A 72,089-nucleotide genomic window follows, 5' to 3' on the forward strand; every position below is an offset into this window, starting at 1 on the left:
ATAGATTTGCATATTATTGAAGATTATTTTAAAAAGGATCTTAGTTTATATTCTTGCATAATGTGTTTTAAAATAAAACCCTAAGTTTCTCCAAAGCATTTATTTATAAAATCATTTTTTGGGAGATATTGGTTTAAGGGCAAATTTGTGAAGCATCTCATTCTTCATATAAAGATCATATTGATACATACATATTGAGCTTCATGCTTTTATCATATGAGTATGTTCTAAAATTTCTATTGTACTTATTAACTTGGTTAGAAGCAATTTGAGTTTTGCAGAAATTGTAATTCTTATATTGTATTCACTGTTCAGGTTGTGAATCGAGGTTGAGGAGGAAGCTATGCCTCTCGTAAGCAGCGAATTGTAAGGGAAGCTCTGTCCTAGTTAAAGGAGCGGATTTTTAGTGGAATCCTTGAGCGGGTTGCTCAAGGCGAGGACGTAGGCTGAGGTAGGCCGAACCTCGTAAAAATCGTATTTGTCTTCTCTCTTCCCTTAACTCCTTTTAATTTCTGCTTGCATTTAAATTATCTGTTATTGTGTATGAATTGAGCATTTGATAAGGTTGTGAGTAATTGGGTAAAATTGTATGCTTGATAAAGACACAAATTAAATTGATTAATTGTAAACATTGAACTAGTTGTTAAGTAGATTGCAAGTTTATAATTGATAGTTTTCAAAATTAGAACTTGAAGGACTTAATTTTTAAAAATACCCAATTCACCCCCCTCTTGGGATAATACTGGAATTCACACTCAATATCACGGATGTGTTGGAATTGATTGTTGGCCTAACAAGGTGTACAAATCTTATTTTGATGATAACAAATCAAGGGAATTTAACATGTTTTGGTTAAAGTGATGATGTTTTAGGAATTAAGCATTAGAGTTCAAGATCAAGAGTGCATTGATAGCCTACATTCCAAACAAGTGATCAAAAGAAAGCTTAACAAATCAAGTTTATCAAATCTTATGAAAGCTTAAAGACTTCTGAAACTCAAAGTCAAGATGGACTCAAAGCAAGATATACATGAAGACTTCACACTTAGAGAGTTTAAGTCCTAAGGAAAGTCTTATGTAAGTACTTCAATTTAAAATCAATATGGATGTTTTGAAACTCTTTAGGAATGATTACAGACTTAGATACCTATTTTTAAAACCTTAGGAAACATATTTTTCAAATTTCAAATCAAAGATTCCAAGATTAAAATCTAGAAGAGTTTTCGAAAACAAAATCTTAAAAGCAATTAAAATGCATGCTCATACGACTGACTAGGTTTCATTAGGCAATTGACAAATTATATGATTTTTAAGAAAGGCAAACATAACTGTGACAAGCGCCTCACAAAACATTCTTAGGTGACTGATAGTAGTTAGGCGACTGACAGAGCACCGACTTTTGAAATACGCTGAGTTTTTAACGTGATAGGCGACTGACACCTTTTGGTCAGGTGATTGACGTTCGTATTTTTTTAAATAAAGCAGCGTAGAAAAGTCTTCAAAAATGTTTGCTTGGGCTCCAAATTTTGTAAATACTTAGGAAATACTCCAGGTAAACTTGGGTAACAAGGAATTACTTTTAGAACTCTATAAATACACGGAAGACCAAAGAATTTTTATAACAACAACTACAAGTAATCAAGCAATCAAAGTCTCTAATTCTCAAAGCTTTCTTGCTCACTCACTCTTGCTGAAATTATACTGAATTCCTGCTAATACAAACACTCGGGTCTTGTGTTCTTACCAAGCTTCTTTCAATCTAAAAGAAGAACCCGATGATTAATTTCTTGAGCTTCAAATTCATTCTTTATTGATATTTAAATTTGAAGTATATTAGTGCTCTAACTTGTACTAATCAGCTCTATTGTGAGAGTGTCTTTGTACATAGAAATTTGTTCTTGTTTCTTGTTATTTTTCTTGATGGTTCAGGATTGTTGAATCATTGTACCGAGTGTGGGGTATCGTTTGGAGAGGAGGCTCCACCCTAGTTGAAGGCGAGGATGTAGGCGGGTATAGCCAAACCTCGTAAAACTCCCATCTTACTCTCGTCCCTACTCTTTAATTTTCTGCATATATGAATTGCGTGGATGTTTATTTAAGTGTTGGAAATTAATTTGTTATTAAGATTGCAGAAACTTTAAATAAAGGGAGTACATTGATTGATCTTCTGTAGAAACCTTAAAGGGAGTACGTTGATTAATCGTTTGCATAAACCTTGATTAAAGGAAGTACATTAATTGATCAATACCAAAGCTCATTAACAAATTAATTGGTTGCATATTTCATGTTACATATTTAACATCAATATTTGAATTTTGGAAGTTTTGTTGAATTTTCTATTGTGTTTCATATTGAAGAAATCAAGCCTTCCTTGTTTGTGAAGGTTATTCATCAATTATATATTTAAGCTTAAACCTAAATCTAAATATTGGAAGCATTGCTGAAAATTGTTGTATGGTTTCATATTGTGAAAGCTTATATTGATTAATTAGATTGAGTTGTTGGATGTGCTAAGGAACTTGCAAAGTGTTCAAATTAGTAATCTCATTCATAAAGATTCAATCTTGAATTAATTATCCGCTGTATTTGTGATTGTGTAATTGTTGAATCCAAAAAGGAGTTAAGAAAAAATTAATTAAAGAGGGTATAAAAAAATTTTAAATTTCCAATTCATCCCCCCCTTCTTGGGAATACACCTTCCTTTTCAATTGGTATCAGAGTGAGGTTGTAGCAAATCTTAATCTAGAAGCTACAAAAAGATTTAAATGGCACACCTAGGCGTATCTCCCTTTGCCGATGGTCAATCCTCAACTAGACCTCCTATCTTTTGTGGGATTAACTACACCTTTTGGAAACAAAGAATGAGAATCTATCTACAAACTATGGATTGGAAAGTATGGAAAGTTGTCACACATGGTGACCTTATCCCAACTAAAATTGTGGATGGTAAAGAAATACCTAAAGAAGAATAGAGAATGACCGACAATGTGATGCCCCAATATCTATACCAATTTTTTTTTCAGTCAATAATAAATAAATAATCAAATATTCACACGTCATCCATAACATTCACAAATTAGCCACGTCAACAACCCTACTACCATTCGTACGACCTGACCTGCATTGGGTATCGGGTAAAAAGTCATTTTATTTATAAAACCTAACAGCGGAAGACAGTATATTTATACCATTCAGAATACAATATCCAGAGTATCTACATACACACATATACATCATTATCACAAACGCAAAAACCATTCGTACGACCTGACCCGTATTGGTAAAGTCATTTTATTCATAAAACCTAACAGCGGAAGATAATGTATTTATACCATTCAAAATACAATAACCAGAGTATCTACATATACACATATACATTATTATCACAAACTCAAAAACTACTTAACACTAGGGGAATTACACCTCCCCTAGTCCAGAAACTCACCCTGTCTATCAGGCTCTCAGCTCCCAATGGTCACGGAGCTCTATCGCCTCATCTATCCCTGTTACCTGAAAAATTTAGATAATTTGGGTGAGACACATTTCAGTAAGAAGAAATAAATTATTTACAGTGTATGGTCATATGAGTTCAATTATAATACACTTTACTTTTCAAATCATCATTTCATCTGAGAAAATACACTGATATACACATTCTCATAATCATATAGATATATAACACAAGCTTTTATAAGCTTTAAAATCATTTCTCAAATTCAATGATTTCCAACACATAATTATCCGCAAAATTCCTGAGAATAGGAAAGATTACTCGCCCATATAGGTAGCTTTCCTCTGCCTTAACATGTTATGCAGCCAGATATGGCCACATCGGATACCTATCAAGGCACTCACCTTACTAAGTAAGCCCTCAGGCGGAGAGTTTCATTTCGTCTCAATTATTTATGTCATTAACTCACACAGTTCATTTCTTATATTTAACATTCTTTATTTCTTAGTTTCCATTCTTTCTTTCATTTCTTATGTTAGCCAATTTTATCATTCTTTCACTTTCCACTTTCATTTTACTTTCCGACTCATGAGTATCTTTGGTATCAAATACCAACATCGCGTCTGTAGTACGACTGGCCAGCCTATAACCTTGATCCGGACTCAGGGGGCCTAACAACCCTATAAAATGACACAATCGACTGTCACGCCACACGCTTCAAGAGTCTGTGTGGTTGCACTAACACCACTAGCAACGGTACCATGCTCAATATCATAATCATCCAACAGGGTTTACTACCACATACCCGCAATTATTATGCAGTATTGACATTTCATCAATCATATTCCAGAATATCACAATTCAGTTCAATATAAATATTCTCATCATTTTCTGTGCACATTTCATCGTCTCGTAATAATATATATATATATATATCGTATTTCACGTATTTTCATATTTTTCCAAAATACTCATACTAGTAATTTGTACAAACTCATTTCTCATGCAAATAATTTTCACTAACAAATAAATACCACATTTCATTATTTTCCAATATCAAAAATTCACAAAATCTCATCTTTCAAGAAAAGCATTTCTACTCACATATAAATACCATATTTCATTATTTTTCACTAATCACATCAATAATTTTCATTTTAATATTTTCTCAGAAATTACTCATCGTTATATTTCACACTCCAAAATATCACAATTTAAAATTACTCAAATGCCACACAATTTATCTAATAATTATATCATAATAATTTTCAGACAAAATATCATATGCTCATTTTCACATATTAACTCAAATAGTAATTCTAAAAACACTATTATAATTTATTCCTCTTACCTGGCTTACTGAGAGTCTTGCTAAAACCCCAAATCCTACACCCTTTGCACCCAAAATTCAACTCCTGAAATTTACATTTTCCCTAAATTAATTAATCTATTTCTCCAAAATAATATTCATCTAACCTTCCCTAGACTCCATATACCTCAAATTAATATTTAAACTAACATTTAACAGTCCCACTTAATTTTCTAAATTTTTCCTGAGGGTCCCAAAATTACACCCGCGACGCTCACTCGGGCCCTAAATTTCAAAAATCCAACTTCAACTCTAGATGTTCAACATTTTAGCATTTCTAAATTAATCCTAATTAATTAAAAATAAGCCCCTAAATAACTCCCGTACCCCAAATTTGGAGTTTTGCCCACGACGACCTCATGAGAATTCTGTCCCACTAGACTTATAGAGAATCATCCCTAGATTCTCGTGGTGATGTCCGTTCATCAATCGAACTTATAATTTGTAATTAATTAAAGAAAAAAAGGAAAATTGACTTACCCCAGGAGATACGTCTATGCCGCTCCTACCACTGATCTACTTCAGTAGAAATGACGGCAGCGAGAATGGAGTCCAATGGTATCTTCCGATTTTCGATTGGGTAAAAATTCGTCACAAAATCGAGGAGAGAGGGAGAGAGAATGAGAGGAGAGAGAGAGAGAATACAGAGAATCTGGGGGGGTTTGTCGCGTAGGGAAAAAGAAGAAAGTAAAGTAAAATAAAAAATTCATCCTGAAGCTTCTTTGAAGCTTCAGGATGTTCATAATAATAATAATAACATATTTTATTAATAAAAATAAAATAAATTTTAATTATTTTTTTTTAAATTCGATTAATTAATTAATTATTATTATTATTATTATTTTGAAAATCACCCACTAATCTTGTATAGCCCTTTTTGGGGTTATTACAGACAATGATCATAAGATGTTTGCAAATAAACTCAAGTGGTATGAATGCTCTATATTATGCTCTTGATGTAAATGAATTCAATAGGGTCATGACATGTAAATTAGTTAAAGAAATATGGGATAAACTAGAGGTAACCTATGAAGGAACAGTTGATATTAAAGACAATAGAATCAACATGCTCACAAGGGAGTATGAGGCCTTTAGGATGAACCTGGATGAAACCATCACTAGTATGTACACTAGGTTCTCCTATATAATAAACTCTCTCAATACCTTAGGAAATAATTACTCAACTTATGAAATGATCCGAAAAATTCTTAGACTTCCACCGATTTGGGAACTTAAGGCCACTGCAATAACTAAAGGAAGAAATTTGAAAAACACCTCCTTAGATGAATTAATAGGATCCCTACTAACTTATGAGATGATAATAAACGAAAGAAGTGGAAAATTTAAAAATAAGGAATCCATTGCATTTAAAGCCTCGAGGGAAAACTCTAGTGATGAAGATGAAGAGGTGATGGATGTAATTGATGTAGCCCTCATAACCAAAAGACTTGCAAAAATCCTTAGAAAGAAGAATAAACTTACAAGAAAAATCTGAAACTCAAAACCAGAAGAAGAAGAAGAAGAAGAAGAAGAAGAAGAAGAAGAAGAAGAAGAAGAAGAAATCAGTAAGAAGAAAACAAAGGCTGAACTTCCAATGTGTTATAATTGTAAGAAAGTTGGACACATAAAATCGGATTGTCCACAACTTAAGAAGGATTCCAAGAAGAAAAAGAAAAAGGCAATGAAGGCCACTACATGGGACAATATTAGTACAAGTAGTTCAGAAAGTGAATCAAGTGACCAAGAAGTTGCTTATACTTACTTTATGGCATGAGACGATGATGAAGAACAAAGTTCCACATCCAAATCATTAAATGACTCATACAATGAATTTTATTCTTCTGATGAATCCAATGATGAGAGTAGACCATCTTATGAAGAATTACAAAGTGAAAAATTCAAGGTTCATAAAATTCTAGTTAAAGTAACTAAACAATACACTTCATTAAAAAAATAAGAATGAAATTGTTATGAAAGAATTAGAATCTAAAAATCTTACTGAAAGAGAAAATGATTTAAAAATCAATAGATTAGAAAGTAAGAATGAAAGGATGATGAAAGAATTGGAAGATCTAAGATCCCAAACTTCCATTAATAATGAGAAAGATCTATATATTTCTGAACTAGAAAACAAAATCAGTAAAATGTCTCAAAATCAAGAAAAGGGTAAAAATACACACAAGACCTGAAAATACTTTGCCTTGAAAGTAAAATTGAGGATCAAAATAAAATAATTTACAACTTCACTAAAAGAAATGAGAACTTTGATAAAATGATTGGATCACAAAGAATGTCTTTAGATAAAGAAGGTATAGGATTCAATGGAGTTGAGAACACAAGGAAAAAAAAACCTCTACATGGGGTACTTTGCAAAAGCCTCCAAAGACTATGCTAGCACCTCCTCAAATGCTTACACTCACACCACATGTTTTCTATGTAAAGAGAAGGGACATATAAAATTTGAATGTCCACTAAAGAGAAAGGGTGTGAAAATTAAACAAGTTTAGAAAGTAAAAGAAACATCTCTTGGTAAACCATTTGGACCCAAGAGAGTATGGGTACCTAGATAAAAAGACTAGTTCAAAAACTAAGGACTCCAAAGATATTAGGAATAGTCGTTCCCTTTTTAGGAATTAAGAAAGCTAAATCTATACTAAAATGAAAAGGGATGCCTCCACAGCCTACAAGATTTGAGGTAGTCAATTCAAAAGAGATTTACTGATAATTATAAGTGTGCTATGATAATAGAAAATGTTTAACTCATAAAATTAGCATGGCATATATTGCTATTTGAACATACTTGAGATTTAGAAGATTAAATTAAAAGAGACCTAATTGATTAATCAATCACTGAAATAAGCTCAAAAGTGAAGAATCTAAAATTCAACAGATTAAATGAATCAACAAGATACTCTTAAGTGCTGAATAAATTGTTTTTGAAATACTCACAACATATGGCTAATTCAAGAAGAAAAAGTTCAACTAAGAAGTTTTCTGAAATTATTATTATTAAAAGCCTTCACTCCATGCTTATATCAGAAGCTGCTACTTGGAAAATCTTAAATAAGAGTTTATGAGTTTATTGATGACTATTATATTGAAACAAATAAATACAAGAATGGCATTGCTGGCTACAATTAAGAAAGATTGGATTGTACAAGGCTTAACTTATAAAGTATTGTGTAACACCCCGACCCCGAGGGGACTGGGATATTAACTCTTTACTACTGATTTACAACGGAAGCAAATAAACTCGATTCTTATTAAACCAGAGCGCTAATTATTCATGTTACAATCACTTATTTCAAAAGAAGAAAATTACACAAACGTAAATATCTGAAATCATACTATATTTCTAATTAATCTTTATTTTTCTAATCCCCACCCGCATGCTTGCTAAGCCTGATTTCCGACATGTCCTTCAGAGTTATCTGAAATAAAATATGATTGGGGTGAGACGACGCTCAGTAAGTAAATAAGATTATTATTAGTGTGTGGCCAAAATGAGCTTTTAAAGAATTTCGTAAAACAATATTTAATACAACTTCAAGACTGCTTTTAGAATAAATATAAATTTAAAAATTTCTGCATAAAACTTTTGTCATAAATTTTAATAATAAATTTTTACAATCATATACTATAACTGTTAAATTAAACTTTTAACTTTAAAACTGTAAAAATACTTAATGATAAACATACATATACTTTTCCTTGTACGTTTTCCTTAGATCGTCATTTAAGCACCAAAATGATCCTTTTCACGTAAACTTACACTTTTCCTTCAAATCATCAGTAACTTTGTACACGTAATTAAATATGTATAAACATATATTGTAAAAACCACCCTTAGGCCTGTTTGCCGTAAGTCATGTTTACCCCCATGACTGGGTTGTGCGGTCCGAAGACTGGACTTAGCTGGCTGGCCTACCAAACTAAATCAACGTACGTAAACTTTAAGTGAGATTTTCCTTATTAAGTCCTGGACTTAAACCAGGTGTGCACTCAGGAGAAATCCACTAACATAAATAACCACTCTGTAAACAGTGTGGGTGCACTCTGATCCGTATAAACTTTAAGCTGCGGTACCGAGCATCTGTAACTTTGAACTTTTGTTGCCATAAGGGGTTTGAAAATCATCTTATTATCATTTATGCAATTTAAAATAATATCGTGAAAATCTCATCTTTACTCATATTTACATAAAAAAAATGTAACGTAAAAATAAACTCATGCCACACAATTTTTGTGTTAAAAATATATATAATTTTATTTTTGAATAGAAAGAAATGCTGAAAATTTATCCGAGGGGATTAGAACATTTCTTAACCCAAAAGTAGATGCAAGTATATTAAAGATAGAACTGGTATAATTAAATACGCGTAAAAATAAATTCATAGAAATTTTGTAGAACTAATTAACATAATTGAAATTTACTTATAAAATAAACTCGGGTATGAATTTTAAATAAAAAAAAAACTAACATAATCAAAATTTACTTACAAATAAACTCGGGTATGAATTTAAAATAAAAAGAAACTAACATAATCAAATTTACTTACAAATAAACTCGGGTATAAATTTTGAATAAAAATACTAACATAATCAAATTTACTTACAAATAACTCGGGTATAAATTTTGAATAAAAATACTAACATAATCAAATTTACTTACCTTCTTCTTTTACCGTGTGCTACGAACACAATAATTATCTTTAAGAAATGAGATCGGAAAAAGTGGGTGATTAAGAATTTATTCAAAAATTCTCTCTCCACCACAAATTCTTTCACTCACTAATCCTTCTCTTCCTTGGAAAATTGTTGTGAAAAATGAAGGTTGAGAGCTCCCTATTTATAGGAAAATTTTGGGGAAGAAATAGAATTTATAAAAGTGTGGGGAGATAGGTGAAATTATAATTTTAAAAATTAAAGAATAGGCAAGGTATGGGTTGAGTGGAGGCTATTTGGGAGTGCTTGCCACCATTCCCACTAAATAAATTTTAATTAATTACTTACCTAATTAATTAATCCATTACCTAACTAATTATTTTATTATTTTATTATTTTTCTTAATCATTATTATCATTATTATTATCATTGTTATTAATTTTAAACTTGAGTGGAGGCCATTTGGGAGTGCTTGCCACCATTCTCACTAAATAAATTTTTAATTAATTACTTACCTTATTAATTAATCCATTACCTAACTAATTATTTTATTATTTTATTATTTTATTATTTTTCTTAATCATTATTATTATCATTGTTATTAATTTTAAACTATATTTAGTATTTATTTTATTTTATTTTATTTTTTGAACAAGAATTAAATTTAAATTTTAAAAACTCATGTGGGCCCCACATGGTCTTGTGGGCCCCATGTAGTCTTGTGGGCCCCACACAATTTCGAGACCCAAATGGATTGTACGTAATTCCAATAACTCTTATACGATTTTATGCATCCTGCATAGTTTTGAGACTTGTGAAAACCTTCATACGGTTTCGGGACTCATGTGGGCCCCACACAGTCTTGTGGGCCCCGCATAGGATACCTATATTATTATTATTTTATCATATATTTCTTCAAATTATATCAGTTAAAACATTGTTTTATGTACTCATTTACGTATATAAACAGTGTCTTGTGGCTCCGGGACTCATGTGGACCCCACATAGTCTTGTGGGCCCCACATATGATACCTATATTATTATCATCTTATTATGTATTTCTACAAATTATGTCTGTCAAAACACTATTTTATGTATATATACTTATTTACGTATACAAACAGTATCTATCCTGTTTATCCTATGAAATTCCATTTTGACCAGGCCGACCTCCAGGGAGCGACTGAGCCGCAATGGTCTCTGAGCACTCGCTAAGACAAGGTCTTTCTTAGGCATCAAACATGGAATCAAGGATCCTACAGAAAAACACTTCTGTATTGATATTAACTTAATGACTATTTTTATTATTTTATTATTATTGTACTTTAATCATATATATATATTTTTGGGTCATCACATATTGAGATTGGGAAAGCCATATGATTTTTTGGGTATTCATATGCAAAAGAATAATCTGAAACCAAACACTAAACTGGGTTGAAATGTTTGATACTACTATTTTTTTTATAAGAACCCGAACCGTGATAAATGGGTTTAAATAAATAAGAGAGGGAAAAATTGGGAATTTGGCAGATTTCGTTGACGAAGCCATATTTCGTCGATGAAGCCTTTGTTCTTCTCGTCGATGAAATTCAGAGACTCGTCAACGAGGGGAAGCCGAGGAGTCTCGGAAAAACCAGAGATGCCAGATTCGTCGATAAGGCCACCGATTCGTCGGCGAAGTCAGTGAAAGATTCGTTGATGAAGGCACCATTTCGTCAACGAATTGGGTTGGGTCAAAGGGCTATAAATAGGAAATTTCATTTCTTCTTCATTAAGAAACTTCAAATATCTCTCTCTCTCTCTCTCTCTCTCTCTCTCTAAACCTCTCCCTACTCTCTCTCTCTAGATTTCTTCGCTGATCATTAATGGAATCGGAAATCTGAAGTTACCACGAGGATCGTGGAAGGATTCTCTACAACTTCTATCGATCGAAATCTCGTTTCGGAGATTTTTGGGTTTTGGCGTAAAATCGAGATAAGGCTCGGTTTTCAATTCTGATCCGGTAGTTTTGTAGTTAACAGTCTTGTGAGTATATCTGTACTATGATTTGTAGGTTTTGGAACTTGGTTCACTATTTAGGGGCCTTGGAGTTCGGGATTTGTTATTTAGGGAAAATGTAAGGTGAACTATGTTTATATTGGTTCTTTTCGAAATTGGACTCGGTGGAATTGTGGTCCACGGTCCTGTGTGTGTTTTGGCTACTCATTTGGGGGGATCTAACGGGAAAAACTATGAGTTTTTCATTATTACAATTTTGGAAAAAAGGGGGCAACTGGCTGAATCCCGGGTTTTGTTGAAAACCAAGTATATGTGTGATTTATACTGTGATATTGGGATGGTCGTGCCTTGACTTTGTTTAAACTATATTTGTTTGGAAAACCATGATTTAGATTATCAAATGAGTGTGGTTTGTTTGGTTATATGAGCATGCATGTGTGTGTGATATGCGGAATTGCTGATAGGAACGCGGTTCCAAAATGACTCCAGGTACTGAGAGTGTCCGACTCTATATCCGAGGGCATGTGTTTATCACCTGCCACATAGGCAAAAGTGTCCGGCTTTATATTCGAGGGTGTGAGCCTATTCCGGCAGATTAGGCCAAAGGGTGTGGATCCACCAGTTAGCGCCGGTACGACGCCATGGATGTCGAGGACTAGCCATGTGCCGGTGGCGCCGTGCTTCGCGGGTTGGCTATAGGCCAACGCTGGAATGCCAGACTAGCTTTGGGCCAATGAGTGTGACGACACTATGTATTACTGATCATGTGTGTGTATTGTGACGAGACTGCGTATAAATGGCCACCGTATGCGTGCGTGTATGCACTGTGTGAATTAGTACCGGAATTGCATTTAACTACGTGTATGTTGTATCATGATAACACTCAAATGCCACACACCGATATAACCTATGTTTTTCCTTACTGAGAGGTGTCTCACCCCTGTTGTACGTACATTTTTACAAGTCCTTCGAGTAATCGAAACTAGCGTCCTGGTGTAGGGAGCGTAGTAGCCGGTGTACTGCGTTAGCGCTTGGGTACGTGCTAGGACTATAGTTTGTTGGGTTGCCATTTTGAGTTGTACTTGGACACCTAGTTTGTATGTTTTGTTAGAGCCATGTTCTGCTCTTGTATAGACTCTGGTATGGTACTGCATATGTTGATATATAATGACTTTTTCCGCTGCGTATATGATTGTGGTTGGATGTGTTTAGGGTGTCTGGGAACCTCACTGGGTCGGACCCTCATCCATTGTACTGTATCTTTTGATGATTTGTATGATACAGGGACAGGTTAGGTTACATTTTCACCCCTGGGTCCCATTACGGGATTCGGGGCGTGACATTTTTAGCTTAACTCTTTTATTTGCTTTCTCTTGACCATATTAGTAGGGGTGAGCAAACGGTCGGTTCGGCCAAATTCGGGTAATTAACCGAATTAACCGAAAAATTCGGTTAAATAAAAGCATTAACCGAACCGACCGAATTGGTCACAGAAACCAAACCGGACCCGACCGAATTACCCGAACTGGTAATTCGGTTAACCATTTAAACCGATTTTAACCGATTTTATTTAAAATTGATTATTATACAAAATTGGAAGAAGAAGAAGAAGAAGAAGAAGAAGAAGAAGAGGAGGAGGAGGAACCGAGGACTCGAGGAGGAAGAGAAGAGGAAGACTTACTGAGTTACTGGGGTCCGGCCGTCCGGGTTTGCACGGCGAGCTGGTGGGCCGGTGGCTAAGAGTCTGAGACGCTGAGGACTCTGGAGAGCCGAGGCACCGAGCTGCCGAAGACGACGAAGAGGCCAGAGGGGATTTGTTGACTCCGACTCTCCGAGAGGTGATCCGATGAGTCGATGACTCCGATGGAGAGGCCTAAGAGTTCCGGCCTGTGGTTGTGCGCCGTGCGGGGCAGATCGACACTCGGTAGAGTGCAAAGAAATTGAGAAACCGAGTCACCCGAGTCGCCCAAGCCCGACGCCGACGGCCCCAACTGCCCTATTATAAATTATATTAAAAATATAAAGTATTAGTAATTCGGTTAATTGGTTAACCGATATTTTTTTAACCGTTAACCGAACCGAAACCGATTAACCGAAAATTTATAGATTTTTAACCGAACCGACCGAACCGGATTTTTTACCCGAACCAAACTGGCCAATTTCGGCCGGTTAATCCGGTTAATTCGGTTTTCACCGAATTATGCTCACCCCTACATATTAGTTCACATGTTGATATTGGATTAATTTATATATTTTTTGGTATACTGAATGATGGATGATCATGTTATGATTGAAATATATGCTGACTTATGGACCTTGTTATTGTGATCTAAATGCGATTTTTTTTTTTTTGCTCATTAGTACATTTACATAATATTTCTCTCAGTTTATTGTTTTGTTAAGAAAAAAAAAAAAGGCAGGATAAAATTTAGCAAAACTAAATATTAGCAAACTAAAATGGATAGTGGTTTTTCACGGCACATGACCGGCGACAAGGCCAAGTTTGCATCCATTACTCCCAAGGAAGGAGGATTTGTGACATTCAGAGACAACACAAAAGGGAAAATCATCGGCGTAGGTAAGATTGGTAAGAAATTTTCTCTCGTTATTGATAATGTATTGCTTGTTGTTGGCTTGAAACATAATTTGTTAAGTATTAGTCAATTATGTGATAAAGGATATAAAGTATCTTTTAAAAATGACAAGTGCATTGTTAAGAGTAAATCTGATAATAAAATACTTTTTACTGCTGAGCGTTATGAAAATGTATACACCATAGTTTTGATAATTTAGTTTCTCAACAAGTTACATGCTTTTCTGCTATAAATGAAGCTAGTTGGTTGTGGCATAGATGTCTAGGTCATGCTAGCATGGATCTTTTGTCAAAACTTGTGAAAAAAGATTTAGTTAAAGGCTTACCAAAAACACATTTTGTAAAAGATAAATTTTGTGACGCCTATCAGATGGGTAAGCAAACTAAATCAAGTTTTAAGAAAAAGAAATTCATATCCACCACTAGACCACTTGAAATGCTTCACTTAGATTTATTTGGTCCTAATCAAGTTCAAAGTCTAGGTGGAAAATTGTATGCTTTTGTTATTGTGGATGATTTTTCTAGTTTCACATGGGTGCTATTTCTTTCTCATAAAGATGAATCATGTGAACAATTCACTAAATTATGTAGAAGAATTCAGAATGAAAAAGGCTATAAAATCACACACATAAGAAGTGATAGGGGAACTGAATTCAAAAATGATGGCATAGAAAACTATTGTGACCTAAAGAGCATGTCACATAATTTTTCTACACCTAGGACCCCACAACAAAATGGTGTTGTAGAAAGGAAAAATAGATCCTTGTAAGAAATGGGTAGGACTAAGCTTAATGAACACAAATTACCCAAATATTTCTGAGCCGAAGCAGTGAACACTGCTTGCTATGTAATGAACAGATCAGGCACTCACTTAATAAGACTCCATATGAATTATGGAACAACCATAGACCTAACATTTCTTATTTTCATGTCTTTGGTTGTAAGTTATTTGTACTTTGTGATAATGAACACCTAGGGAAATTTGACTCTAAATCTGATGAAGGTATTTTCCTAGGCTACTCACTTAACAGTAAAGCATATAGAGTTTTTAATAAAAGAACATTAACTGTTATTGAATCTATTCATATTGTGTTTGATGAATCTAATCCATTTTCTAAAAGAGATGATGAAAATGATATTGATATTAGAAAGGGACTTGATAAGCTATCTATTGAAAATAATGTGGACAAAAGTTCAAAAATCAATGATAAATCAATTGAAGAAAATAAAGTTGAAAGTGGGGTTCATGAACTGCCTAGGGATTGGAAATTCATTAGGAACAATCCTTTTGATCAAATTATAGATGAACCTTCACGTGGTGTAGCCACCCGATCTTCGTTAAGAAACCTAGTGAGTCATTTTGCATTCTTATCTTAGGAAGAGCCCAAGAATATTAAGGACGCCATAGAGGATGAGTCTTGGGGAATTTCTATGCAGGAAGAGCTTAACCAATTTGAAAGAAGCAAAGTTTGGACCCTAGTTCCAAGGCCCGATGATCATACCATTATTAGAACTAAATGGGTATATAAAAATAAAAAGGATGAAAATGGGGTAGTAACTAGAAATAAAGTTAGACTAGTTGCCTAGGGATATAATCAGGAAGAAGGGATAGATTTTGAGGAAACCTATGCTCCCATAGCTAGAATGGAGGCAATCTGTATGTTGCTTGCTTATGACGCTTTTAAGAACTTTAAATTGTATCAAATGGATGTTAAAAGCGCATTCTTAAATGACTATATAAATGAAGAAGTGTATGTAGAACAACCTCCCGGTAAATCATAAATATCTTGATCATGTATACCGGTTGTCTAAAGCCTTGTACGTATTGAAACAAACTCCTAGAGTTTGGTATGAGAGGCTTAGTGATTTTCTATTAGAAAATGGGTTTACTTGGGGCAAAATTGACACTACACTTTTCATTAAATATAAAAATGGTCATATGCTCCTTGTGCAAATTTATGTAGATGATATTATCTTTGGAGCAACAAATGATGATTTGTGTAATGAGTTTGTCAAATGCATGAAAAGTGAATTCGAAATGAGCATGATGGGTGACATGAGTTTCTTCTTAGGACTTCAAATTAAGCAGGCTAAATATGGTACTTTTATTTGCCAATCTAAATATGTTAGGGACTTGCTAAAGAAATTTAATATGGAAGATGGTAAAATTCTTGGTACTCTTATGTGTTCTTCCACCAAACTTGATAAATATGAGCAAGACATCCCTGTTGATGTGAAATTATATCATGGCATGATTGGTAGTCGTGAATGTGACATAGGATTTTTAGAGATATTAATTACACTAGTATTTTCACATTTAATTGGAATCGTATCATAGTGTAATCCAAAATCACATTTAATTGGAATCCTATACCTTATAGCTAGTCGACCAGATATCATGTTTAGTGTGTGAATGTGTGCTAGGTTTCAGGCTGTTCCTAAGGAGTCTCATCTATTAGCAGTCAAAAAAATTCTTAGGTACCTAGTTGGAACTGTTGAATTAGGTTTATGATACCCTAAGCATACGACATTTGAGATTGTTAGTTATACTAATGCTGACTTTACTAGTAGCAAAGTAGATAGGAAGAGTACTAGCGGCACTTGTCATTATTTAGGACAATCTCTGGTTTCTTGGTTTTCAAAGAAACAGAACTCAGTTGCCCTATCCACAACCGAAACTGAATATATTGCGGTTGGAAGTTGTTGTGCTCAAACGCTCTAAATGAAACAATAACTTATGGATTTTGGGTTGCACTATGATACGATTCCAATTAAATGTGATAATACTAGTGTAATTAATATCTCTAAAAATCTTATGTCACATTCACGAACCATACATATTGAGATTAAACACCATTTCATTTGTGATCATGTGCAGAAAGGGGATGTGACACTTAAGTTTGTGTACTAGTGAGCAATGGGCTGATATTTTCACCAAACCTCTTCAGGAATATAGGTTCATACAAATTAGACGTGAGTTAGGTCTACTACATAGTAGAAAGGCCACTTAGGAACATGACAGAGTGCATGAACTTAGGGGGAGCTACTTCCTAGAAACATTTGGCTCTAAAAACTTTAAATCTATCATTGCTTTATACTTTATGAATATGCTTGTGGTATGCAATGCATGACTATCATATATCTTGCATGTTGATAGTTATATTTATGTTTTTTGTTTTAATTCATACAGGATTGTTTGAGATGTTAGTTATGGATAAATTGTAAATTTGAACTTAATCAGGTTATTTCCATAGAAATATTTTTGGAAAATGCACTATTTTCAAACGACATGCTACCGAAATTTCCAAAATTTTTTCCCAATCATATCTTGCATATAAATGATTCATACTCGATGCCTTGCTTACATGCTTTTTATTTACAGTAGCCCTTTTTGCTGTTGCCAAAAGGGGGAGAAGTTGGGCAAAATTAGGTTGTTTGAATTTTTTTTTCAAATCTTTACATTTCTCTTATGCATAGTTTTAGGGGGAGCCTTTCTTGTTTGTACCCACTTTTGCATAATATATTTGTCATCATAAAAAAAAGGGGAGATTGTTGACCTTATAGATCATACATTGTTTTGATTATGACAAATACTTTGGTATTTAATGTCTATCAAGTATGTGTGCAGGTTCATACTGGCAAAATCATATGATGACACATTGTATCTTGAAGCAAAAGAAGACCCATAATTTCTATTTGTTGTAATTTAATTAAGTTTTATTCTAGTATGTAATATTTAAATATTAATGGTCTGTAATAATTAATGCATTGCATATGCATGATATGACAAATAAACTCAAAGACCTTAGACTAACCATAGGTCCAAATATATTGCATGAAAAAGCCCCCACATAACTTAGAAATAATTATCATGAGAATAGGGATGATTTCAAAAGAAAAATAATACCTAAATTGAAAATTTTATATGGTCGGTCAACCGAACCAAAATACACTAAGACCCTCGATCGACCGAACCTCCTCAGGGTCAATTGTTTGACTAGTTGGTCGACCGTCCTTAAAATGAACGTCAACGCCCTGGTTGACTAAACTAGCATGTGGGAAAATCCCAACGCCTTGGTCGACCGTCCTTAAAATGAACGTCAACGCCCTGGTTGACTAAACTAGCATGTGGGAAAATCCCAACGCCCTGGTCAACCGAACTTGAAGTAGAAAAATGGCCCGGTCGACCAAACATCCAAATTTGGTCAACCGAACTTAGCCTAGTCGACCGAACCTTGGAGTTCAAAAATCGCCTCAAGTCTGGTTGACCATCATTGTAGTTCAAAAACACCTTGGTCAACCGAACTGAGCAACTCGGTCGACCGAACCTTAAAAATGGTCAACCGACCCTCTCGGGTCGCTCGAATTTTACCGAGGTTAAAATGAAGTTAATTTTTATTAACCCTATTTAAACTTTTCTAAAAATACCAGATAGGTCTCAAATGACTATAATTCTTGGGGTATCTATATATACCCCCTCATTTGCATGGATTAGCATCTGATTAGCAAATATTATTAGCAAATTCTCTCTGAAATTCAAAAACCCTATTTCTTATATTCAAGCTCTCCTCTTCCATTCTTACTCATCCTTATTGCAAAAATCGTGTAGTAAGAGTGCTCTTGTGATTATTCTATAAGGCTTACACTCTCATCTGCTCTGTTTGATTGAAATTTATTTTTATTTGAGAGTAAGCTTAGAGTTTTTCTTGGAGGCTTTGTCAATAAGTCTTCCTTGGGAAAACTCCTTAGAGCTTATGAGTTTTGCATCATCATTGCAATACTCAAGAGCTTGTATTATATTTTTTTTGTGAAATAAATTTTTACAAACTGATTTCAAATATCTATTGTGTTTATTTTTGAGAAAAATACCTTTGAGATATTTGCTTGAATACTGAAAATCTTTGTTGCTGCATCTTGTGATTGATATTATTATCTTGACACAAAGATCCTAACACATACACTCTGACATTCTAATTGGTATACTAGCATTATATTTGAGAGTAGATATTAAGACTACATTGAGCTTATCATTCCTATCATACAGAGTGTTGATTATACTGTTGCAAATCTGCTTGCTTGAGAAGCATATATTTTGTACGTAAGTTGTATTGTGAATCTGTTGTATTCCAGGCGTGCCCTGAGGGGGCGTTAATTCATGCTAGAAGGATTGATTGTAAAAGGTTGATGTCAGCCCTGTGTTAATTTGACCTGGTTGTATTTCGGTGCTGCTCCACCCGTGAAGTGAGTCTTAGTGTAATCCTTGTACTTGTGAGCCAAGGCAGGGACATAGGTAGTTTGCTGAACCAAGATAACATATCTGATGTTATCTCTTTTTTCCTGCTTTACCTTGCATACATAATTGGTTTACTTGTGTAATTTAATTTTAGCATATATATATATATTGATTTATTTTATATCTGCACTAGATTGACCCTAGGGTTGTGTAAAATTGCTGCTGGTAAATTGACATAGGGGAGAAATTTTAAAATACCAATTCACCACCCTTTTGGGATTACAGTAAAACTAACAATAATCTTTCTTACTTACTGAGCATCGTCGCACCCCAATTATTATCATACATTACATATACCTTAAGGAGCATACCAGAAATCAAAGTGGCGTAGCAAAAGCGTGGGTGGGATAGAAAGAATTGTTTAGATGAAATATTAAATTCGTTATCTTTGTATATTTTAGAATTTTAAGGAAAATTTTTTATATTGGAGATACTATCGTAATAAAGTTGTTTAGTACTCTAGTGTAAATAATTTGAGGTTTATTTACCTTCGCTGTGAAATAATTATAGAAAATTGTACCACAGACCCTATCGAGTTCGGGGCGTCATAGAGAAGGATCCAACCTAACGTTTTTAGGCCAAGGTGGAGCATCAGACTATGTTTTTCAATTTCTCCTAAAGGGTATAAATTCACCAAGGTGGAGATTTTTGTGTTTGGTGGCTCATTTCTTGAGTAGATAACACACATAAGGAGGAGAAACATAGTTAATTTCAACAATCTAAGGGAAACCGTGACGGTTTTCTCTATGCCGTCGACGGTTTGATTGAAATCTAGAATTAGCTACTCTCAGTTTCTTTCCATCAAAGCAAACCATCTATGACTCTCTGAAACCATCGATGGTTTCGTTTTAGGCAGCAAGGCTGAATTCAAAATTCGAATATGAACGTTAAGTTGGTTGGGATTTGGGGGGAAACCTTCGAAAGGAACTTTATTTATATACTAGTCTGAGTATATTTTTGAATAGAAGATCATTGTAAGAAATATTGTATTGTGTTTTTTGACACTTATATAATGAAACTTTATCGATTGTTCCCGTGGATGTAAGAATAGTCGAATCATGTAATTCTTTACGTTCTTATTCTTGCTTTCATATATACTACGCGAGTGTTCTATATTTGTTTTTCATTGGTTGCTGTGTTTAATTTCTGTTGTGCAAATCCGAGTTCATTCACAACAATTCTAATAACTAAAAATGCTTGAAACTCGAGAGGAGAAAATGGTGAAATAGTGAAACAAATTCAACTTTAAATTGGCTTTTACTCAACTTCCCTTACACGTTTGGTAATTTTTTTTTCCTGATTTATTTGTTCGGTTAACTCAATAAGGAGGTTTGACTTGTGATATCTTTTAAGATTCTTGAAAATATGATGTTCAAGATATCTCATTTGCACATTTATTTAACTATAAGAATCTAAGGTGACATTGTTGAAAATATAAAGATTCATAGAAAACATGGAAACCTTGTTCTCATCTCTTCCATAAATTAGTTGATTCCCATGAAAATTTTATTTTTTTCACCAAATCATAGTCACCATTTTGGTGGGTTAAACAACGATGCCCCTATGGTATTAACATAATCTATTATTATATTTAAAATAATAAATTATTAATAAAATGAAAGTAATAATATTATTATGTTGTGTTACTATAATAAAATGGTTAATATTTAAACACCATATTGCTTTTCAAGCATTTTAGTTAGTTAATTATTTAGTTGTTGATTTTTTAAGTTATAATTTCTTAAAAATTTTGTATATGGATTGAATTAAATAGTAACCCGTATTGAAAATATATATATTCTTCATATATTAGTATGCACATGATAAAGGTATAAGAATTATCTTCCAAAAATATTGACTAAAATTTTTTATATTAAATTAAACATTAGTATATAATCTTGTTTATATTTTAAAACTTTTATTTTTAAAATTAAAATTTTAGAAATTTGGCATAAAAATATATTTTTGATACCAGAGTATGAATTTTAAATTTTAAATTTAAATTTAAATAAATTAAAAAAAAATTAATTTAAATTTATATTAAATCTTATACAAATAATATACAAATTCAAATACAAGCCTTTCCTACTACATTAATTCAATACATTGTAATTCCACTTTTTTATAACTCATAATTTTATGTCTCTTCCATTATCCGAAGCCCACCTAGAAATAGGGGGAGGGAAAAAGAAACCAATCTTGTGACTGGTGTTACTGTCGCAGCAATGGCGGCTTTAGAAGCGGCAGCCTCTGTCTTTTCTATCCTTGCTTCAACACCGTCTTCTTCTTCGACGTTCTTCCCGTTGTCCTATAAATTTCTGCCTGTAAAGCTACACGTTTCTGCTTCTACCCCTTCCCTTTCCCTCAAATACCCTCTTTCCCCTTTCTTGCTTCCTCCCAACAGCAGCCCAGCCAGAAGACCCAGCTGCGAACTGTGCTGTGCTGTGCAGGAAGTTACATTAGAACAAGTTCCGGAGCAAACCCAGGAGCTGAATCAGAAAAAAAAACTTTTTGTTGCCAATTTGCCTTGGTCTTTCTCCGTTGCTGATGTTAAGAACCTCTTTAGTGAATGTGGAACTGTCAGAGACGTTGAGGTTCTTGTTCTCTCTCTCTCTCTCTCTCTCTCTCTCTCACACACACACACACACACACACACACACACACACACGCACGCACGCACACGCACACGCACACGCACACACCAACTATTTGCTCATTTGGAGTCGTGGGTTTTGATCGCATGAGTGGAATTTTAGATTATAAAGCATAAAGATGGAAGGAGCCGAGGCTTCGCCTTTGTCACGATGGCTTCTGGTGAAGAAACACAGGCTGTTGTGGATAAATTCAACTCTTATGTAAGTAGACTTACATTTTAATTTTCTGGGTTTCCTTGTTATGTCTCTAATTTCAAGTGTTTTTCCTTCGAAAATTGCTCTGAGGATGAACGCTGTGCTTGGACTCATATTTAAATATAAATCAGAGATCAATTTGGTTAAATTCAATTCATTTAGAAATTCAGTAATGCTACTTGGAATGGATAAACTATAAGTGAATTCTTTTACTTGGTATTACACAAATGGAATTTTTTTTTTTTTTGGTTTGGTACAAAGGTAAGAAAAATTTAAAAGGGATAAGCTACAACAAAATGAACTAGGCAGAATACAAAATTATTTTTATCTGAAAGATGAGAAAGCAATCAAATTAAAGACTCAAAGTTGATCTTCCTGGCATCTCTAGATTTTGTATCTAAAATAGAATCAAAATTGAATTTTGCTCTATCATAGAGCAGAAGGCTTCTTGTATGCCAGAAGTGATAAACAGCTGAACACCACATAAGCTCCTTAGTTTGGTTGGCTCGAGACTGGCCAATGGAGACAAGCCAGAGTGGGTTATCATCCCAGGTAAGTGGAGGAGTTAGAGGACTAATTTTTTTCTAGCAATTCCATTGTAAATCTTTTTGGTGACTTGACCATTGACGAAAAGGTGGCTTTTGGTTTTGGGTTCAGCTTCACATAGCTTGCATGTTGAGAATTTTCTCATGCTGTTAATTATTGAGAGTAACCAACTGATCTCTAATAGCAAGCCAAGTAATGAAGGACTAGGAATGCAGATTTTGAACTAGATGGCTCCAGCGCAATTTACAAGGCTGTTTTTACTCCTAATGGAGTTACAAGATGATGAGAATGAAAATTTCCCTGAGGTTAAGCTCTAGTGAATGGAGTTTTCTTTTCTAATGTTGGAGGTGCTGTTGATAGAGTTTTCGATTTGGTGGACTTAAGTGGATGCTCTTCTGGTCCATTTCCTGCCATTAACAGTGAGGATGTCAAAGATTTTTGCATTTAGTGGAATCACAAAGTCTGACGACAGATGGTCTTGATATTTAACAAGGAAGGGCTATGGGAGGTTCTAGCTGCCAAAAATAGAAAAATGAAGGCGTCCTTGTCATTTCATATTTTGTGGATGATGTTTGGTTAAGCTAGCTGCATGTTGAAGATTTTCCTCCATGTTGATGTGTAGCTCGAGGCACCTTTGAAAGCCCAAATATGCTTCTCTTTGAGCCTGTAAGCATGTGTACATAAATGGCCCATAAGAAGGATTTCGAGGCACAAAGATGCCATAGTAGCTTCATTGCTGCTGTGTCATTCCATTCAGGTAAGAGCTTTAGCCCTAGGCCACCTTTAGAGCTTAGTTTGTTACACACTTACATCTTTCCATCCAACTTTGCATCCCTATGTATTCTGGGTCATGCCTTCCACAAAAAAGGTTTTGAATCATCCAACTCCTTAGGCACATACTTTGGTAGGAATAGTGATGAAGACCAGCAGCCCTAAATCCTACTACATGGGCTTCATATGTTGGAACCTCCCTGCATAAGTAGGGGATTTATGAGTCCAATAGTACATTCTAGGCGAAATTTTGTCAATGAGAGTAATTCACACTCAATTTTCCAAATTTTCTTGGAGATTAGGAGGAGTCCCAAGTATTTTACGGCTGGCCTTCAGGGAATCCAATTTTTTTACGGATGCTTCTTGGATTATTGGAGGTGATTTCAATTTGATTGTGTATTTGCATGAAAGAAGTGGGGGTAGCCCTAAGACCAGTAGCATGAGAGAATTCTTTGACTTATCAATGTGAATGCCCTTATTGATCTCCTTCTCATTGGTGGCAACTTTACTTGGTCCAACTCTAGGGAGCCACCTTCCTTTTCAAGGTTTGGTAGGTTCCTAATTTCAGTTGAATTGAAACTTCATTTTCCTCGTGTGATTTAGAGTCTATTTCCTAGGCGCATCTCAGATAATTTCGCTGTCTCTCTTGACCACGGGGGCAGTTAAATGGGGGCCAACCCCTTATCGGTTCGAGAATATGTCGTTAAACACATGATGGTTTTGAGGAGTTTTGGTGGTCTTCTATTCTAGTCATGGTGAAGTCTATTTTATGCTTGTCTGAAAGTTGAAGGGAATAAAAGAAAACCTAAAGATATGGTACAGAAACACCTTTGGGAATGTCCAAGTGAATACGATTGCTATCTTTAATGGCATCAAATAGATTGATAAGTTGGAAATAATCTAGGGTCTTGATGAGGAATAGAGAGCCAAAAGAGCTATGCTTAATAAGGAGTTTAACGAGTTTATTAATCTTGAAGAGATATCTTGGAGGCAGAAATCCAAAGCTTTATGGCTCAAAGAGGGGGACCATTATACAAAATTCTTTCATTAGACAACAAACATTCATTGTAGAAGTCACACCTTATCCAATATTGAAATTGGGGAAATCGCCTTAACTAGGGAAGAGGATTTTAGGAAAGGAATATGTGATTTTTATAAAACCTCTACATTGAGCCCGAGGCTTGGAGACTACAATGGATGACATCAATTTCAGATCTCTCAGTTCTTCCATTGTGAGGTGGCTTGAGAGACCCTTTGAAGAAGCAAAAATCCTCCAAGCTATTAAAAATTGCGATGGGGATAAAGAACCTAAACTGGATGGTTTCTCCTTTGTTGTTGTTCGTTCAACTTGAACACGTGTAGCGGAAGCACACAATCAATCACGAAATAATCAACAACCACTAATGCAAACACTCGATAATGAAATATACTCAAGAAGTAATCAAACAAGAATAAGAAGAATAGAAAACACAACTAGAATGCACGAAATTTACGTGGTTTGGCAATAGCCTATGTCCACAGGAGTAGCACTTGGGTATCCACTATGATCAATGTCAAAGCTTCAATCTTTGAGTTACAAATATTGTTTAAGTATGAATCCAATACCTATAGAAGAGTTCTAGTAAACCTAAACTACATCTATAGTTACCCCCCCCGAGGAAAATCCTTTAGATAAGCCCAATCTATAAGCCCCTAATTTGAAAATAAGTAATCTGCGCCTACGGAAACCATCGATGGTTTGACCAAACCATCGACGGTTTGGAGCAGAAGAATACTCTTTGCAGCTATAGCCTGAAACTGTCGATGGTTAGGCCCCAAACCGTCGACGGTTTGTCCTCTTGCTGTACCTTGCTTTTGTCCCTTTCTTCGGTACATGTGATCCGCTCTGAATGTGAGCTACATCCCCAACAATCTCCACCTTGACGAATATTCACCACTTTGGAAATTTGAAAGCATGACCCTTGCTCCACATGGGCCTGTAGATTAGGGACCCGCCTCCCGTCTAACACCTGGAGATGTAAACCAAATCCAAACCACGCTTGAACTTGACTGTGGTAACAAGAACTTCACCTAGCTGAACACGTAACTCCTTGAACGATCCTCTAAACCACAATGCCACCTTGGCAGCCTTAGCTTCCGCCAAGAACTCCGATCCAGTTGTAACCAGCGCACCTTGAGACTATACCCTAGACTTCCAACAATTAGGCCTTCCCACAACATACCCCTTTGCAAGCCTTCTGTCCTTAAAGTCCCCTATGTAGTCTCCATTTGCGAACCTCACAATTGATGGAACCCTTTGTTGCCTGCCGAAGTACTCAACTGCACGAGCGTAGGAAACTTTTGACATGATCGGAACATCACCGTTCATCTTCAAGTGCTGAGCGGTAGACTATTTGCTTAGATTGGTCAACGGTGTACCAGTGACAGATTTAACATCAATTATGCTAAACCTCACCAACACCTGATCCCCAAAACCCCCCTGAGATAACCACAATCTCTATACAACCGCCCTAAGATAACACCAATCTCCCCGCAGCTACAAAGTCACCCTGAGATAATCCCAATCTCCCTGTAACTTTAACCTTGCGAATCTCCAACCCAAGAACACTCTTGGCAGCACTCAAAACTTTCATGTCAACTTCCTTTCTCAACAGAGTCCTCGACTGATTTACCTCAGTTGGAACCTTTCCAGCAATTGACATGTCACTCACATAAAACCACATAATATTTGCCCACTTGGAGCCTATCTCCCTCTCCCCCTCTCCCTCTGGGAGCTCCACTAACCCCCCTGTCTAATTCTTATACAATATACTTCCATATCCTCCACCATGGCACCTGTCCACCTACCCTTCTCCTGGCCGTGCACTACCTCCTGAAAGGTAGTAGGATCCTTCCTGGTAGTAATGGTTGCATAAGACATCAGATTACAACTGGGTGGTGGTCTGATAGTGCATCTGAGCCCATTGTGTTCTGCTGGTCTCTTGAGTTTGAACTCCCTACATTTCTGCCCTGAATCTGAAACTCCACCTGCATCACAATCTCCTTTCTGCTCTTGTTTATCTTGTGATACTGCAAGTCTCCTGAGTTAGAACTCCCTGCACTCTTGCCCTAAGTCTCTAACTCCACGTGCATGACATGCCAATTGCTGCTAATGCAGCTTTCTGGAACCCGTTTTTCTTCATTTACTTGAGTACACCGTCCCATGACTTTAACGCCTAAAGCCATGTCTCCACCAATCGTTACCTTGTTTGTCGTTGGATTACTCAGCTTGAATCCATCTTTCTTATATACCAGAAGAATGCACCGTCTAGACATCACACCAAGCCTAGATCCCACCTCACTAGAAACATGCATAGTTGGACCTCCAAAGTCTACCGCATAACCAGTCCAAGCCTCTCTTGCAACACTCCCTTCTAGTGATTCCTTTGGCGATCAATCAACCAAGAAACATGCCATGCTCACTGACTTTATCAAGAAGTCCCTTGCAAGCCCTGCATACACCATGCCCTGCTCACAAAACTCCTTGAACGCCAGCGTACTCAGCAACAATATCTGACCTGAGGAACTCTCTCCCGGTCTGGTACTCCACCTCAGCCACTAGTTACACCTGACAAACATCTCCAATTTGTGCTGCATGAGATACCCCCCAGACCTTTCATGATAACCTCATGAAATACCCATGTCCAACCCATGATGCTGCCCTCACCAGTCCCCAAACATCTATACCAATGTAGTTAATAATACCCACCATTTTGTGTATGGTTACATTACACAAGCCAGTCTTTTCTGACTCAGAATTCTCAGCTGTAGCTCCACCTACAACTGTGTTTCCCTTCAGTGCATAGAGATTCCCTGCTATCCTCTGTCCCTTCATCACCATCAATACGCCATCACACACCATCATTGTCCCACCTTTGGACTTGTAACTATACTTGTTACAATCCAAAGCAACCAATGATATCATGTTCTTTCGCAGATCAGGTACATGCCTTACCCCATATAACGTCCTTACCACATCGTCATACATCTTGACCCTAATATCCCCCATTCCGATAACTTTGCAAACCGTACCGTTTCCCATCATAATAGAACCAAGACTCACCAATCTGTAAGTGGTGAACCAGGCTTTGTTGGGTGTCATGTGAGAAGAACATCCCGAATCTAGGATCCAAGAACCCGTGAACAGTAAGCATCTCACCATCATTTCTTGCCGAGTCCCCTTCTTCAACTACATTCAAGGATTTTGACGAACCCTCTTGAGCTTTTGCCTTTCCTTTTTCCCACTTCGGACATTCCGATTTTATGTGTCCTAGTTTCCCGCACTTAAAACAGCGAACATCCTTCTTCCTCCTGGATTGAGTTTTATTATCACTCGGTCCACTCCAGGATTTTCCTCTCCCACGATCCTGATTACCCTTTGTCATGAGCCCTTCACCATGTGAACCCTCATCGTTGACCTTCTTCCTTTGGTGGAACCCCAGCATTGCACTCGTGATGTCCTCAAACTCTTGGGTTTCTTTCCCCCAAGTTAGCGTCGTAACCAAATTCTTGTATGCAGGCGACGTAGGTAGGGAATTCAGCAGCATCAATACTTTGTCCTCCTCCTCGAACTTCACATCAACTCGCCCCAAATCACTAATGATCTGATTAAATGTGTTGATATGCTGAGTCAAGTCTGAACCCTCCGTCATCCTGAGCCAATAGAGCTTTTGCTTAAGATACAACTTGCTCGAAATCAACGTGGACATGTATCGACGCTCCAGTTTCAACCAAACCATTGTTGGCGAGTCCTCATCCATGACGCGATACAACACGTCATCGGCCAGACATAACCTGATTGTGGAAACCGCCTTTGCTTTAAGCTCCTTCCAACTTGCATTGTTCATGTCGTCTCCGGCTTATTTCCGTATAACACCTTCACCACCCCTTGTTGCACCAGCAAGTCCTTCATCCTTTGTTGTCAAAGCCCGAAATTACCATTTCCATCGAGCTTATTGACATCGAACTTAATCGAAGAGACCCCAGCCATTGTAGAACCAATAGCTCTGATACCACTTCTTGTTGTTCGTTCAACTTGAACACGCGCAGTGGAAGCACACAATCAATCATGAAACAATCAACAATCACTAATGCAAACACTCGATAATGAAATATACTCAAGAAGCAATCAAACAAGAATAAGAAGAATCAAAAACACAACTAGAATGCACAAGATTTATGTGATTCGGCAATAGCCTACGTTCACGGGAGCAGCACTTGGGTTTCCACTATGAACAATGTCAAAGCTTCAATCTTTGGATTACAATATTGTTTAAGTATGAACCCATTGCCTATAGAAGAGTTCTAGTAAACCTAAAGTACATCTATTGTTATCTTCTTGGAGAGAAATTCTCCAAATAAGCCCAATATACAAGCCCCCAATTTGAAAATACGTAATCTGCGCCGATGGAAACCGTCGACGGTTTGGAGCAGAATAATACTCTTTGCAGCTATTGCCTGAAACCAGCGACAGTTAGGCCCCAAACCGTCAACGGTTTGCCCTCTAGCTGCACCTTGCTTCTGTCCCTTTGTCCCTCGTGTCACGTAGCTTTCTTCGGTACATGTGATTCGCTCTGAATATAAGCCACATGCCCAACATCCTTGGTTTTCTTTTAGGCTAATTAGAGCCTCCTCAAGTACGACTTGTTAAATGTCTTCGAGGAGTTTCAAAGATCAAGTTTCGTCAGTTGCATAAATGCCACTTTTGTCACTCTTGTTTTGAAGGAAGTTGGGGAGAAATTTGGAGCTGCTAACATCAAGGATTTTCGCTCCATTAGCTTGGTGAAGCATTTATAAAATCATTGCTAAGGGACTTGCTAAGAGGTTCAAAAAAGCAATACCGAAAGTCATTGGTTAGTATCAACATGCTTTTGTGGTTGGAAGACAGATTATGGATGCTGCCCTTGTTGCTATGAGGTGGTGGATGCCTATCTAAGGGAGGGAAAAAGGGGAATAGTGTGCAAATTGGATGTGGAGAAAGCATTCGGTCAGGTCAATTGGAACTTCCTTCTTTATCTTCTCAGGAAATTAGGCTTTGAGGAGCTAAGATGTAGTTGGATTGCTCAATGCATCAAAACCCCAATCTTCTCAGTGCTTATAAATGGCCGCCCTTCTGATTTCTTTTGCTCCTCAAGAGGCTTGGGACAAGGAGATCCCTTGTCCTCTTTTCTGTTTATTTTGGTCATAGAAGTGCTTAGCTTCATGCTGATGAAAGCTATTGAAGGAGGGGCCTTTAGAGGTCTCAAGGTGGGTATAAATGGAAGGCTCATAGAAGTTTCTCATCTTCTTTTCGTCGATGATGCTATTATTTTTTGTGAAAATGACCTCCTTCATATCCTTAACCTCCGATGCATTTTGTTAGGGTTTGAGGCTGTCTTAGGTCTAATGTGAACCTTAGTAAAAGTGAGCTTACTCCAATTGGAGAGAACATAAGAGGGGGGGGGGGGGCACTTTCCTTGCTGTTCTTTTGGGTTGCAAGATGGGAACCTTTTTCCCATTAATTACTTCGTTCTCCCCTTTGGAGCCAAATTCAAAGACAAAGGAATTTGGGACCCTATTATTGAAAAGTTTGAAAGGAGATTGGCAGGATGGAAAATGAATTTATTATCAAAAGGAGGCAGATTTACTCTTATCAAGAGCACATCGACGAATCTTCCAATTTACTTCATGTCTCTCCTTTCCTTACTGGCCTTAGTCGCTAGGAGATTGGAGGGAATTTAGAGAAGATATCTTTAGGGAAGCTTGGGGGGGAGTTTAAATATCGCCTTGTTAGATGGGGAGTGGTTGAACAACCCATTTGTTCGGGAGGTTTGTGGTTGAAATCCCTCCTCTCTTTCAATAAAGCCCTACTTAGGAAGTGGTAATGGAGGTTCATGAAGGAGAAATACCACTTTTGGTGGGATATTAATTGTTTCTAAATATGGGTTGAGCGCAATGATTGGACAACTCACAAAAGAAGGGGTCCTTATGGAGTGGGAGTATGGAAATTCATCAGGAAAGGATGGGATGATTTTTTTCCAATTTGTGACATTTCAAGTGGGGAATGGGGCCAATGTTTACTTTGGCATGATGTGTGGCGTGAGAATAGTAATCTTAGAGCTGCCTTTCCTTCCATCTACAACTTGGCTTGTGAAGAAAATGCCCTTATTAGTCATCATCTATCACTGATCAGGGAATTTTCTTGGGCATTCCTTTTACGAGGAACATGGCAGATTGGGAACTTCACACACACACACACACACACACACACACACACTCACTTTTACAGATTTCTCTACAAATTCCATCACCAAAACATCCCCCAATGAACCAAAATGGGCTTTGGGACAGTAATGGTGTTTCACTGTAAAATATTTATTTAAGAAGCTCTCATCGTTGGGAACAAATTGAAATAACTTCCCTTGGATTCACATTTGGAGGATAGCAGCCCCTTCAAAGGTTGCCTCTTTTTTTTTTTTTCTTGGGAGTCTGTACATGGAAATATTTTAACCCTCGACAATCTGCAGAAAAGAGGACTTACAGTCACGAATCAGTGTTTTCTTTGTATGGCTGATGCAGCATCAGTCAACCACATTCTTCTCCTTGGACATGGAACTTGCTGAATTTGGTTCTTTCCTTGGCTGGGCAGCAGTGGGTTACGGAAAATGTCAGAGGGGAGATCTGGGCTTGGAAAGGCATCAGAGCCACAAAGGAGAAGCGAGAGACTTTGAACCTCATTCCTCTCACCATTTTTGGTGTGCTTGGAAAGAAAGAAATGAGAGAGCTTTCAAAAATTCAACTACTTCACTTCAAACTTGCAAAGACCAATTGATTGCTGCTGTCCCCAGCTGGCTCAGTGGGAAAATTGTTAATGATCATTTTGTAATCCATGATGTTTGTGACATTCTTTAGAGTGGTTGATGTTTTGTACCACGGGTTGGCATCCCCTTGATGCCTTGATAATATATTTTCTCTTTACTGATAAAAAAAAAAAATCTCAATTCTCACAGATTTTTACCAAATTTGGTCATTCTTGGTTAGACTTGCAACACACAAAATGTACCCCTTTTTTTTAGAATTGTGCTTCTAGATTACTCTATTTGTTTTTCATTCCAAGCACCAGATTTAATATTACAAATGATGTAATTTGCAAATCTTTCCATTCCAATCAATGCTGAAATGATGTTTTTGCTTTCATTTCTTTTTAAAACTTCTTTGGAGGAGCCATTAGGCTTATTGTTTTTGGAACATGAGTTATGGAGCTAGAAAGATTGTGGTATCTAGGGAATATATGCGATCTGATTAGAGTGTTTTTCATATTTTACTTTCAGTGGGTGGTTAGATTTTATTTAGAAATACCGAGATATAACTGTACCAGCTGGGGTCAAGTCTTTTCTTTGTTTATCAGCCATTATATATTTTTGTACTGCCTTGACCAAGATTTCCTCTTTGCACCTTGTTTGGGTCTTTAATGGCTTTAACTTTTACCAAAATACTCCACTGTTTGAAATGTAATAATATTTGGTTTCATCATAGTTTCTGTGAGATTACCACTTTATCTAAAAGCTTAAACTGTTAGGTTGTAGACAACAATGTATATTGAGTTTTAACACTCCCTTGTATGTGCAGTTCAATTGCACAATTTGCACGTGAAGATATAAACAAATGATGAATAACACCCATGGAATAAAATAATTTTAACCACCACTTAATAAACATGGGCAACAAGACTAGAACCGAGGGCCTCCTAGAAGCCTTGCTATGTTACCATGTTAGGTTACCACTTTACCTTAAAGCTTAATTGTTTCAGAGTTTGAGTTTTCTGTTTAACTTTTCTTTTGTGAGGGTTAGGATTAAGATTTTGGGAAAGTTTTATGTAAGAGCTTGTCCAATGGAAGTGATTGACTGTGTACATGAGTGTTGGGTCTCTGGTGGTGGCCATTGGTAGGATTGTTATTTCTTAGGCATCTCAGCTTATACATATTTTTATAGGCATTTGCAAGAATTTCATGGGCCTCACCTGAAAATGTCTGTTCAAAATTTAAATGAGTTTTCATGTAAGTTGAAAATTAACTTTTTTTTTTTTAAATTTTCATTTCATGTCTATGCTTTTCCTTTGACTTCTTGTTACATTTATCCGTAGCTATTTTTTTTTTTTCATTTTTTATTAGTTTTCTATCTAATTTTTATTTCTGGTATTATGCCATCATCTTGCTAGTTTTGTGGTGCAGGAATTGTCAGGAAGGACTCTTAAGGTCGAGTTTGCAAAGAGGTTTAGAAAACCTTCACCTTCTCCTGCTAGCCCTCCTACTAGAGAGATACGCTATAAGCTTTATGTGTCTAATCTTTCATGGACAGTAAGATCTGGCCATCTGAAAGAATTTTTCTCTGCTAATTTTAGTCCACTTTCAACGAAGGTCATCTTTGATAACCCTTCAGGAGGGTCTGGTGGGTATGGGTTTGTATCATTTGCTACAAAGGAGGAAGCAGAGGCTGCAATTTCTGCCTTAGATGGCAAGGTATTTAAAATCAGAACTTTTCTTTAGTACTTTCGTCCAAGTATGGGTGAACTTTTTTCTATTGCATTGATAGTTTAGTGGATCATGGTTCGTAGGCTGTAATTATTTAGGTCAGTAGGAGGAAAGTATTAATTTAGAAGCTAACATTTGCGATTAAAGCTTTTGGCATATGCTATACTAAAGGAAATGTTGCTGATTTGATTTGTGCAAATCTTTTTTTTTTTCTTTTAAAATTTTTAAAGGCGTTCTTTTATTATTATGTGGAAATAACCTTTTTTCCCTGTCCATGCATGAAGGGATAATATAAAGCAAATGCTTATAGTACTCAGTGGTGAAATGGATCTAACTTTTGCACCTCCTTGTTTGCACTTGCATCTTTGTTTCTTTTCAGCTCTGAAAGTAATTATTTTCTGATGGCTAGTTAATAGTTTGCGCATTCTGGAATTTTGCTTGGTCCTCTGTTTCAATAAGTATGTCTTTACATAAACTAGCTATTAACGTTCATTAGGAATTAAGATTGTCATCAGCTGCTGTTCTTACTTTCCTAGCTGTAGCAGTGGTAGGGCATAGCTGTTGTCTCTCAGGTAGGTTACAGCACAGTAGTTGCTGTTCTCTTCTCTGTTACATGGGCGGTAGGCAACTCAAGCAAGACAGAACTACAGAGCTAACTAAGCACTAGCCACTTGAAGAAAAGAGCACCCGAATGACGAGCCAACCATCTTACTTGCCCTGTGGTTTTCTTCATTATTATTAAAATAGGGGAACAAGAGTATTGCTATTTTTCTGTTGTCCTTTTATTCTGCTCAAGCAGGGTTTGTGCTCTGCTTGTTTTGTTCCATAATATCTCTAATTGGTGCATAGGTGGGTGAGAGACACCAAATCCTGTTGAATGAATCTTTTTGCAATAGAGTTAAATCTCGTTCTTGTGTTCAATGTGTAGTTGGAATGCTGCTACAGGCTCATGAGGGTTAATGACCACTGTAAATTTTTTGTTAAGGTTTCAGATGGCATAGTTGATTTGAACACCGGTTTTGTTAATTCCTGTGGGAGCTTTGCCTTCTGCAACACGTCGGCATTCTTTCAAGGCAAATCAGGTCAGCCCCAAATTGTGGCTTTTTGAGACATCTCCAAAAGGGATTAATGGGTGCAGCTTCAAGGTTTGGTTTGGGATCAAATCCACTGGAATTGTCAATATTGGAATTTTTATGTCTGTGTGATTTGAGTCCAGAGAGTTGTTCCCATGGTAGAAGTCATCACCTATGGCGGCTGGCCATGCTTCTACCAATCCAAACCACATCCTCTCTATGATCTGTCATTAGTCCTTTAGATGTTCTCTAATAATGGCATAAAATTGAGTTAGTGGAGTGGTGGATTGGGTAAGTTGGCCAGTTTGTACATCATAATGAAGGGCCTAATCACTATGACGAGGATCATGATTCAAGCACATTATAACTCCAGTATGAGTTTTCTCCCCCATTCCTGGAATGTCTATTTTGCTAATTCACAACCTTGGGCAAGAATTATCTATTGTTTTGCCGAACAACAAATCCTCTACTCTCTATGGTTAAATTTGCTTCCTAGTGTCTCTTAATAAATGAACTATGACTGGCATTGTGAGGAGCATTTGAAAGATTGTTACATCAAACCTGTTGTGAAGTTGGAGAAGTGGACAAGAGAAGAAGAGGAGAAGAGAAGAGGAGATGAAGGAAGGAAGAGGAAAAATTAGACTGCAGTTTCCTAGCATCTACGCACAGCTCCAAGTTTTCACTCTTACACATACACAAATACACAATTAAAAAAGACTTAAGGACTAAAATGCTCCCACTCACATTACCTATTACTAAAATAACATATTATCTTCTAACACTCCTCCTTAAGCTGGAGGTGATAAATATCACCTAAAGCTAACCTGTTGCAACCATGAGACAAGGTGGGCTTAAATAAACAGTTCTTGAAAATATCACCTAACTCATTGGTTATCACGACCTTCTTCAACACCGTCTCCGTAAAAAAATGACAGTGAACTTTCAATATGTTTTTTTCCTCACATGATACACTGGATTGCTAGCAATATAAATGATAGTTTGATTATGCCAAAACATATCTATTTGCTACATTAACAAGATGCCCACCTTTAATATAAGACACTTCATCCTCATAAGCTTCACTCACAATATGAGCCATAGCTCAGTATTTTTCTTTAGCACTATATCTTGCTATAGTAGTTTGTTTCTTGCTCTGCCAGGTAACAAAGTTACGTCCCATAAATGTACAATATTCAGTAATAAACCTTTGTGTATTAACAAAGCTAGCGCATTTGCATCAAGACTATCTGGTGATCTCACAGTTTCTGTTACATTTATATATCAAACCTTCGTTGAGAGTGCCTTTGAGATTTGCAAAATCCTACAAATAGCATCCAGTGTGGTTTTTTGGAATTTTCCATAAACAAACTTGTCACCTTCATAACAAAAGATATGTCCAACTGCCTTATATTGACATTTGACTTCAAAGTCTAGTCCAACATCCCTAGACAATTTTATGTTGGGACCCATGGTTGTATCAAGTTTAGCTACCAAAAAAAGAGTCTCACTTAGTAAGTCCAAGGTATATTTTTGCTAAGATACATTCAACCCTTTCCTATACCATACAATCTCAATACGAAGAAAGTAACATAAAGTACTAAAGTCCTCGATTTGAAATTTTGCTTGAAGCCACTGCTTGACATTTGCCCTCCAGATCTGGTCATTGCCAATGATGATAGTATCATTGACATAAGCTACTAGAAGCACCACATTTATCTCCTTTTTGCATGCAAATACCAAATGATTAGAGTAGCATTGGATAAAGCCAAATGTAGATACCACCACACTAAATTTTTCAAACTAGGTTTGAGAAGACTGCTTAAGACCATAAATGGCATTATTTTTATTTTTTATTTTTATAATGAAAGAAAGTACATTAGATAGAAAAAATAGAAGGTACAAAGTGGGGACAATGAGTCCACCAAACGAAAGAAAAGAAGAGAAAAATAAAATATAAAACATTAGATCCCTAAAAAACTAAATGAAATTAACCAAGAAACCCCTTTTCAAACCCTTTCCATCATAATTTGCTTAACTTTCAAATTTGCTTATTCCCTTTGACCCTTCACCTTTTGACTTTTGCTTCCATACAAACGCACTACATTTCCTCCAATACAGGTAAACTTTAAATCCATTTTATCCAAAAGAGTTTGAGCTTCTATCTCCTCCTTCGAACCTTCCTCCACTGGTCTAGGCAAAATTTCACCCCTACGCTAACACTGATTCACCAACCCATCATTATAAAAAATAGAAGCACCCTCTAGACCTTCCAATGGGGGTGGGTGAATACAAGATAAATCCCTTAACTCATCGTAGGAGTTAGAAATGTACCCATAATGTTCCCGAGTCTCATCAACAATAGCCCCCCAACACAGTTAAAATCGTTATCATCATCAATTTCTGAACCTAAAAAAAACCCCAATTTTTCACCTCCCTACTTTTTTCTAATCTCATTAGAACGTCAGACGTTCTTGTAACTTTAGGAACTTCCACAATATTGAACTCACCCTTAGAGTCTCTCCTTAGTACCTTTGTAGTAAGGAAAGATTTTCTCTCTTATCTTTGAATATCTTTTTCATTTCAGTACCCAAACAAGTTGCCTTTCGACAAGCATAAATATTTTTAACTTCAAATTTATTAGTATAAAAAATGACAATCATCATATTTCTCCCATAATTTCGCTTTATTTTTACTCTTTTCCGTATCACCTTCTAAAATATCTACGGGCCTAAATGCAGTTTATCACCACATTCTTAAAACAAATCTAGTCTTATAACATCCTAAAATTCCTCTGGCTCTTGGACAATTCTATTCCCATCCCTAGTAATTGGAAGATAAATAATATTTTTATTAATTAGAGGTTGAAACACATTTCCATTAACATAAGATAAATTATTCTCCTTCCTAGTACTTGTCTTATGGGAAGTTAGAGCACTCTTTGGGCTTGTCCATAATCCGGACCCCATAATATAGAATTTGAGCCCTTAATTTCAGAATTATGGGTATGTTTATCATTTAGACCCTTTTATGGGAAGTCCATAATAGGAGGGCTTTCCTTAGGACCCAATTTGCAGCTTATATCTTTCTTTCCTATACAATGAGCCCTTTCAAATAGTTGGCCCAGTTTAGTTAAAAATGAGATACCACCTTTTCAATTACCTGGGCGAAGTCCCAAATGAGAAGCATGCAACTTGGCTCAAATATCTTCACTGCCCCCTCCCCAACACAACGCTAGATGCCTATCTGGGCATCTCAGCTCCATTGGAAACCCTAGCCGCCTCTCTGATAATTTCTTCTCCATTGGAAACCCATCTTACTTCTTGCACCTATCGATCGAAACCAAAAAATCTGTGATGGCCCTCGATTCATTTAGATGCAACTTGTTTCCACATCAACGACACAACTCTTGCTTCCAACCTTCAGATTATGTTTCATGGAATGGACATTCACCCTACATGATTTTTGCCTTTCGACACCACTTGACTCCACGATCTGTGTAGTTAAGAGTTATCGGCATGTATACTCTCAAATTCCTCACGAAAATCCTTCGCTAACTCGTAGAAGACACTCGTGAAATTTTACCAACCATTGCCTTTTTCACCTTGAGGAATAAAGATTGAAAACCTCCTCCCTTTCCATCCCAACCCTAATTCCATAAACTTTTCTACCTTCGTCTATTTAATCGGCATCCAAATCTTTGTAATACCCAATTGAACAGGTCGAAACCCCCTCTGCAATTGATTGAACGTAGCTATGCCATTAGCAAACCAAGACATAGCCTCCTTGGAAAATCGAACCCAACTATTATGAGCCACGAGCAAAGTGCGACCTTGCTAACCTTATCTAATTGCAGATTGAAAGATTTACCTTTGATCTGGAGTGACTGCTTCAACATTGGTTACTGTAGGAACTCCCATGGCATTGAACACACAAAAGTGGGAGAGGAGAAGTTTGCGCGTGCGCGCAAGAGAGAAGCATTGCCTTCCATTATTCAAACCTTTTCAAAAGCTTTGTATCCTAATATGTGTCTCATGTGTGGGAATTCCATAAATGGCATTATGCAACCTACATACTTTACCATCCTTCCCTTGAGCAACATACCTAGGAGGTTGGTCCATGTTTACCTCTTCATGAAAATCTCTATACAAGAAGTCATTGGCCTATCAAAGTTAACAAACCCGAATAGAATTTAGTTGAGATTGGAGAGAAGGTCTCAAAACAAGCAATACCATATGTTTAGGTGTACCCTTTGGCAACCAATCAAGTTGTAAGCAGTTTGAAAGCCGTTAGAATGATATTTGACGGTGTAGGCCAAATGACACCTAACCATCTACTTACTAGGAGGAAGACCTTAGGTCCCATGTTCCTTGAGCAGTCAAGGTATCCATTTTTACATCCATTGCATGCTTCTGCCCATGGTTAGCAAGCTCTTCAACATATAGAAATAGAGGAAATAGACAAGGCAAAAGAGCGCATACAATTAGGAAGGCGAAGAATTGAAACATATAATGAGCAATATATTGTTTAGTACTCAACTGCCTTTTTGATGAGCAATGGGAAATCCAAGTCAATTATGAGATGGATGTTTAAACAATGTTGGGCAAAGGAGGTGGTTGCTTGGTGGTAGTGACGTCTGTGCTTGATTTCCTATCATTCATAAATCCTTAATTGTCTCTCAAGGGGGTCCCCTTATGGATTTGGAAGAGAAGAAAATTTATCAAGAGGGACAAGATAGGAACAAGAGGATCAAGACACGAGGTGGGACTATAAATCAATAATGGACTCAAAATAGATTCATTCAAAGAAGACTCAACTCTAGAGAAATAAGGTGCACCCATGAAAAAGGTGACATAGACACTAACATATTTCTTGGGAGTGGTGAATTCCCTTGTCTATTGATTTGGTTAAGACTTAGGAGTGATGGTAGTTTTTAAGCTTTGCAGTGTCAAAGGTTTTGATGGCAGTATGTGTTAGAGTTTGTTGTGGGTGTTCTTTACACCTTAAAACTTGCTTATAAGGTGTTTAACTTGAATAATGTTTTTACATCTTGGAATTTGCGAAAAGGCATTTTTCGTTCCTTTTATTGAGAAATGATGAGTTTTTGGGTTTAGTGTGGTCTAAAGTAGGAGGAATTGGGATGGGTTTTGAGGGTTATGTTGTTCATAGTAGTTAGAGGAGTCAACAAAGTGAAATTTTTATAAGATCGAAGGGATCATTTCTTGTGTTGGAAAATGTTCAAAGACAAAGGGAGGTCTTTGGTTGTTCGCATCCTTGATGGAGTGGAAGCTTCAGAATGGAAGTTCTTCTTCCTTGTTGCAAAGGATTTGGTAATTGGAACATATGAGTTGATTGGCAACTATGATCTTGGGCTTCAATGTGTTGATTGTGGGTTTGCTAATATTTGAAGAGTTGAGACTCATAGAGAAATAGTGAGTGCATTCTAGATGCTTTCGCTAGATGTGTCTTTTGCTGACATGCTTAGAAACGTTTGGGAAAAAAAGGTTGAATTCCTCTTGGAGAACTGCTGCTTGGAGCTGTAGGGATTTGAAAGATCTCCTTCCAAAATTGTTTCCTACTCCCACGTGATTTGATGGAAGTGAAGATTACTTTTTAAATGAAATACTTGTGGACTTAAGGGACTTGCTAACAACGGGCCTTTAGCTAATGGGCTTGTAAACTAGAAAGGGTTGAGTTAAAGGTTTGATTCACTTAAAAATATTGGGATGGACGTGGTTAGGCTTGAGGGTGCTGACATTAAAAGTTTTGGGCTCATTTGGAAGAAGATGTTGGAAATATAATAGAAGGAAAAATGTTTACTAATAAAATTAATATTAAATGAAAATGCAATACTTATCAAAAAGCTGAGGTGTGGAAGGACCACTCCTTAAAGCCGATTTTGCCCTTACGGAGAACATTTCTCAGTGCATATAGTTACTGCATGCGCGACGTCCAGGATTACTCAGCTGGCTCGGTTTTGTGTGCACTTACAAACACCGGAGCTATAGGAGATGTAGTATCATTTAGTTATCCAAAAAAATATAAATCTCAAGATAGCGTAGAAGATAAAGTTATTTCGAAGAAGAAAACTGTATATTGAAATGAAGTTGGATCACAGTTTATATAAGTAAAATTAGGTATAACTTATAGCATCATAAATACAAAACCATTAAAGTAGTAGTTGTAGACGCCCCAATTTTAACCAAGCCTCTATTTTCCTCTTGATGAGGGGACCTGTCATAACAACATGGTAATTTACATGAAGAGGGGTTAATTTTATATTTCAGAAATTTGAGGTTCCTTTTTGAAAAATCTAATTGAGTCCTGTTATTAAATCCGTTTTATTGAGTTATTGTGATTTAAAATTGAGTCCTTTTTTATTTCGAAATTAAGTCCGTATTTAAAATCAAGTCCCTGTTAATTGAATCCTTTAGGTCCTGTTATTTTAAAATTGAGTCCCTGAAATTGAGTCATTTTCACAGTCTTTCAATTGAGTCATTTTATTTTACATTTTTTATTATTATTATTCTCGCAATTCTTTTTATTGAGTCCTTTTTATTTTAAAATTGAGTCCTTTTGTTTCTAGGAATTAAGTTCACCCCTTTTTGCAATTGGGCCTCTCTTTTTCTACCCAGAGTATTTATTTTTGGATGATAAAATTGGGCAAGCCCAAAATGAATTTGCATGGCCATGCAAAATAGAAGTCCTAGGTTTCTTTTGTTGGGCTAGGGCAGCAATAAAGAGGGAATAAAAAGGCATGCAAAGGAGATGATTGCGGCAGCTTTAGGGAGGAGTAAATTGGGGTTTTCTTTTGGGCTATAAAAGGAAGGGGCATGCAGCAGCAAAGGGACCTAGCCGTGCACAAGAAGGAGCAGCCACCCACTGCCCTCGCACCATCTTCCTCTCACGGCCACTCACCTATCTCTCCCTACGCACAGCACATGGCCATCCTTCTCTCTGCACACACCCACACTGCCCTCACCTGCACACAACACCTCTCACAGCCGCACCTATCCTTGCTCCTCTCTCCGCCACTGCCCACACACGCAACACCTCTCCTTGATCCTCTCTCCGCCACTGCCCACATGCATAGCACCTCTCCTTGCTCCTCTCTCCGCCACTGCCCACATGCACAGCACTTCTCCTTGCACCGACCACTGCCATCAACACCACCTGTCACAGCCATTACCGCACACAGCCACTGCCCCTTCTCCCTCTCCGTAGGTAGTTATATTATGGTATATTATTATGTTTTTTGTGTTGTTCTTATTTTATGGTATGTTATTATGTTTTTGTGTTCTTATTTTTTGTGTTGTTTATAGTTTTATTGTATATTATTATGTTTTTGTGTTGTTCTTATTTTATGGTATATTATTATGATATATTATTATTTTTTTGTGTTCTTATTTTATGGTATATTATTATGTTTTTGTGTTGTTTTTATTTTTTGTATCCAACTATACTTGTTTTTGTCTAAATGTCACTTATTTATAATTAGTTTATCCTTATTATTATTAATTGTGGTATTTTAATATTTTATATTATTATTATTATGTTTCTCTTTATTACTATGTTTATATTATTAGTATGTATATCTTTATTATTATGTATTGTGGTATTTAGTTTATCTTTATTATTGTGGTATTTTAGTATTTTAGTTTATTATTTTATGTTGTTTATATTATTATTTTGTTTATCTTTATTATGATGTATTGTGGTAATATGTTTGTACTTATTATTATTATTATTATTATTATTATTGTGGTAGTTTAGTATTTTAGTTTATTATTATGTTTATCTTTATTATTATTTTTAGTTTATTATTATGTTTATCTTTATTATTATGTTTATATTATTATTATATTTTATCTTTATTATTATGGTATTTTATTTTATCTTTATTATTATTGTGGTATTTTAGTATTTTAGTTTATTATTTTGTTTATATTTATTATTATGTATTGTGGTATTATATTTATCTTTATTGTGGTATTTTAGTATTCTAGTTTATTATTATGTTTATCTTTAAAATTTTCTTATTTTTTGTGTGGGTGTGTCCCTATGATTATAAAAAAGGCAATGGGTATTTTTAGATCTCACCTGTGTTAGTTCTAAGGGGTTTTTTTTGACAAGATCTCCCCTCTTTTGGAGGTCTTATTAGACATTCCTAAATTACACCCTGTTTGTGTTATATTCTATCAATTGGGTATATTTTTCATTTATTTGTTTATTCAAAAAGGAGTAAATCAAAAGGTTATTAAATTCAATTTGAGAATAATTCTTAGTTAATTAGGTACCATTTGTAGAATGGGTGCGTAGGGAGGGTGCGAATACCTTCCTCTAGAATAACCGAACTCCTGATCCCAATCCTGGTACCCGTAGACCGAAACTACTCTTAATTGAGTAATAATCAGGTGTTCTAACCGCACCAAGGAAAATAGGTTAGCGGCGACTCCAAATTCAAATTTTTCCAAATAATCACTCATATTTTTATCACCTTTACCGCCCCCGGGGCACCTCGCTCTTGGGACGTTGCGACAATAATTAATATTTTAAAAATGTTAAAACTAATGTATTAAATTTAACGTATACTTAATTAAATAAATTGATGACTATTAAAAAAATATATATTTTTATTTAAAACACCCGACATTAATACGGTAATACTAACAGAAGAGAGGGATGCTATTTATGTCGGAGGACAAAGGACTGATGGAGTTTAGATGGGAGTTATACCTGATTCGAACTTTCATATGGACAATCTGTGAGAAACACAATAATTGGGAGTTTAGTCTCCACTTAGAGAAGTAATTGGTAATAGGTTAATGAAGGATCTTAAGAACATTTTGCTGTTCAACAAGCTTTCTTGTCTCTGATGCCCACTCGAAGTGATGTGTAGTCTCCTATGATTTTGGATTAGATGGAAGCTCGTAGTCTGATTCCTAAGATGACATGGGTGTTATTTGTCATTCTAAGAAAGTTTCGTAGGCATGGAAGTTAATGGTTGAGTAGGACTTTGCAGGGGAGAGAATTTGTCTTATCACCTAAATTGTGGTTTGGAAATTTCTTTGAAGACCAAATGGTTGTGGAAGATATCTCGTGGCATGGGAAGTAGTCATTAGTAGATATATCAAGATGTCCGTTTGTGTTGACCATTTATAGAAAATTGATATCTAGATAAAAGTCTTGTTGATAAGGAATCTATGTCCATCTTTCTTGTTCTTGAGCAAAATCCAATTGATATTCAAGGCGATCTTTTTTCTTTTTTTTTTTTTGTTTTTCAAAAATTTCTAAGTCTAAACATGGTATTCTTCCTCTTCTTATTTGGTGTAGTTTTATAGCTATTGTTTATGCCACAGGGAAGTTTCTAATGAGGGAGATGCCTTTGTGATTAGTTTTTTTTCAAGGGGGTGGGGGAAGGGAGGTGAGAGAGACTATACAAACCCGCAAAAACTCCTTGAGGACATGGGGTTAAAGTTAATTGAGTCCTTTAGGGCAAGTGGTGAAGGTGGAGGTTAGTCCTAGAAATTATGAGAGGGAAAAAAAAAAGTTTAGGTAGAACTTGAAAATTTAGTGTTATCCATCAATTATCATTTTTTTTTTTGTTTTTTTTTTTTTTTGGGGGGGGGGGGGGGGGTTAAACGAATGAAATTATGAAGATCATTAGTTGGAATATTAGGGGTTTAGGTTTTGGAATTGGGGTTTGACTAAGGAAGTTTTGGTTTGACATTCTCTTGATATTGTGTTTCTTCAGAAAACTAAACTTGAGAGTGTGGGTTTTGGGTGGGTTGGGGTGGGGGACTAAGGAGCATTTGGGAGGGTAGGTGTACTGGGAGTTTCTTCCTTTGCGGGGTTGTTTGGGGTTGTTCTTATCGGGATACTCGCTCCATTTCCACAATTGATAGCCTTGTTAGGTTTTCCTCCCTATCGGTCTTCATAGATGTGAAATGTAGGGGCCAATGGTGGGTCACTATGTTTATAGGCCTTCTAGACCCACTATTAAGACTTCTTTTTGGGATGAATTATATGATGTTTTTGGCTTTTGTTTCCCTTGTTGGATTGTAGTGGTGGCTTTAATGTACTTAGGATTCATGGGGAGAAAAAAAGGGGGTGGGAGGATTACTTTAGGTGTGCAAAATTTTGATAGGTTTAGTTTAGTAGAGATTGTGGTTTGAGAGTCTTTCATTCAGGTAAAATGTTTTTCTCTTGGTTTGTGACATAGCTCTTAGTCTACTTATTGTTTTTGAGTGAGTCTCAAGGCATTTTGGGAATGTCTCACCTTAAGGTGAGCCTTTATTGAGCATTTTAAAACATTAGTTTTTATTGCCATTGAAATAAATGACAGTTATAATTATTATTGTTATTATAACTACTAGGACTGCTACTATTATTTGATGTTGATGGCAATTAATTTTTTTTTTATCGCCACCTTTTTTGAAGTTATTTTATCCCTTATATGATTTTGATAGAGAAATGCTAAACCTACACCATAGGAAAGTTGATCATAAACAGTGTTGTGAAAACGCGCCCTAAGTTTTTGCATGCACCTCGTGCACGCACAAAAAATCGAAAAGAGAAACCAAAGAAAACAAGAACACAATGGTTTGCGTGGTTTGGTAGTGTGCCTATATCCATGGGACCTTTGCACAATTTTCAATATCTTTCAATGCAAACTGCCGTAGGTTATATATAGACCCCATGTGAAAAATCCCAGAATGCCCTCATATAACTAAAAGAATGGTTTGAATTGTCCTCTCTTTTGAGAAGGTCTTTCATTATATAGGCATGACTGCCAGTTATACAAGGAAACTTAAATCTGTACATATTAATTACGTAGAGTGATCTTAGGAAGCTATATATGGTAAGCAGGCTAATTTACATAGAGTGATTTTAAAATCTCCTCTCCTCTTTATGAAAGTATATACAACCTAGATTAATAGCTGTTAACAAGGCATAATTTATGGCCTTCTATTGACATCCCCCCTCAAATTGATGCGGGTTATCCATAAGCATCAATTTGTTTGTAAGAAAATTATGCCGCTGACATGTGAGAGCCTTGGTGAAAATATCTGCAGCTGTTGTATGGCCATTTGGTCATGGGTTCAAGTTGGTAGAAGAGAGGGAAGGTAAGTTAATAAATGACCGATTGATCGAACGATTGAATGAAACGAAGGTTACGACTCGATCAGAATTAGAGAGATCTAGAAGAAGAATTGTAGAAGAAGATGAAGATCTATTGAAGAAGACAGAGACGACGGCTGCAAGAGTTCGAAGACGAAGATGACGAAAACAACAACTGTGATGGTTGCATGAGTCTTGAACAATGGTGAGATAAAGAAAACCCAAAAAATTTCATATCATGTTCCTGAGAGAATATTTGCACTTGCAGAAGAAGTTTGGTATTCTATGATGACTGGAGCCGTAAGTACCCACTTTTTTAACGCATTAAAATAAAACCCAAGCCATTGATTGAGCAATAATGACTGAAGAAGACATAAGAAATGCGAAGGTTTTAGGCCACCAACCTTGATTTAGGAGAAGCCACCATTGATGAATATTTAAAAGCTTTAGAAGTGAAAGCTGGTGCGGTAGAAAACCCTAAAAAAAGCAGGTTTTCATTGATAAAATTTGAATAAATTATGCCTTGTTAATAGCTATTAATCTAGGCTGTATATACTTTCATAAATAGGAGAGGAGATTTAGCTTACCATGTATAGCTTCCTAAAATCACTCTATAAATTAGCTGGCTTACCATATATAGCTTCCTAAGATCACTCTGTGTAATTAACATGTACAGATTTAAGTTTTCTTGTATAATTGACAGTCTTGCCTATATAATGAAAGACCATCTAAAAAAGAGGACAATTCGAACCATTCTGTTATGGTATCATATTTGGTTACTAGGAGGTCCTAGGTTTTAGTCTCGTCACCTGAATTTATTCAGTGGTATTTAAAAATTTATTATATGTTTATCTCTACACGTGCTATCGGGCTACACGTGCGAGGGAATGTTAAAGCCTTGATATACATTGTTGGCTCACAACCTAACAGCTTAAGCTTTTTAGGTAAAGTGGTAAGCTAACAATAACGATATAATGACACTACAGGCACGATAAAAAAATGCCATACTGTACTGCTTGGGTGGGTGTCACCCCCCTGCATCCCCCTATGCACCCAGCTAGGCTCAGTTTTTAGTGAAAAAGAGGTTTCGTACATGGAAGGCTGAAAAGGCCCTTTGAGTTTCCTTGCTCTCTGGGCAAAGCAAAATCTCCCAGTTGTAATAGGCTCCAAGTGGATGAACCTTTTTGAATATGAGCCATTTGAATAAAATATTGATAATATCAGGTCTGCGCCTAGCTAAAAAGTGTGTAAAATCATGCTTTTCTGCTTGAAAAATGAAGAAAGTAATCAACAAAGCCTACAGTTGGACATTTGTAGATATCCATGTGAGAATCTTTGGTCGGTTGGAGTAAGTTCCAAAGATGTTAAGTAGGAGTAAGTTTCAAAGATGATAAAATCTTAGAACTATGGTTTTTATGAGAACTGATGGGGGGAAAATTAAAAAGGGATGCAGGCAGGCCTTGGGCATTTTAATAGACTACTATGATGTGTACTACATTAAAATGAACAGTGTGTTGCATTATAGCTATAAGCCAAACAGACTATTTTCAGACAAGTTGCTATGTTTTAGAAGTTAAAATATATTTTATTACTTCTTTTGCTTTGGAGCATGAGTCTTGGTATGGCTGTATCTGTTCTTTGTGACACTGATATGTGGCGATAAAGACTCGGTAATTTAACATTATTACATGGTTTAAACTGGTCTTACTTAGCTGAACAGCTTAATAGAAAATGTTTCTTATTATCATTTATATGTGCTATAAGACATATCAGTTGTTACATAGTTGAAGTTTAGTGCATCATCATCAATTTTGTAGTCAAAAGTTGAGTAGGAATTCTATAATAAAAGCATGGCACTACTGTGAACTGAGGAACTGTTCTAAACCACTTTTTTTCACATAAAACATGGAAGAAGCACCCATATATATGTGTGTGTATGTGTGTGTATAAATATGTGTGTGTGTGTGTCTCTATATATATATATAGCAGTTGAGAAGCTTTGACTCGTAAAGTTAACAGATCATGGCCAAATAAGGCTCTCCTGTTCCTTTGGCTTGTTGATCAGACATCATGCTTTTGACATTGGCTGAGATGAGCTGCATACTCAGTCTTACACTCTTACCACATATATAACAGAAGGTAGAAAACTGGGGCCAATGGTCTTGTATTTGGTTGTGGTTTCTATCTCTGGATCGTTAGTGTTTTGCCCTTATTGTATTCCTTCTATTGCTTTTTTTTTTTGAAGATATAGGGATTATTTTGAAATTAAAATACCTTGTGCATTGTATTATCTCCTTGTTCCTTTGCATTTGTGCAGTTTATCTATTTGAACTTTAGATGATCAGGTCCTTCATGGCTACACATTCTTCTGTTGGGGGACTTTTTCCTTTTTTCAACTGTAACTTGATATTGTTCTGAATCAATTTTTTTGATAATAAATATTTTTTTAACTATGCTTTTCGAGAGTTCATTAGTCTGGAATATGACAGCAACTTGTTTATTTGCATCTATTTTCTGCTTAATCATCTTATTATGAATGATTTTTGAGAAATATTTTATTCTTCTCAACTATCTATTGCAGGAGTTAATGGGCCGGCCAATTCGTCTTCAATTCAGTCATAAGAACATTGATGAATCCAGAGATGAAAAGGAAGTGGGAGACATTTGTGAAGGGCAACCTGAAAAATCAGATTGACATGTGTTCTTTGGCAATTTTGATCTATGATTTGCCAATTGAGGAGGGTAAATATGGCAGAAACAGGAAATTCACCTGCCCACTTATAGTAATGATCAAAGGCATTCTATGTGGTCTCTGTTTTTTCACTTGTCTGTTTGTGCCATTAATTTTTAATGTGTACTTTTACTGTGGCAGCTAACTTTGTTTTTAATATCTTACCATAGTTGTCTAAAATTGTTAATATATTTTATACTTTAATTAAATGTAGAGATCAAAATTTATGTTTTATCTTATAAAAGCTGAAGTAATAATCTTATGGGTTTCCAGCTGTATGTACCGAATAGTGTTTATTTATTTATTCATTTGTGCACATAATTTTTTTTTTTGGATCAATAAATGTAAATTGTATAAATAAAAAAGGATATGTACAGTACTACTGGGCATGCCCATGAGAAAGGAAGTTAAGGCTCTCAAGCAAAAGAAACAAAAAAAAAAAAAAAAAAACATCAAACTTAGACATACCCAGGGGCTAAAAAAAAAAAAGAGAAAAAAACAAACGTAACTTTTACAGACAGCAGAAAATTGCTATGTAATATGAAGATGAAAAAGAAAATGCAGAAGCCATTGAGTTTATAGAAAGCTATGTGAAAGCTCCTTGAATACTTCTTCTCTTTTCTTATCTTCTCATTGTATACAACAGAGTTTATATACACGAAAACTAAACAACTAAAAAACTGAACAACAGAAAAAAAAAAGCTATACATAAACAATAAACTGTTAAGTTCTGCACATGAAGAACAACTACAGCAACTAACTAATAACAAACAGAATATATTTTAATAGGCCTCCTCAAGATGGACTAAGGATATTATGAATACCCATCTTGGATAAAATGTTGCTGAAAGGTTGAGAGCCCAGTGCCTTTGTAAAAATATCAGCCAATTGGCAAGTTGTCTTGACATAATTGGTTTTGATAACACCTCGTTGAATAAGTTGTCGGATAAAATGGCAATCCACTTCAATGTGTTTAGTTCTCTCATGATATACTGGATTAGCAGCGATGTGGATGACTGCTTTGTTGTCACAAAACAAAGAAACAGCTTGTGAATGAGGAATGTCAAGTTCACGAAAAAGTTGTAGCATCCAAACAATTTTAGAGCATGCAGTACCCATGGCTCTATATTCTGACTCTGCAGAAGAACGAGATACTACTGTCTGTTTCTTAGATTTCCAAGTCACAAGGGAATCACCTATTAAAACACAGATTCCTGTTACTGATCGTCTAGTGTCAATACAACCAGCCTAATCGGAATCTGAAAAAACTTGCAGATTTGTTAAAGAAGAGTTGGAGTAGAACAACCCTTGTGATGGTGCACCTTTAATATACCTTAAACCCCGTAAGGCAGCATCAAGATGAGGTTTCCTTGGTTCATTCAAGAATTGACTGAGAACTTGTACTGAATAAGAAATATCAGGTCTTGTAACAGTGAGGTAAAGCAATCTATCAATTAATCTTCTATAATGAGTAATATCAGTCAATAAATCACCTTCATATTGAGAGAGTTTTAAATGAGGATCCATTGGGAAATTTGCTGGTTTGGCTGCCAACATGCCAGCATCTTCTAGCAAATCTAATGCATATTTTCGTTGACACACTGAAATTCCTTGTTTTGCTCGAGAAATTTCCAGGCCAAGGAAATATTTAAGAGAACCTAAATCCTTCAATCTGAATTGAGCATTTAAAAATGAAGTGAACTCTGGAATAGGTGCTGCAGCATTAGAAACAAGCATAATATCATCCACATAAACCAATAGAGCAATGAAAAAAGAGCTGGTTTTCTTGATGAACAGAGATTGGTCCACTTCAGATTGAATAAAACCATTAGAAACCAGAGTAACAGAAAGTTTGGAGAACCATTGCCTCGATGCCTATTTTAGACCATAAAGAGATTTGTTTAAACGTAAAACTTGTGACTTTGATGAAGTATGATAGCCTGGAGGAAGAGTCATGTATACTTCTTCTTCAAGGTCCCCATGTAAAAAAGCATTATTTACATCTAGCTGATGCAAATACCAATTATTAATAGCTGCTAGAGCCAAAATTGACCTTACAGTGCTCATCTTGACAATCGGTGAAAAAGTTTCTTGATAGTCAATACCTTCACATTGCGTATAACCCTTTGCACCAAACGAGCTTTATAACGCTCAATGCTACCATCAGCTTTATGTTTTACTTTATAAACCCACTTACATCCAATGGGTGTCTTACCTGCTAGTAAATTAGTGAGAGTCCATGTCTTATTTTCCTCAAGAGCCTTAATTTCAACATCCATAGCATCACACCAATGTGCAAACTTAGAAGCTTCTTGAAAACAACGAGGCTCATGGTGTATGGATAATGCTAATGTGAAACATTTATGAGGTGAAGAGAGACGATGATAAGATATTACTGATGACAAGGGATACAATGTACCTGATGGACAAGAATCATTCTTGGAGTGGTCTGCAGCATAACAATGGAAATCTTTTAAATAACTTGCTTGTGTTCTGTTTCTGGTAGATCTTCTTGGAATGGAAGGAATATTAATAGGTGAAGGTGAATGACCTACAGAATTGAAAGAATTATCTACTACAGATGACTCAATTTGATGTGTATCAGGTTCTGTGGAAACAGAAACTGGAAGTGTATTTGGGATAGGAAATATTGAAGATGGAACATCAACATGAGGAGGATTGGAATGTGCTTGTGGATGATTCTGTGAGTTTGGACCATTGAAAATATTATCATGACATTCTAACTCAGATATAGGATTTGGGATTATTGTATTAGGAGAAAGATCTGTGTGAAGTTGCTGTTTATTTGATGCAAAGGGAAAAATGTTTTCATGAAAAATCACATTACGAGATACAAATATTGTTTTTGAATGTAAATCATATAATTTTTAACCCTTAATGCCATGAGGATATCCAAGAAATATGCATGGTTTGGCTCGAGGATCAAATTTTGATCTGCTGTTACAGAGTGTTGATGCATAACAAAGACATCCATGAATGCATAGATGATCATATAAGGGTGGCTTTCCAAACAACATTTCATATGGTGATTTGTTTTTCAAAAACTAAAGATGGTGTTCTATTAATCAAATATGTGGCTGTAAGTATACAATCCCCCCAAAATTTTAAAGGTAAAGATGCTTGAAACATTAATGCTTGAGCAACATTTAATAAGTGCTGGTGTTTTCATTCAACAACAGCATTTTGCTGGGGTGTTTCCACACAACTTAAATGATGAATAATTCCTTTTGATTGAAAAAATTCTTTCATATTGAACTCAGGACCATTATCTGATCTTAATATTTTTATTGTGGTGTCAAACTGAGTGGAAATTAACTGAACAAAATTCACCAAAATGGATCGAGTTTGAGATTTTTGTGCCATAAGAAATGTCCATGTACTTCGACTGTAATCATCTACAATAGTCAAAAAATATTTAGAACCATCCATTGCACAAGTGGAGAAAGGACCCCAAATATCACAATGTATCATTTCAAAAGGTTTTGTTGTATGAATTGAACTTGCTTTGAATGACAACTTGTGTTGTTTTGCCAATGGACATATATGACATATATGAAGATCACTTTTATTTATTTTTGGAATACTAGTATGTAACAAAGATAGTTTGGAACTAGAAGGATGTCCCAAACGACAATGCCAAAGATCTTGTTCAGAAAAATTAAAATTCATACAATGAACTGAATATGGTGGTAAAGAAGCAATTATGGCAGATTCAGATTCTGATTCCGGAAGATCCTCAGATCCAGAAAACAGCAAGTAATAAAGTCCTTTAGTTGCTTTACCCACTCCAATTATCTTCTTGTTCACAAGGTCCTGTATATAACAATGTGAAGAAGTAAAATACAACTGTAAATGTGAGTTGGAAGTTAACTTGCTGACTGAAAGAAGATTGAAATTAAATGCAGGGACACACAACACATCAGTTAAGCATAAATCATTTGAAAGCTTAATTGTACCAATATGGGTAGATTCAACTTTTTGTCCATTTGGCAATTGAACTTTAGATGTATTACGAGAACAAGAATGAAATAGTGATGCTGAATGTATGATATGATCAGTAGCACCCGTATCAATGATCCAAGGATTGGTTTTATCAGATTGAAACACACAGAAAAAATACTAGGAAAAGATCTACCTGACATGGAAAGAGTTGTGCTATTGTTTATAGCAAAGGTAGATGATAAAGATGTTGAATTAGAAGTCTTGAGGAGACTCAAAAGCTGCTCACATTGCTCCTGAGTAAAAGGGCAAGAATTTGTTACGTTAACTGAATCTTTATCCACAGCAACTTGATTGGCAGAAGTGGTGTATCTTGATGCTGGCTTATTTTTGGTAAATTTGTAACCAGGAGGATAACCATGTAGTTTATAACATTTTTCTACTGTGTGATTCAAATAACCACAATGCGAACATGGCCCCTTTTGCTTGTTATATTTGTAATGTCTTTGCTGATGTGCATTTGAGGAAGAATAATTTTTACTCATCATTGCTGTAGATTCAATAGAAGGCACATGCCCTGTAGCAGCTCTTTGACGTTCTTCCTGAACAATCAGTGCATATACTTTGCTGATTGAAGGCAGAGGATCACTCAACAATATTTGTCCACGAATTTGTGAATATGTGTCATTTAACCCCATAAGAAATTGAAGCACATAATCTTCATGAGATAACTTTCCACAGGCACATCCTCGACCACAAACACATTTCTTAGTGGCCATGTAATTGGAAAATTCATCCCACAAACCTTTGAGCCTAGTAAAATATGCTGTTACAGTTAGGTTTTCTTGCATCAGATTGGAGATGTCCTTCTTTAATTGATAGAGATGTGGTCCATTTGATTGCTGAAAACGAACAGCAAGATCATCCCAAAAATCTTTTGCAGATTCATGATACAAAACGCTTGATGCTATGTCTCTAGAAACAACATTTAAGAGCCAAGAAAGGATCATTGTATTGCATTTTGACCAGGCTGCAAACAGAAGATCTTCATCCTTTGGCTTTGCTATTGTGCCATTTATGAAACCAGATTTATTTTTAGCTGATAAAGCTAAAATTATGGCAACCCTCCAACTTGGATAAGCATCAGGTCCAGTCAATTGCTGAGATACTAGAAGTGAACCAGGACTTTCACCATGATGCATGAAATATGGATTAGATGGATCAATTTCAGAAGATGAAACAGAAGAAGTCATGATAAAAAAAAACAAGAAGTAGATGGAATGCTGAATGTATCTTTCTTCAAAGAAATATAGTGTACAAACAGGATATGCTCTGATACCATTTTACAGACAGCAGAAAATTGCTGTGTAGTATGAAGATGAAAAAGAAAATGCAGAAGCCATTGAGTTTACAGAAAGTTACGTGAAAGCTCCTTGAATACTTCTTCTCTTTTCTTATCTTCTCATTGTATACAACAGAGTTTATATACACGAAAACTAAACAACTAAAAAACCGAACAACAGAAAAAAAAACTATACATAAACAATAAACTGTTAAGTTCTGCACATGAAGAACAACTGCAGCAACTTAACTAATAACAAACAGAATATATTTTAACAGAAACTGTTCAAGACAAGTGAACAGACTCAAAGCATGAAGGCCAACAGGGCCAAAGCAATCAACCACAAAGGCCAAGCATTTCTAAAACAGCAGCAGCCATTTTAAGAAATCAAAATCCTATTTTGGTTGCATGTGAGACTGTGTGGAACTGCATGCTCTCTCACTATGGGTTACTTTCTTATTCCGTCTTCGTATGGTTATCGCTGGGGGACACCGGAAGAGGACTTGCGAAGCCATCTTTGACCATGGTTCCTTCGCGCTGGACTTAGAGAGCTATCTCCATGGGAGAATTATGTGAACCTAGAGAAATAAGGCACCTCGTATTGGGGGTGACGAAGTGGCGGGGATGTTCGTAATCATCTTAGCTTATATCTATATTTATCATAGTGGCAGAGATGGTACGGTGCCATAATTGCTGATGCTGTTAGGCCTGTTGCTACTGGAATTGATAGGTTTTTATTCACTATAGCATGGGAGGAACGTTCCACAATTTAAAAAGTGTCTCCCTGATTGATCCTTGATCATTGTTCTTTAGATCTTGATTATAATCCTTTGAAGTATGTGGTTGACACAACATGCTTTTTGGAGCGCAGCGAGAGAGTGGTGAGGTGAGGGGAGGGCAGCATGGAAGGTTGGGAAGGGTTATGTTTTAAGAGACTGAAGTTTTTTAAGGAAAAAACTTAAAATTTAGAATGTGGAGCTTCTTGGTGATATATAGTCGAGAACAAGAGGAATTTTAAAGGAACAATTGTGTTAGATGGTCTAGTGGGAAGGAGGGTCTCTCTCAAAAGGTGTTAGTATGAAATTTTAGTTGACTAATGGGTTTGAACTTTGAATAACTTCTTCGGATTGAAGACAGGAGTTGGCAGCATAAGTTTAGGATGAATTGACTTAAGGATGGGGATTATAACATGAGATTGTTCAATGTGGTGGTGAGTGGTAGGATAAAAAGTACAGAGAGGTATAAAACAATGGAAAACATGGCAAAAATATAAACATGGAGAACTTTGAAAAGTATAAAGGCAAGAATAGATGAAAAAATAACAATTAGTGAAGCTAAACATAGAGCATATAAAAATTTATATGATAGATTAGATATAAAAGAAGGGGAAAGAGAGATTTAATGAGGATGATTGTGAATAAAAAATGAAGATGATAGCAAGAAGAAGACATAAAAGAAAGACAACCAAATTACTTTAATAAGTTATTTAATGAAAACTAAGTAAGACTTAAACTTAGAATCGATAAATGAGGGAGAAGCTAAAATTTTGATATTTTTTATTTGCAAAATTAGATTTAATAAAGTTAAGTTTGTATTAAAAAAATGAAATGCGATAGGATTGGATGACATCCCAATGAAGTTTGGAAATGTCTATGTGGTGATAGAGTTATATTGTGAACTAATTTATTTAAGACAATTATAAAAATGAAGAAAATGTCAGATGAATGGAGGAAAAACACTTTAATATCTATATAAAAATAATAGAGACATTCAAAATGTAATAATTATCATAGAATTAAACTTATGAGTCATACAACGATATTATGGGAAAATGTAATTGAACAAAGACTAAGGTTACAAATGAAGGTCTCAAAAAATCAATTTGGTTTTTATGCTTGGGAGATCAACCATAAAAACTATATTTCTTTTAAGAAGATTAATAGAAAGGTTTAGGAAAAAGAAAAGGGACTTGCATATGGTTTTTCTCGACTTAGAGAAAAAAAGCCTATGATACGGTATTTAGGGAAGTTTTGTGGAGTGTTTTAGAGAAAAAAAAGGGAGTATGTAGTAGGTATGCTGATGCCATTAAGGATATGTATGAAAGAGTAATGATCAACATTAAGATTGCAAACGAAAACTCTAAGGAATTTTCAATCGCAATAAGTGTACATCAAGGATATGGTTTTAGCGCCCCCCCCCCCCTCTTTTTTTTTTTTTGCATTAGTGAGGGATGAACTTACTAGGATCCAAAATGAAGTTTGATTATTTGTAGATGATATTGTCTTGATTGATAAAATTTGGAGCCGAGTAGGAACGAAGTTAGAATTATGAACAGAAGCTTTACAATCTAGAGGTTTTAAGATATATATAGAAATAAGACAGAATATATAAAATGTTATTTCAGTGGTAGGAGGAATATTAGACAAAATACTTAACATGCATGGTCAAGAAATTAGTAGCACTACTAAGTTTTTGATATCTTGGATATATTATGCAAGTTGAAAAAGAAATCAAAGAAGATGTTATGCATAGAGTTAAAACAAGATGGATAAAATGAAGAAATGTTTCGAGTGTGTTGTATGATTTAGAATATCTTTCAAATTAAAAGAAAAGTTCTAGAGGATGGTTTTTTTTTTTTTTTTGGTAAAAGAGGACAGCACCTCCTAACTTTATTAAAAAGCCCCTCACTTATGGTGGAGGAAAACCATAGTTACAATTTTGTCCAGAGGATGGTATAACAACAACTATGTTATATGGATCCATATCCAAAAAGTAAAAGTTCCTGGACGAGAATCGTAAGATAAATGAGTGGTTTAAAAGATATATTAAAGAATAAACATATTTGTAGTTGGCTAGGCATAGCACTTGTAGAAAATAAAATAAGGGAGAGGTGAGTTATGTGATTTGGGCACCTACAACTTAGGCCAAATAGTGCATCATGGAGGAGGAGTGAGTTAGTTACTGTAGCAGTAAAAGAAATTGGGCATGATCCCGTAAGTTGGCAGAAAATGATTGGTGTAAATTATATAAGTCGGCAGAGAATGATTGGTGTAAATTGCATTGGTTCGTTGTTGTGTATAAAAGAGCCAGGATGATGATGGTTTGGTGACTAGGGATCTTAACCGCATTGTCAGAAGAGCTATGATTGACGTGTTGGGTTCGGGCCCTACATCGAATCACCAAGCAAAGTGGCTTGTGAGACCTTTTTTGAGGAGGAGATTAGAGGTGCTATGTTCGAGTTAGAGAGAGCTTCTGGCTGGATGGTTTTACGAGGATTAGTGGATTTGGGACGTGCCTCTGGCTCTTGGATTCTTTGTCTTATTTTCTGGATGAACCTGGGTAGGTCTTTTTTATTTCATTTTATTTTATTATTAATTTTTTTTTTTGGGTGCTAGGCAGAATGAACTGGAACCTAAAGTGGGAAAAGACTATTGGTAGTAGGATTCTGGGTTTGAGAGCTGGTCGTGTTGGCTTGCTTTATTATTCCAAATAGCCTTCTACCTCGAGTCCATCAGGCTAGTCAAAATATCCCATATATCAACTTCAATAGGAAGATAATGATATGAACCCAAATAGTACATGAGTTAATATGCCTCCGCACAATTGTTTTGGGTTGAATACCTGTTGGGTTAATAACAGAAGAAAATTTTCTTTCGTTTTCTAAAATAGTTGTAGGCTTCCATTCATCCGGTAATAAAATTATTGGTGCACCATTTGTTCAATTTTCCCTAATCCCTCGCATGCACCAATAATTATCATCTTAATTGTGGTGATCTAAAGGGATATTTTACAGAGTCTCTTCTCTTTTCGTGTGGAAAATGTCTTCTTGGAAGGGGTTGAGAGGCATTTTTGTTTGCACTTCCTTGACATGAAACCGAGTTGCTTCTACAAGGATTCATGTGGACATTCTGGAGCGTGAGTATCGCAGAATGATATTTTCGAATTTGTTATTGTAGCAGAATTAAGTAAAACAGGTGTGTTTAATTTGCTCTTGCTATATCCATAATTGTCTGTTATTGTCAACCAACCGTTGGGTGGGTGGCAAGTGGATACTGTCCAACCATAATACATAAATAATGCAGCTGCGAATCTCTTCAAATCTCCATTGCCCTGGATGAGACAAGGGCTCACATCTCTTCAACTTCTAGACCATTAATGAAATTACAAAGGGTGTTTTTCGATCTCTTCAGTACAATAATCACTCAATTGGCCTTTGTGTGTCGCTACTTTTACTTTTTTTCAGACAAATGTTTAATTCACAGCATGTAAAATGCCCTTTAACATAGAATTCTATATTAACATTCTCAGGGTATCAAGGAATGACATACAGCTTTTAAAATCAAACTCATGGTTAATCTATTTTTTTTTTTTTAATTTGTGTTTTCTTGGAATAACACTTAACAATCCAATTAGTCTCTAGCTGAAAAAGCTTTAGACATTCCATCTTCTGAGACTAATAGTTACGATCTTACTACGATTTTTTGAGTGCGTTTGTCTTATGCCCTCAGCGGCTGAGTAAAACAACATGAACTCATTCTCATGATGACATCCAATTCCCCCTTAATTAATTTGATCACCCTTTCGGGTGCATGCTGTCTCCATATTATTATTATTATTATTATTATTATTATTGGACTAGAAATAGTGAAAAATCTTTCACAAATAATCTGGAATTGCAGCCTTCCATCCGTTGGCTGTTCGGGTGCCATTCCAACAGTGACTCGTTAATGCATCTATTGTTAGTGACAGGATATGTATATTTGTGCTTGATGTGAAAAATGGAGTATGTAGCATAGTGGGTTGATGCTTACTAATCATTACAAATGCTAGCACAATGATGGTTATCTTAAACATCAGTCTATGTTCTCCAGCTGGTGCTGACCGGAAAGAAGCTATGGTGGGGTGTGTTGAAGTAGACTGGATTTTACATTTCACTTTCTTCATTTCATTTGGTTTTTGTTTTTTGCTTTGTGTGTGTGTGTGTGCGGTACACAGAGAGGAAATTGGAAGTAGGAGTAGGATTTGTCTTTCTTCTTTTTCTGCTGTGGAGAGTGAAACCAGGGCAGCCCCCTCTAAGAGATTTCTAACCTAGAATAATGGATGAATCATCCATTAGTCAACTTCCCTTTGAAACTCAGGTAGAGGCGTGATATTAGGGACCCCCATGATGTGATTTTGAGGACTGCATCTCTGTCTTATTGTCCTTATGTGTGGGTGTATCTTCTTGTCTAATTTTTCATCTTTTAACTATGGCTGCATCGGAATAAAATTTTCTTTTCAAAAAATTATTCTTGAAGATTTTGTTGAAATAGGGTGAATGATACCTGTAAAAAGTTATATCTTAGATAATTTCATAACTTGGAAAGTGTTATGAAATATAGGTGGATGTCTCCCATGTCAACCATAAACCTGTTCATGTTCCCATAAACCTGCCCCATATGTCTATACTAATTCATGTCTTCATGAACCTGTCCCATATGTTTGTACTAATTATATTCCCATGTGAACTTATCCTATATGTTTGTATTAATAAAGTTAGGATGAGCTAGCTTGTGAGGGCTATAAATATCTCCTCCCACATAGCCAATGTAAGGAAGAAAAGTGGAGTAGATAAAGAGAAGATGGATATCTTATACATGGCCGGTTATGATATTTAGTATAAGGCCAGTTTCAAATCATCTTGTAATTCCGCCCGTGATAGTGAAGTTTTTTTATCCCATCCATCCATGGAGTAAGCATAACCGCACAACGTAAAATATTGTCATTTTCACATACTTTAAATCAACCAGTTAATTTTTCTAAAAATATTTGTTATAATTTATCTTCCTTATCTGCTTACTGAGAAGGTACCTGCTAGGATCCTTAAACCGATGCCTGTGGCAATCAGAGTTCAAAATCCTGAAATCATATTTTCCCCAGTTCAATCAACTTAACCCTAGAATTTTAATCATTTAAACATCCCTACGCCCATACACTCCATTTAATCAATTAAATTCCAAACATTTAACACATTCATCACCTTTACCTAAACTTTGGAGTGGTGCTTGGAAACCCTAAAACATAAAAAATGCTCCGATTAACTTGCTAAAGGTCGCTCCTAGGATCCCGTGGTGATGTTTGATCGTCGAATCGTGCTGAAATCGGAGTGAGAAAGGAGAGGGTGTTCGTAGGTTTAGAGAGAGAGAGAGAGAGAGAGAGAGAGAGAGAGAGAGAGATTTATTTTTTTGTTTAAACTAAAACAAGGCTGCAGGATTTCCTTTTATTCAGCACTGCCAGAAAAAACCGTCGACGGTTTCCCAAACTGTCGATGGTTTGGGATTTTGACCCTTCTGTTTTTCACCGTTTTACCATTACTGGGCCGCGGTTACATAAAACCGTCAACGGTTTTTTGGCCTCCCACCAAACCATTGACGATTTGGTCTACCCCAAACCATCTTCCATTTTTTTTTTTGTTTTTCTTATTATTTAAAATTTTCGAGTCTTTACATCCTCCCCTTCTTACAAAAAATTTTGTCCTCAAAATTTGTTGTCTATCACATTTACCAACTTTAAGGAAAAACACCAAAATTTTATTAATTACCCTCACTTATGGCGGAGGAATACCATGGTTACAAGGGAGTGTTCTGGGAGATTACAATCATTCACATAAAAAGAAAACTCTCCCAAAACCATTCATAACCAAAACTGAAAACACTAACTATTCTACACTACACAAGTCAATAAACATATATTGTCATTTACTTGTACTCTTACTAGCTCAACTTTGGGCTCCACTGAACAGGTGTGAATATCTCTGGCGCATCTTATCCTCTAATTCCCATGAAACTTCTTTAATTACGTGATTGTGTCAGAGTACTTTTACTAGTGGGATCTTTTTAGTGCGTAGTTCTTGTTTCTTCCAATCCAAAATGTGCACTGGTACTTCTTTGTATGTCAAGGTATCCTTAAGCTCTAGTGCCTCATAGTTGATTACATGTGAGGGATCGGGGACATATTTCCTCAACATAGATACATGAAATATGTCATGGATTCTAGATAGCACCGGTGGTAACGCTAACCTGTAGGCAACTAGATCCACTCTTTCCAATATCTCAAATGGTCTAATAAACCTAGGGCTCAACTTATCCTTTTTCCCAAATCTCATAATTCCTTTCATTGGTGCAACTTTCAAAAATACATGATTCCCCACGCCAAACTTCAGCTCTCATCAGCGGGTGTCAGTATAACTTTTCTATCGACTATGAGCCGTCTTGATCCTATCTCGAATAAGTATGACTTTCTCAAAGGTTTGCTGAAAAATTTCTGGCCCCAAAACCCGCCTTTCACCAATTTCATCCCAATACAATGGAGGTCAGTACCTCCTACCATACAATGCTTCGTATGGTGCCATCCTAATGCTGGTCTGGTAGTTGTTATTATAAGCAAATTCAACTAATAGTAAAAATTGTATCCAACTACCTCCAAAGCTCGCAGCATATCTGTTGGAATTGGTGTGATCCCAAAAGGGGGATGAATTGAGTTTTAAAACTTTTTGGTTAATTTAAATATTTGCTGATTCACCACAGTTCACATCTCATTCAATATTAAAAGCGTGTATGTAAAACGATTAGGCTATCAGTGCAGACAAACACATGTGCAGCATATCTCATTTAAATCAAATGTGTGTAAGCAAATGATTATAATAGTAAATAAGCCAGCATACACATATGGAAACTAAAATGTAGTACTTTAAATGAGATAGGGAGAGAGGGACATACAATATTTGTTATCATGGTTCGGTCAAACCAGCCTATATCCCCGCCTTGGGCATACCCCCAAGGATTCTACTAACCCTGCTCACTTAAATGGGTAGAGCAGAAGCCGTTATAATCTCTCCTTACGAGGCGAGGTAAACCCCAGTTCAATTATAAGACTAAGCCTAACTTGTCTCCCTTACGGGGCGGAGACTCCCCAGTTCAATTTACGAGCTGAATCCAACTGATTTCACTTACAAGGCTAAGACTCTCTAGTTCAATTAATGGGCTGAACCCATCCGATACAATAAAAATATTTTTGTACATGATAAAGTGTTTCTAAATACAAGTAGAGATGTACACATTAATGCTCAAATACATACACTCTAATATGATATAAAATATATGCTCAGCAGAGTAAGAGTGTTTTTCAAAATAATATTTCAACCTTTGAAAATAATTTGTATGATGAACACTCAAAGGTTTTGACCCTAACAAAAATATTCTCCTTTAAATGTTTTTCAAGAAATCATATGGAGAGAACCAAGATTTACTCTCAAGAACGATTTTAAAACAATGAAATAAATAATGAGAGTAAAATACTTTTGATGAAGTAAATGCCCTAAATAAAAACTCTCTTTCAAAAATGATTTTTCAAGTGAATGAATGAATGAAAGAGATTTTGAGAGAGTATGAAAAATTTGCCCCAATGAAAGATTTTTGCAATGAAAAATTAGTTTGGGGGAACTTTGATAAAAATTAGTTAAAAATATTAGAGAGAAAAATTTGGCTAATCAAAGTTGCTAATTTTGGCAAATGAAGGAGTACATATAGACTTCTTGAAAATATGACCGTTTGAGGACATGCTTGGTTTTTCAGATTATTTAATGAAAAAATTAAGTTTAATTAGTGATGAAAAATAACCCAACCCGAGAGGTTCAGTCGACCATATACAAGGTTCGGTCGACCACTTTTATAATTTCGGTCGACCATGGCAATTTTGAACTATGGATTTGGTTGACCATCTCAGGGTGATTTTGAACCCTTCGTGAGTTCGGTCGACCATGACATAGACTAGTTGATTGTTCAAGAGGTTCGGTCGACCAAGACAATTTTGAATGACAAGGTTTGGTCGACCAAGTAGTTGGGGTGACGGTGCTTTATGGTTTGGTCGATCGAAGGGAGTCAAAATGTTGACTTCTGACCAGTTTGGTCAACCAAACCAAATTTTGCATGGTAGGTTCGGTCGACCGAGGCTTCACATCACATGCCTCATATGGTAGGTTCGGTTGACCGAGTCATTTAATACATAAGGGTTCGATCGACTGAAGTTCTTTAACTAAGCCAAAAATCCAACGTCGGTCGACCAAAGACTTTTTTTTTGCCCCGATTTTGACTCTAAAACTATTTCAAAAATCCTTGTTTAATTTTAACCTTTTAGAAAAAGATTTTTGGTGCTATCGTTGGGTCCCCTATGGTCAGCCTAAGGTCATTCTGAGCTTTCAAACATATTATGCAGATGCATGCATTATTATAGACCAGATAATAAAAATTTTAAATGCAATTACAATAAAAAATAAACATCTTCTTCTTCTTTTTGCTTTTCTTTTCATGGAATACACCAAGCTATTATGTGGGCTTTAAGTTCTGTTTTGGCTTCCATTTCTCTTGTATCTTATGTCCGTGCGACATGTAAACCTATTCACACACTAAATGCACATATAAGATATGTGCTTTGTCAGCATCAAAATAGGGATCGGACTTAAAAAGTCAACAATCTCCCCATTTTTGATGATGACAAATGCACTAAAGTAAAATGGGTACAACCTGAAAAGGCTCACCCCAAGAATATGCAAAATATAAAATATAGATAGTAACGCTCAAGCATATTCACGAAAGAAGACATTACAAGAAATTATGCAGTTAAATTTTTGCGTTAAAGCACAAGCTCAAATATTTTACCCCTAAAAAAATTTCCCATTTGGTCATAGATATTTTTCTCATAAAAATTCTCCCTTTTTTGTCATAAACAAAAGGGCTAAGTTAAGTATAAAACATTTTGATTATTTAGAAACACACTCAGCAAAGAGAACTCCCCATATTTAAAAATGATATTTATTTTTCTTAGAAAACTCTCCCCTTTTTAGTATAGATTATGGGCATAAAAATAAGTGTTTGAAAGATATGGTCATTAAGCATCTAAAACAGTTTAACTGGTCATTTAAATTTGAAATGACATGTTAATATAATCAGATAAGAAATATCCTCAAACCATTTCAATTTAAGTACAACTTAAGATCTCGCAAAAGATTGGAATTTAAAATCATGCGGTAAATGAAAAAGTAGGTTTGAGCATAGGGTTGGTGTAACTAGTTCACATTCATTTCTTGTATGATCAATGAACCAGTTATGCAACACCCTTAAAAAGCACTTAAAATTTCATGACATAAAATTTTAATATATAGAAAGCACAAGTCATAATAGGCATTTAAGCACACAAGTAAGAAATAAAGTATGTTTCATTTAAAAAAATTTCTTGCTATAATACAACATATATATATATATATATATATATAATGTATATAGGTATTAAAAATATATCCCCTTATGATTTTCGATAAATACTGGGGGCTATGCTTGCTGAAAAAGAAACTTTAATATGAAAGTTTATGCAAACAATGTTTTTTTGGTATACATTTATGCAAAGATCATTTCAATAAATAACTAGAAAACTAGCCATATATATCCTAAAAATATTATATCAATTTTAAAAACAAGGATCATATGGTAGAACAAAGAACTATGGCTATTTCAATTAAAAATTTCAATAAAATTATCACATTTAAGCACAAGCCATAGAAAATACAAGAACAGATCTAAGACTAAAATGTTGGTGGGCAACACAAGATAGGATTTTATGTTTAGATGCTCCCCTATCAATTTGAATATGTGCATAGATTTTGTTAACTACATTTCCTAACAACTTTTACTAGATATATGTTAAACAATTTCTATTTCACGAGTGAAACCATTTCTAGAACACACATGCGTTTGAAAGTCAAACACTAAGTCATGCATGGTGTTCTGTGTACCAAGAACAATCCAAATCAAAGATGATTTGATAAAGATAGTATATGATGTTTAGGGTACCAAATGAAATTAGAACTCAAAAAGTAAAAACAATGAAAGTGTGAGTCCATGGGGCAGGTGCTATTAATCCTTTTCGCAAGGATGAGGCTTAAACTCCCTGGTATAGTCTCAGGCATACGTTTACATTCAGGGATGAATTTAATTCAAGCACATCCATCACACGTTCATCCTTCTTAATATTACTTAGCATGCAGAAGATTATAGGCATTAAACTCTTATTCATTTTTCCTAAAAGTGGGGCTTAAGACCATTTCTTATATATTCTTCCTATCAGGGGATTTCAGTATGTAGCAAATATTAAACATTCAGCATATAAGCATGAAATATTGCATTTCAAATTAATGCACTATATCCAAATAAGGTTACACTAAGAGGTAATGCAATAGGGGTTAAAAAAGGATGACACAACTCAAAAATACAATGAGTGTGTACAATACGAAGCCTCCCCCTAAGTCATGTAATTGCCCTAGTTTATGGACCATCATCAAAACATGTGACGTTTAATTTCAGAGATGATGCTTTACCATTTAGGTCCCAAGTAAGAGTACATAACCCAAAGATTTAGACCACATGGTGTCCATGAACTACGTTCATCCTAAGACAAAAAAAAGTGTGTACATGTCTTCAAAATATCTGGAGGTTTGGATTTTATATGTACTAACCTGTTCAATTACTGTGCATCCTAGGAAGGGAAATGTGTCGCTTATACTAATAAAAAATTAATTTCACTATATATACCAGACAGTGTAAGCACTCCATTTAACGCTATTGACTTTAGTGTGATCCTAAGGGGGGGGGGTGAATTGGGTTTTAAAAACATTTCGACTAATTTAAACATTTCACCGATTCACCACATATCATATCCCATTTTCATGTATGTATGTAAATTAATAAAAAGATAAATGTAGGCATACACGTGCAGCATATCTCATTTTAAATAAAAGTGTGCACGCAAGTAATTAGAACTATGAATAAATAGGCAAATACATACTGAATTTAAAGTACATAAATTAAATGAGATAAGGGAGAGAGCGACACAAGATATTTGTTATCGAGGTTTAGCCAAACCAGCCTACGTTCTTGCCTTGGGCATACCCCCAAGGATTACACTATCCCTACTCACTTAAATGGGCATACCCCATTTCTTTTGTATCTTATGTTCATGCGACATGTAAACTTGTTCATACACTAAATGCACACATAAGATACATGTGCTTTATCAACATGAAAACAGGGATCGGACTTAAAAATTCAACAATATCCTCTAGTATCTGTATAGTCCTCTCTGTCTGTCCATTGGTCTGAGGATGAAATGTTGTGCTGAACGTCAACTGAGAACCCATGGCTCCTTGCAAACTCCTCTAGAAATGAGATGTGAATTGTGGGTCTCGATCTGATACTATGGACACTGGCACATCATGTAATCTAACTATCTCGTGTATGTAAAACTCTACCAGTCTACTTATGGAGTAGTTAACTCTGATTGGAAGAAAATGAGCAGTCTTTGTCAATTGGTCAACGACTACCTAGATGGTGTCTTATCCATGCAATGGCGGCAGTAACCCTGTGACAAAGTCCATCGAAATTTTTTCCCACTTCCATTCAGGAATGTGGAGTGGCTGCAACATTCCCGCCGGTCTCTGATGCTCAGCTTTCACTTGCTGGCATGTCAAACATTGCTCTACAAATTCAACAATTTCTTTCTTCATATTACTCCACCAAAAAGACTCCCAAAGATCCCTGTACATATTAGTACTTCCAGGGTGCACTGTATAAAGGGATTAGTGCGCTTCCTCCAGAATAATTCTCTGAATCTCAGCGTCAGCTGGTACATAGAGTTTGGTACGGAACTTCAAAGTTCTATCATTAGAGATATTAAACTCTGCTCTCTGACCATTCTTTACTTTATCCATAATCTTTACTAATTCCACATCTTTCATCTGGGCAACATTAATTCTTTCCTGTAAGGTGGGTTGAAGCACCAGATTAGCAATGAAGGTCTGATGATTTCCCTCTACCAACTCCATACCAAGCCTTTCTAAATCCATCTGGATTGGATGCCAAGTCACCATTGTTGATATTGATGAACCCTCTGATTTCCGGCTCAAAGCATCAACTACTGCATTAACTTTTCCTAAGTAGTAACTGATGGTGCAGCCATAATCTTTAATCAACTCCAACCATCTCCTCTGCCTCATATTTAATTCTTTCTGTGTGAAGAAATACTTCAAAATCTTGTGGTCTGTGAAGATCTCATACCTACCCCCATGCAAATAATGTCTCCAAATTTTTAAGGCATAAACCACCACTGCTAACTCCAAATCATGGGTATAGTAATTCTTTCATATTCTTTGAGTTGTCGTGAATCATATGCTACAACTCTCCCCCGTTGCATCAGAACACACCTGAACCCTTTGTGTGATGCATCATTGTAAATTACAAAAACCTTCTTCTCCCGAAGGAATCGTTAGAACCGGTGCAGTGATGAGTCGCTGCTTTAATTTCTAAAAGCTTTGTTTACACTCATTTATCCATTCAAACTTCACACTCTTCCTGGTCAATTTGGTCAAAGGGGTGACAGTTTAGAGAATCCCTCTACAAATCGGTGATAGTATCCTGCCAGTCCCAAGAAACTTCTGACTTCTTCCACATTTTTTGGTCTTTTCCAGTTCACTACCACCTCAATCTTACTTGGATCCACAGAGATGCCACCCTTGGATATCACATGTCCGAGGAAAGTAACTTGCTTCAACAAGAACTCACACTTCTTGAATTTTGCATACAACCTTCTTTCTCTTAGCACTTGTAAAACTATCCTCAAACGTTTCTCATGCTCCTTAGGGCTCTTTGAATACACCAAAATATCATCAATAAAAATCACAACAAACTGATCCAGGTAGTGATGGAAAACCCTGTTCATTAGGTCCATGAATACCGAAGAAGCATTTGTCAGTCCAAACAGCATAACTAGGAACTCATAATGGCCATATTGAGTTCTGAATGCGGTCTTAGGAACATGCTCTGCCTTAACCTTCATTTGATGGTACCTGAATCTAAGATCAATCTTGGAGAAAGTCTACCTCCCCTGAAGCTGGTCAAATAAGTTATCAATGTGGGGAAGCGAGTATTTATTTTTAATGGTCACTTTATTAATTTCTCTATAGTCGATGCACATTCTCATCGACACATCTTTCTTTTTCACAAACAATACTGGCGCTCCCCAAGGTGACATGTTGGGCCTGATAAATTCATTATCTAACAATTCCTGTACCTGTTCCTTCAACTCTTTTAATTTCAATGGTGCCATTTTGTACGGTGCTTTAGAAATTGGCACTATTCCCAGAGACAAGTTGATAGTAAACTCTACCTCACGATCAGGAGGCAATCCTGGAAAATCATTCGGAAACACATAAGGAAAATCCCTCACTATCGGGATATCTTTCAACTTTAATTCTCCTTTCGGCACTTCTTTCACACAGGCCAGGTACCCCTGGCATCCCTCCAATAACAACCTCCTCACCTGAATGGCTGATAATATGTGTGGCGGGGTGCGCACACATGTCCCCACAAATTTATACTCTTGCTCTCTTGGAGGTCTGAATATTACTTCTTTCTGATAGCAGTCAATGTTGGCATAGTGGACAGCTAGCTAGTCCGTTCCTAGAATTATCTCAAAACCATGCATATCTAATACTACCAAATTAGTTGGCTAGGACCTCCCCTGAATACGGATTGGACAATCTCTGAGTACCTTCCTACACAATGCTATGTCCCGGTCATCGTAGTCATTGATAAACTGACATCTAGTGGTTGAGTTTCTAAATCACATATCTTGATGAATTCTTGGGCTATGAAGGAGTGAGTCACCCCTGAATCAAATAGAATAATAACTTTATATGAAAAAATTGAAATAATACCTATCACTACATCGCTTACCGCCTCAGCGTCTCTGGGTGTCAGAGCATAGACCCGCGTTGGGGTGGTATTCCTCTACTGACCGCCACCCCAGAGGAAGCTCGGTATAATAAAACTGGTCCAATCAAGCCCTAGTGTTTAGAGTCCTAGTTACAATCTTCTTCTCTCTTTCTTGGTTAGGTATAAAAGGTCCTATGTTTCCAAAAAAAAATCGAGCCCTATTGGCTTTGATTTTTAAAGTAAGAAAAATTTCCTAAATTTTGAAATTAAGTCTTAAAGTGTAAAGAGAGTCCTTGTCGACAATTGAGTCTTTTAAATTCAAGTTTTAGATCAAAGTAGAGTCTCCTTTATTTCTTTAAGAATTTTAATTTTTAATTTGAGTCCTAGATACCGTTTATGAGTCCTCAAGTATGAATTCTTAAGTTTCAAAATTTGGTCCTTTTTCTGTAATTTGTGCCTAGGAATTTATTAATTAAGTCATTTGAAGGTTTGTGGTTTTAGATTGAGTCTGTAATTTTAAAATCAGGTTTTAATTGAGTAGGTCACTTTTATTTGACCAGTTGCTCCTTGGGGTCAAATTGGTCAACCAGGATCTTATTTCAGGCCAAAATTGGAAAAATAAAAGCATAATGTCACATTTTATTGAAATAAAAAGGACACGTGTCCAAAATATAGGGGATATAGGAAACAGTGCAAATAGTAAAGCCCAGGGTACAATACAAACTATAGCAAATACAGAAAGGGAAAAAGAAACATACACTGGTCACTAGGCGCATCATACAAAGGGTGATTACAGAAAATGAAAGGTATATAGGGGAAATAAAAGCATATACAAATAAGAGTTGCAGGACAAACTATTCAAGGGTACATACAAGTTATAGTCACAAAAAGAAAATAAAAAAAATAATTGTAGAAACCCAAACCCAGAAAATAAAGAAATAAATAAGAAAAGAAGAAAGGAAAATTTAAGAAGGGCAAACAGCAGGATTCATTGATGAGTTCCTTGTTTTTGTCGACGAAAATCCTTCTATGACTCGTCGACGAAATTTAGGCATCATCGATGAAGAAATATTGGGAGGAATTTCAGCCATACGGTTTGTCAACGAACCCCTTCTTTAGTCAACGAATGTTCTTCTATGGTTTGTCAAAGAAGGCTCCATTTCGTCAACGAATCGTGTTAGGTCAACGGTCTATAAATAGGTTTAAATTGCTTCTTCATTAAGAAAACGTAAAATATCTCTCTCTCTCTCTCTCTCTCTCTCTCTCTCTCTCTCTCTATATATATATATATATATATATATATATATATATATATATAACCAGTGCCCCTCACCCTTCTCTCTTCGATTTCTCGCCGTTCGTCGCCCGAATCAACGATCGAAAGTTACCACGAAGATCTAGGGGTGTTTCTCTATAAGTTTAGCGGAGTGAATTTTTGAACTGGGTCTTTCTAGGAATTACTCCAAAGTTGAGGTAAGGGTAGAAATGAGCTATCAGTTTAGCATGTAATTAGTTAAATGGGGTGTATGGACCTGGGGATGTTTAATGGTTGCTAATATGGGATTTGAGTTGATTAAACTGGGGGAAATGCGGTTTTAGGATTTTGAGCTCTGTATCGCTGAAGGGTGGGCTTTAGGAGCGTCGTAGGAACCTTCTCAGCAAACAGGTAAGGGGATTAAGTTAAGTTAGGTTTTTATTAAGTTTGAACAGATCAAAAGTTGTTATCTATATATATATACTTATAGTTTTCAAAGTTATTTCGAAAAATGACTTTTCAAATGGATTGTTGCAAATTTAGGATATATGGTATGGTATTTTGAATAATACTGTAACGCTCCGAACCCTTAAATTTGGGTCCAGCGCGTTATACCTGATAAAATCCCTGATAATCCATAATCAACATATATGCAGCGGAAAACATAAACATGATCTCCATATAACATAATACCAGAATTTACTAATTTTAACTACCAACCATAATAAATTAATCATCCACCTGTATTCAAATATATACATGTCTCCAAAACTTTATCCACAAATATCAGTATGTTTCACAACCATCTATATCTTATAAAACTTAAAACATAAATCATAAAACATAAAATATACATAACAAAATTAACATAAAAATATACTATTTTCTCTTTCTATTTACCAAAAATGCTATAAAATATCGAGCTCTCTAAATTCAATCTCAAGAAAATCCTGAAAAAGATAATTTCATATTCGGGTAAGACACATCGCAGTAAGGGAAGAAACCATATATTAAACACAGCGTGTGGCTAACATGAGGTATATAACAACATAATATTAAATATTTAAAAATCGTTAACACATTTTTTGAAACCATTCTCTGATCCTAATCAAACATATGCAAAATATTTAACCCACGAGATTACTCTAGGATAGAGGTGATTACCCGCCCATACAAGTAGTACCCCTTTGCTCTGATATTTAGGTAATCCTAAGGTCACTAATAAAGCATACTAGGGCACTCATCTTACTCAATAAGCCCTCAAGTGTTAAATTGATCTCGTACTCACACCGTTCAACAATAGCTTAGAGGCAAAGGCCCTAAGGATAGGGAAATCTACCCGCCCATATAAGTAGGTTCCCTCTGCCCTAGTACGTTATACGACTACTGCCACATTTGAAACTACTAGTACACTCGCCTTACTCAGCAAACCCTCAAGCGAAGAGCGCCCCCGCCCAAACGTAACATGTTCTATATACATAAATACTTCTAATATCATAATACATTATTCTTTTCTGTCATTATTCAATCATACACATCCATTCATGTTCATAACTTAAACATTGCATTTCATTTCACTTTAAGTGACTCTTTCCCATTTTACATCGTTCACATTTCACATTTCATTTCCATTCCATTCATTTCCCTTTTCATATCATTTCATTTCATACCCAGCATCTTTCAGCTGTTTTACCTAATATTTTTTAGCTGTCATACATTTACCCAGTATCTTTCAATTATTTTACCCAGCATTTTTCAGCTGTTACACATTTACCCAACATTTTTCAGCTGTTTACATGGTTGCATTAACACACACAAGTAGCATAGTCCATATCATGTTTTATTCACAATGCATTACTTACTTAACCTGCATCTTATACATTTAACATATATTTCCACAGAATCTCATGTCACACAGTTTAGTAATAAAATTCATACATTGCCTGTAAAATAAGCCAACCAACATTTAATATTTATATACTGAAAATACCTTTCATTTCTTACATAATTATCTTGAAAATATATCCCACTTTTATTAGTTCATTTTCGCATATACATATCTAATAAACAACCTTAAACTTGAAAAAATATAATTTAAACAGTTGACATTTTATCCATACTGAAACATATACACGTATATATAACACAATTTATTTTTCCATTAAATTCATAAAAATTCTGGTTTAATATATATTTTTCCCCTTACCTGATTTCTTGAATTACGCCGATAGGGACTCCAAAAGATGCCTGCGGTGCTCATCCGGACCCTGAAATTAAAAATTATAGTTTTACGTAATTAATCTTGAATAAAATATTATTTTAATATTTTCTAAACCTATAAATTCTAAATAAATAAATATACCCTTAAATATAACCAAATTACCAAATTTCTCAAATCCCACTCTCGCTTTGGAGTGGGGCTTAAAAAACCCCAATTGAAAATTTACTCATGTCAAAATGATGACGATCACGACTAGGACCCCATGGTGGTGCCTGATCGTCAATTCAGCAGCAAATTTTAACCATAAATTAAGAAATTAGGGAAAAGTTGACTTACCCCAAGAATGGTGCCTACGCCACTCCCACGACAAATTCGCTCCAGCAGAAATGTTGGTGGCGGAGTTATGAATCCAACGGCACCTTCTGTTTCTCGATCGGAGCTTATTAGGCCGACGAAATTGAGGAGAGAGAGAAGGAGAGAGAGAAGGATAGAGGAGTGAAACGGAG

At 35.8% G+C, this 72,089-nt stretch overlaps 1 protein-coding gene across 1 annotated transcript; it reads left to right on the top strand.

The window, feature by feature from the left end:
• The first annotated feature begins 21,495 nt into the window (after positions 1 to 21,495).
• Positions 21,496 to 48,277, top strand: LOC131164113 (31 kDa ribonucleoprotein, chloroplastic). The gene is made up of 4 exons (XM_058121078.1): positions 21,496 to 21,965; positions 22,128 to 22,226; positions 32,786 to 33,073; positions 47,858 to 48,277. Exons 1-4 carry the CDS (start codon positions 21,597 to 21,599, stop codon positions 47,969 to 47,971), a joined length of 870 nt encoding a protein of 289 aa, XP_057977061.1. The 5' UTR covers positions 21,496 to 21,596; the 3' UTR covers positions 47,972 to 48,277.
• Positions 48,278 to 72,089: the final 23,812 nt, after the last annotated feature.

This window comes from Malania oleifera, chromosome 9, assembly GCF_029873635.1.
Source record: "Malania oleifera isolate guangnan ecotype guangnan chromosome 9, ASM2987363v1, whole genome shotgun sequence".
In the NCBI taxonomy this organism is placed as follows: Eukaryota; Viridiplantae; Streptophyta; class Magnoliopsida; order Santalales; family Ximeniaceae; genus Malania; species Malania oleifera.

What these genes read in the sequence shown, in the direction of transcription:
- LOC131164113 (XM_058121078.1), top strand. Translation starts at nt 21,597, where the DNA reads ATGGCGGCTTTAGAAGCGGCAGCCTCTGTCTTTTCTATCCTTGCTTCA. An exon ending in GAACTGTCAGAGACGTTGAG is followed by an intron (nt 21,966 to 22,127) that starts GTTCTTGTTCTC and finishes GTGGAATTTTAG; the next exon opens with ATTATAAAGCATAAAGATGG. An exon ending in TTTCTGCCTTAGATGGCAAG is followed by an intron (nt 33,074 to 47,857) that starts GTATTTAAAATC and finishes TATCTATTGCAG; the next exon opens with GAGTTAATGGGCCGGCCAAT.